The sequence below is a fragment of the Opisthocomus hoazin genome, chromosome 20 (assembly GCF_030867145.1).
Source record: "Opisthocomus hoazin isolate bOpiHoa1 chromosome 20, bOpiHoa1.hap1, whole genome shotgun sequence".
NCBI lineage: Eukaryota > Metazoa > Chordata > Aves > Opisthocomiformes > Opisthocomidae > Opisthocomus > Opisthocomus hoazin.
The window spans coordinates 10,605,537-10,677,023 of record NC_134433.1 but is presented as its reverse complement, the minus strand read 5'-3'; positions in this window follow the sequence as shown (position 1 = coordinate 10,677,023).

Genomic DNA, 71,487 nt, shown 5'->3' with positions numbered 1-71,487 from the left:
CTTGATAAAGGGAGGAAAGACTCTCTTCCCGCTCTTGGACCATAACACGTAAACCACCACCCGACCTTCATGGGGCTTAGAGACGTGTAATGCAATGCAGGATGGATCCAGGCTGGCTGTGGGGAGGTCCAGCCATTTTTCTTTCTCATTTTTCCTCTCCTTCCCTCTTTCCCCCCGCTCCCAGCACCACATGATCTATAGCGAGATAACAGCTTCAATTGCTCCAAATTGCTTATTGAGGACTCTGTGGTAAATCAATGATTTTAAATGGGATCACAGAATAGCAATCCCAAGAACAGCAGAATAAAAATATAAATGGAGCCGATCGGCGGTGAGGAGAGGCAAAACGCCCAGGCTGATTGCATTCAAGCTCTGCCGCCGGTGATGGGCACCAGAGCTGCCAGTGTGGGGGACAGGAGGCAGGATCTGGCCGACCTGCTTGGAAATTTGCCTGGGTAAAGCCAAGTGAGCAGTGAGCTTGCAAAGGTCTGAGAGCTCCTCTTGCGCCTTCACCTTGGGTGTTGTGAGTAAAACTGGGATCAGCTCTTCAGCATCATGCCTGGGACAGGATCCATGGTGCTGGACTCCCAGACGTGGCATGCAACTGTCCCTACAGCAAGGTCTTGAGCTTCCTCGCACAGATAAGGGAAACCGAGGCACGGGTGCGTGGACCCATTCGGGCTCTGCCCGTTGGGCTCCGTGGCCACACATTGGGCTAAAATCTCACGTGTGCGCATGGGTCCCTGCACATGCTCCATGTCCCAGCATGTGTTTGCAGACAAGGTGTGGACAAGTCCAAGTTCCCACCGAAGCCGTTACTCATCCCCTCCAAATTTAGTTTCTGGGTGAAAATATCCCCAGTCCTCTCAGAACAAACAGCTTGTTGGTTGCTACCGAAGAACATGAGTTATCATGTCCTTAAATAGCCATTTTCTAGCTTTTAAGTGCTCAGGTTCTTGCAGTAAGTTACTGAGAGCAGAAACGCTGTCACTTAGCAACCTCCCCACTTTGGAGGATGTGAAGGGAGGTGGGGATGGGGGATTTTTGTCTTTCTTCTGCTGGAATTTCCAACTCAGCTCAGTCCTGAAATTTCTGCATGCGTGTCTGCCAGGCAAGACAAAAATGAAGATGCAGGCGAATAAAAGCACCATTAGACATGTCAGCAAGTGGATGAATGAATGCTCTTCCCTTCAGGTTTTTCTCTCCCCCGTGATTAATGAATTTCATTTACTGCACTAACAACCATACCTTCATCTACATGGTCAAGGCAAGAAGTGGCCCTGCCTCATCGCAGGCCAGACAGCGAGAGATGCAGTAGATGGAGGCATGGATAGAGGGGTGGACAGATGGGCTTTTTTGTATGCATGGTGCTGCTCACAATGGCCCACCCGGCAGAAAACACATCAATTTGATGGGCGCCCCTTGTGCTTTTGAGGGATGGGATGAAAGGAGACCTACAAAATCACAGGACAAGTTTTCTGTTGCTATCTGTGGTCATTTCTTATCTCTTCCACCCAAATCTGAAGCGTTTCAGTCTATACAAGGCTATTGTAAAATGACTGGAAGAGGGAGAGTTGGATATGAGGTCAAAACCCAATAGCAGGCTCTGGAGAAGGTCGTGGTGGTTCTGGGGCCATGTGGGTAAATTAACTTCAATTAGCTGCAGAGTGGGATAAAAAGTTATAAAAAGCAAGTTGTAAAAAGCATTTAGAGAGTCAGAGAGCCTTGCGTGAGCATGGGATTTCACCCAAGGAAAGAGAAGCTGGATGGAGTTCAAGACCCTCGGCTCTGCGATGAGCTGTTTCATGGGGTTCAGGTTAAGAGTGAGTGGGGATGAATGTCCCCAAGAGTCAAGGCTGAGGCTCTCATTGCAGCCCTCAGGTGGGACACTTTGACTCTGCTACATCCCTCCTGCTGGAGCATCCCCAGCCAACGCTACACCACTGCCCTCGGACGCAGGACACTGCTGGAGTTACCAACCCCTGGAGCCCAGGAGTGCATGAGAAGTGACGGAGGAGAGGGATCGTGCTGCTTCTGCCGGGGTGTGGCAGAGTGGGGACAGCAGCAATCCCCCTCGCGCGTGAAGGGGAGAAGCAGCAGGTAAGCAGAAACTCTGCCAAAACCACCTCGTTGACAGGGTGCAGGGTAAACGTGGAGAGCTGCAGGCCAGCGATGCTCATCGCGAGGGGTCCCACCACTTCCACCCTCCCCTCTGGTCCTCCATGAGTTTCCAGCTGCTGTGTGAGTCCCACTCCGACACACCCCAGAGGGAGATACTTTAGTACACCACTTATTATATATAGTGAGAAAATGCGACTGACCTTTCCAATACAGCTGGCACAGGCACCGCCACAGAGCACCATTGGTGTCTATTATGCAACTGCTAAAGAATGTTCCTAATAATTAATTGTTGGTTATTTCAAAGGCAAGAACTTGCCCATTACACACAATGTGCAATTAGCTATATTTAAAAAGCTCTCTGCAGGGCTGGATTCAGCAAACCTGGCCCACCCCTCAGAGCAGTTAAGCGCATGCTTAACTTCAAGCAGGTCCTTTTGGCTCACTGACTCCAGTTTAAGCAGATGCCTAACTCTGTTCCTTATTCTGCACTGGATTTATTGACTGATTTATTTAAAAACATAATGTAGCACTGCTGACAGTTTATGCTTCAGAGACCTGTCCAAGAATAATTTTTATGAACAGAGACAGAGGCAAAATCTAACTCAGTTATAAACTGACACTAAAAAGCCATCAGCTCCGTGGTTTTCATGGGGTGGCAGCATGTGGAGATCGCAGCATGGGCACGCACGTGCCTCCTCGTGCAGCATCACAACCTGGTTCACAGTTTCACTTGTCTCAAGGGTGGTTTCCCCACTGGGAACCTGATGCTGGACCTTAAAGAGGGGCCTGGAGGGACAGAAGGGGTAGGGGAGATCAGAGAGTGTCCTTGCGAGGTGCTGCGCCCAGTGCAAATTCAATTCCCGCCCCAAAGGAGATATGGGATGGGAGGATTTAAGGACCAGCAAATGCCTTGGTTCCTGCCAAGGCTGGAGGTTTTGCTGGTGTTAAAACAGGCTCTGTGCCTGTGACAGTGAGCAGGACGTATCCTACCATGGGTCCTTCCCAGTCACGAGGGGAAAAGCCCCATCTGCCAGTCCTCGAGCTGCTGCCCATGCCAGGGACAAACCGAACAAAGTCTCACTTTGCTGCTCTCCCCGTCTGTAAATACTTAGAGATAGGAGCCATAAAAGTACCTTAGAGAGAAGGCAGTGGTAAAATTACATCAAGCCTAGGGGCTTAAACCGATTGAAGGATACATTTTCCAAGCTGATACAGCTAAAGCAGCAGCAGAGCGCTCGTGCACAAAGTAGCCAGTGGAGTTTGATCATTTTTTGCCCTTCTAACTGGCCAGACAGCTGGAAAAAAGCCCCACGAATATTTTGGGAACATTTTCAGAAGTAGTACAGCGATGGAGGAATGTGTTAGCCAGCGGCAAAAGTCTCTGAGATTTTCCGAGCAAACAACCATTGCTTGGAAAATAATAGGGATAGCGTTTATCTCTGTGCGATGCTGCAACCTGGGCTGGTTTTGGGGAGCTGGAGCCCTGTCCTGGAGCTGCTGGGAGAGAAAGGGAGAGGGAGACAGCAGCTGTCCCAGCAAGTGCATGGCTTGAAGATATGTGTGGTCTTTTTTTTTTTTTTTTTTTTTTTTTTCACAAAAAAGACTACTGCACACCTCCTCCCCATTAATTTCCAGCCTCACTGCTTTCTCTCTGCCCGTTCCCAGTGGGCTACATCACCTCCCCCCCAACCCACATTGAGCATCCTGATCCGGGGCACAGAGGGGCTCAGCCCCGCGGGACCTTGATTTGACAGCCAAGATGATTTGCTCTGACCTGCCCTGGCAGCTCTAATTATGATTAATGGCTGTGACGGTTATCTGGTTGACTTTTATTCCGCATCCCGGCCAGTGCTGGGGGCACGGATGCCTGACCTGCCCCGGCGCGTGGGGGCCGGTGCTGACACCAAGAATCGATCACGGCGGCTGCGGCTATTGCTATTGCTGGGAGCAGGAAAGAGAGAGCGTGGGGAGGGGAGGGAGAGCTGGCTTTGCTCTGCAGTGGGAATTTCCCCAGGGGAACACAAGTAAATGTGCCAAAAAGATCCTTGGGCTGCTTCAGTTACCCCCATTGCACCTTCTCTGTGCTTGCTGAGGGTCAGAGGGAGGGGACAGGGCAGGGGGGGGCTTTTGACCCCCAACCTAAAGGCCAAAATCTTCATTGATTTGTGCCATAAAGCCTCCAAACCGTCTCACCCCTCTGGCCATAGAAATCTGTCTGTCAAAGGGATTAAACATCCACTTTCCCCCTGCGAGAGATGGTAGGCAGAGGGGAGCGGGACGCAGCCTCACGCCCCCCACTTGATGCACTCGCACGCCAAACCCCTTCCCCAGGGCAGAGCCTGCCACGACCTGACCCCCTCCACCCTGAGACCCTCCTTGTCCCTGGCCCTTCACAAGGACAGAGCGAGAGGGGGTTTGAGCTGCTTTTTGCCCGGCTCCAATAAATGTGCTTGTGGGGCAAAAGCCACCCGAGTGCCCATCCCGTCCCCCTGATCCCAGCTCACCCTGTCACTCCTGCTGGCATGAAGGAAGGGAAAGCAACAAGAAAGCAGGGGTAAAATACAAAATTACCTCTTTTGGCAGCAAGGGGTGATTTCAAACAGCATCAGCCAGTCTCTACTTACCGCATGGTGTTACCTTCCAGGGAGAAGGAAGTGGCCGGGGAAGTGGATCCTGGATTTGGCACCAGGGTGGGATAATGCCATGAGCTCCTCACTCTGGGGAGACCATGCAAAGCAGCCCCAGTGAGAGCTGGTGGGGGTCAACCAGATGCACGAGACCTCACTGGCCTCACTGAATTCAGGTCTGCTGAAATGTCTGGAGGGCAAACACGAGTTCTGAATTGGCTGGCTGCAGCTGAACGTGGGCATGGTGCTAGCAAGATGCTCCAGTGGTACCCAGAAGGGCTCTAATGATCTGGGAGGGAAATAAAGGCAGACGTCCTGATCGCAGCTCACTGCTCTCCAGCTCATTTCTGAAATAGTTCCTGGCTTTATAATGAAGTACAAGGTTATGCTGGACTTCAACAAACACCACAGACATGGCAATATGCTAATAAATGCTGATTTAAATTTGATGGAAGCCAGGAAGAATTATCCCAGAATGTATTAATTAGTGTGATTATGAGATGTTTGAAAAAAGAAAATGCACAGCAGAGGTTATAAGGAGGAAAGGTATGCAAAGCAGGAGAGCCTTTGAAGCTCTTCCTAAGGGGATGTGCCTGGTTTCCCGCACCAAGGCTGGTCCTCACCCCGAGATGTGCTGTGGCACCTGCCCCATGACCACCCTGAGCCGAAGCCCTGGCCGCGCTCCCGGCTCAAAGCCCTGAGCAACCCCCGGCCCCGCACTCCATTTGTCAAGGTGCGATGGGGCTGCGGGAGTGGGAATTGCTGGCCCAGCTCTTCTCCCCAAGCTATTCGGCATCGCTTTGCTGTAAACACACCGGCAGCTCCTGAAATCGCTTACTTTCCTGCCCAAACGCCTCCCCCAGGGAGCACGACGCTGCCTCTCGCAGAGCAGCGTGCCGGGGTCGCTGCCGGCGGGGCAGGCACGTGTTTCCCCTGAAGGGGAATAGGTTTTCAAAGTGAATCTTAAATCAGTGAGCTGACGGGCAGCCCTGGCTGATTTCCTTCTTGCTCTCTTTTCGTTATTGATGTTATTTTACCCCCAATATTCCTAGCTGCCATTTCCTCCACCAATCTCTCCTGGCTGCAATTCCCCGAATCCCACAATGTGCATCAAACGCATTCTTCAACCACCAAACTGGGGCTGGTGCATCCTCGCTGCTGCAGAAACCTTCCCAGCACCTTCCTCGGGGAGCTGCATCTCACAGAGGAGTGGGGCAAGCTACGGCTCTGCCAGCGAGACCGCAAGCATCACCCTGGGACGGAGCAAACCTGGGCTTCTCCCCTGCACAGCCCCAGCACTGGGGGCTGTGATCGGCTGCAATGCCCCAGACTGCTTTAAAACAACGTCCCTGAGCTCCTCTGACGCAGATCTGAGAGGAAACGATGCTCAGCAGTGCTCACATGCCCAGTAAGGGCTACCTTGCCCTTCGCTGAAGATTACCTGACCATCCCAAAGCAGATCTCTATCTTCCAGCAAAGCGACAATCACGTTGGCACAGTTTCCCACTAAGAAATGCTGTAGGACAGTGACAGCCCCAGGACCAGGCTGAGATCTGATGTCTTCTCAGTGCCAGTCTGTACCCTGTTCCCCAGCCCTGTTGCCAGTGAGAGCGGCTGGTTGGACAGAGGGACGGCCGTTTGTCTGGAGGCGGCCAGGAAGCACATATGGGGACAGGTACATGGTGCTTTTCCAGGGGCGGGCAGCTAGCTATGCAGCCCAGCTGGAAAGATTTCCCTCTCCTGTGATGGCACGGATCTCTCCACTCCTACCTTTCACCATCAAAGCGGACACGTGCTCTGCAGCATCTCCCAGCCCTCCTGTGCGGCAGTCCCAGCACGGCAGGGTTTCCCTGAGCTGCTTTCAGCTGCTTCTCGAAGCACACTTGCATGCATTTATCGGTTGCAGCAACCCCGCTTCGCTGCTGCCCTGCAGCTCCTTGCTGGAGCATCGGTGCCGTGGTCCTCCCAGTCTCCCCATCAAAGCCCAGGACTGCGCCTCAGCTGAGAACATAAAGAGCCTCCCAACTCCTGCAGCTCTGTTTGCAGTGATAAATGCTCCACCATAGCCCAAGCTGTCATGTCTCCAGACTGAAGTGTGGGGAAAAAGACCCTGAAGCCACTTTCCTTGATCTGTCACAAGGCAGGAGTTTAGCTAACGGGCTATCGTCACCATGAAGCAGTTTATCCTCTCGCATCTGCCCCTGCTGTCCCATAGAGCAGAGCTGAAGGGGGTCACGCCGGGAGGGCTCACACCTATCCCCAGCAGGAGCAAGAAATGCTGGTAGAACTCTCCGCATTTCTTGTAGGGAGCAAGCTCAGCGCTGGGGAGAAAGGCTGGAGGGGAAAAACACACATGGACAACCCCAACCCCCAGCTGGGCTCACCGTGGGTGATGCTATGTGGGCACGATGCTGATTTGCACCTTGCGGATCGACACAGCAGCCAGCTGGGCCGCTGATGCTGGCAGCAACGAGCTGGCTGGCTCTGGTGGGAGAGGCGACCAGGCCTGGGATTTTTTTTCCAAAAGCCTCAGAGTTTTAGGCATTCAGATTTATAGATATTTGCTTAATGCAGAGGCTGGGGAGGAGGAAATGGAGGTGGAAATTCATAGCTAGATAAATGGGTCTATAGGAGGGAGCAGATAGGTGGGGTTTTCTGTTTGGAAATCTCTACCTACTTTCCCACATCTGGCTTTTAAGAGCCCAGTTACCCAGATTTTTACCGACCGGCTCTTCAGGCAGCTCAGAAACGTCACCCACTCCAAGCTGGCATCCTTCCTGCCAGAGCTGTCCCAGCCATCACCTTCCTGTCCTTTTCCTCCAAAAGTATTTAAAGAAAAAATAAAACGTTCTCAGCTGCCATCTTTTTGGAAAAAGAGAACCTGGATTAAAAATATCCTACTGAAAAGAAAAGAAACCCCACTATCAATAAGAAAAACCAAGCCAAAGCAAACAGAACCCACCTACAAACCTTCAATTCTCCAATTCCATCTTCACAGTTGAAGGTATCTAGGACGCCTTTCCACTCTCCCCAGTAAATCCTTATACTCTGTGTCTTTCCTGTGAAGTTCTCTGTGTATAACTCATTCCCCCACTACCCTGTTTTTTTTCCCCCCTAATTTTCAGGTAAAGTCTACAAAAGCAGAGTTTCCATTGCCATGCTCATGGTGTAAAATCAACTCGGGGAGCTTTGGTGGTCAGTGCAGCCGTTCATCCCTCCTGAAGCCATCACCATCCTCCTCTTGGTGGGCGATGCAGCTGTGGGGCCAGTGCGGGGGCTGAGTTCACCAAGGCATCAGTATGAGCCAAGATCCGAAATAGTTTTTCAAGACCAAGGTGATGACGAAGCTGCAGGTCTGAGTGTCCCTTGTATTGGTTTCAGCGCTGGCGTCCTGCCTGGGTTTGGGCAAGGTGGATGGATTTGATGGATCTGGATGTATCCTGAGGTCTCCAATGGCTAGAGAAGCCATTCACATTAAAACCAAGCAATTCTAGATCTTCGAATATCAAACATAGAAACACACCCTCCTCAAAGCCCAGAGCCACCAGCTGCCTCAGGGTCCCACCTGCCACAATAGCAGGGCACCCAGGGGTGGCCCCACACCGTGTTTCACCCCGCTTCACCCAACTTGCATCCGGAATAAGTTGCAAAAGAAACGGAAGAATCTCCCCAAACCACACCAGCCCATTCAGAAGGGAAAGATCTTGATTCAAAATGACTGCTCCTTTGGAAATTTCCTCCTTCTGAAGGAGAAACACAAACAAAAACCCTTTTCTTTGGGGAAAACAAACAGGGAAACCAAGCTCAGATCAGAAGGGAAAGCTGTAATGGGAGCAGACACCGTCCCCTACCACAGCTGAACCGACCGCCGACAAATCATTTCAGGTCAGTGCAGAACAACACAGGCTCTTCTCAGAGCAGGAAAGGCCATGATGGAAAAGCACCACATCAATTAATTTGGGTGGTTTTAATTAGGCAGCCCGCCTGGGCTGCAAAGCTGTGCTCAGCTCACTGCAGGGCCGAGCCTGGGGAAGGGGCTGTGCCGGCTGGCTGCCTGCCCCGAGGTGTGAATCCGGCCATGCCTGCACACGCCGTGTGCGGGGTCCGGGCATGTCGTGCCCTCGCCTGCCGCTGCCTTGGGGTTGGTGGAGCAGAGAAACAGCATTTGCTACCCAGGTCACCTCACCTGCTCAGCTGGGGTGGTTCTGGAGCTCGAGGAGAGCACAGGCAGCGAGCGGGGGGTTGCATTTATCCCCCAGAGCAGCAGTGACAGATCCACTCATGTTCAGGCAGGGACAGACAGACATGTCCTCCCCCTTGCCAGCACACACAGGGCAGAATGACAGGGAAATACGAGGGTCTCTCTGCAAGAAGGGCTCAACATGGGGCAGTGCATGAGCCAGTTGTGGGCATCCCACGGGACACGAGTGTCCATCCTGGGGGTTCCTCACTGAGATGTGGAGGAGGGTCATGAAGGGATGAAGGCCCCGGGACTCCCAAGTTCTCATCATCTCCTTTCACTGGGCTCGGGACATCTCAGGGCAGTTCAGCCCTGGATGAAGGTGCAATGGGTGGTGAAAGGAGAAAAAAAAGAGGGGGAGCTGGCTCGTGGAGACACTGGGGCAATGATTGGGCTTTGGCAGCCCCATCGCCTCTCGCAGCCGAGCACAGCAATTCTGGATTTGGCAAGCAGAAAGCTTCTCCCCTTCAACAGCAAATCTGGTCCAACACCATCCCCATGCTGGGAGGCCGAGAGCATGGGCGGGGGTAGAGCCCGCAGTGGGATTAAACAGAAATCTCACCAACACTCAGGGACCGAGCCCTGCAGCGTTGGGGGGGCCCTGGGGTCCAGCGCTCCCACCTGTACCCAAATCCCATCCCGGTGAGCGATTCTCTTAGCTAAAAGCCACCGCAGGGGACTCACTCACGGGGGCCAAGCAGGTCCGAGGCGTCCGTCCCAGGCGAGTCGGGGGTGTCTGGCGAGCCCATGCTGGGTGGATGCTCAGGCCGGGGCATGCGGCCGAGCGGAGAAGAGCTGCACTCGAAGGCAGAGAACTCGATAATCCATCAGGCTTCCCAGTGCAGGCTCTGCAGCAAGACTTTAATAGACTTATCTTTACCACAATAATGTATTTTATTTTTCCAGTGCACATTCATTATTCACATGCTTATTTCCCCACGGATTATGTATGCTGCCTGAGCTCTGTTCTCCTGCCTTATTTTCACAATGTCGGCTCTGGTACCTACTTATTTTTACAGTATTGTCACCTGCAAACGGGTTTCTATTTAATCGCCAAAACTAATAATACGGCTCAGTGGAGATGTCAGGGGCAGGATGCTCGTTCGCTTCCAGAGTCCCTCGTCTGAAAAGGACCAGCTGTTGGCATCGAAGCATCCTGTGTGCAATGAGTTTGGGGGCTCTCAGATCACCCACCTCCTGCATGGATCCTCCACCATGGTGGGTGAAGCTTGTGGCTGCAGCATCCACAGCCCTAAGATGGAGCTTGCTGGAAGAAAAATAAAGGATATACCAATCAACCTTGCTGCTTCTTCCCGGCTTGAAAAGGGACTTCAAAAGGCTCCCAAAACCCACCTCCCGGTCAATCGCTGGACTGGAGCTTCCCAATGCCACATGGCACAGCAAAATCCTTTGACTTGTGCTGGGCTACATGATCCATGAATATTTTTGAATCACTCAGACCTAGGATGACCTGTGGCACAAGGGGAAGAAAATATGAAGTAGCTGCTCATTAAGGAGGGACATCTGTGAAGCAGGTGAGTGCTGGTGTAGTGGGATGAGCAACATCTGCTCAGAGGCATCGAGCTTGGTCTGCAAGGCTTCTGCACAGAGTAGCTGCACAAACTGCTCCTTGGTAGCCCAATTTCCAGCACTTCTGGATTTCCAACCTCTTGGCGTGTTAAAGCAAAGCGAGGTCTCTTACCATGGGTTTATGGTGAGCCCAGCACTCACCCACAGTTACCAAGGGCACACAGGCACGTCCAGATACTCACACACACAAAACTACTGTGCCGTGCCTTCCCTCACATACAGCCACACACATGCTGCGATATCAAACCGCTTAACACCCCGATGATGTTTTTGAGCTGGATCTTGGCTGGTTTTGGTGTTCTGGTGTTTCGTGGAGGATGATTTAATTCCATTGCTTTCCTTCCCTAGGAGAGGGAGGTTACTTCACACCGGAGGAAGCGAGGGCTCATGTTTGCATGCACGCCTTTCCGTGTTGGAGGAAGCAGTGCAAACGACTTCTGCAAGCTGTGAAGTGCTCTGAAAGGAAGAGACACTTCTGGTTTTCCCTTGAAATGGTTTCTGGGGTTTAGTTTAGCTGCACACCAGGTTCGGGGCTGGATCCTCAGGCAGCAGAGGGGAGCTCAGCACCTTCATCCCAACCAACTCCCTTCTCCGTTTGCTCAACTTCAACCTTGCAACCCAGACAGTGAGGATAGGCTGAAAAAAGCAAAACCTCCAAGCGCTCAGGGAGGGAGTTTTCCTCGCAGTTGCTCTGCCAGTCCCTCCACAGGGGCCGAGCAGCCCATACAAGGCATCCTCCTGGCCAGGTATACACACATTGCTCCCCATCCTTCACCTTCCCGTTGGGTGCCCCAGTACCTTGCAGGACGCTCCAGATTGTGCTCTCGTCCCCAGGGACAGCCTCACCAAGGTCGTGTTGGCTCAGCTGCCCTGGGGTCCTGCCCTGCCTCCCTGCTCTCAGCCTGCTCCCAGACCTCATCCACCACCGGATCGCTGTTTTCTCTTCAAGCCTTTTCTAACTCCTGAGCCATGCTTCGCCCGGAGCCTGGACGCTGCCCATGCAGGACGGGTCCCTGTCCCCGCGCTGCTGCCCACAGCACAGCCCTGGCTTCGCTGCAAGACGTTATTCTCCCTGGTAACTCCTCTCCCCCACCTTTAGCCAGTGCATTATCCTATTATTCTGCCCACGTCCCTGCGCTTGCTCCCTGCCTTCAATGGAAGTCATAAATAAGGCATAAGGCACGCTAAAAAGGGAGAGAAAACATTTAATCTTTTATTCCAGTTTGTTGCAGAGTTGAGATGGATCCGGCTGCTCAGGGTCCCTCCTCCAGCCCCTGACGGTCGCTCCCGCCTTCCCCTGCACTCTCACAGAGACGGGAAGGTGACAAAGGATGGATGCCATTCCCCTGGGGTTAATCTTATAAAGCAATTTTTCTCCTGTTTTTTCTGCAGAAGCCAAGTGCCAAACTGCACACGAGTGGGGCCACTGACACATTGCAGGGAAGGGACGGGGATGCTCCAGGGTTTGTAAGCCCTCATAACAGAGGTGCTCCCAGTCCCCGAAAGCACCAAGCTCTGCACAGCACAGAGGTTATTTAGGCAGAAAAGAAGAAATTACTCCATAGCTAGAACCCATTTAACCCCCCAGTGTGAAATCCCAAGGCAGAGGGCATCTCCTACTGTGATGCTTACCATATGCCTCCAGCTCAGCGAAAAATTCAGGGCTGGGTTTGGTCAGGAGGTTTTTCCATGACTCAAGGACACATCACTCATCGCGGGCTTCTGCTGGAAGGGGTTCTCGGCAGTGCTCCGAGGCTCCGAGCATCCCTGGAGGGAGCGGTCCCTGGATGCTGCTGCCTGCCGGAGAGCTGCCACAGCGGCTGCACTGCTGCCGTCCCTCAGCAATGCCAGGATGAATGTGCTGAGCTCCAGAGAAACAACAAGAAAAAAAGGGTATTTTGGTTTCCGTCAGCCTGGTTTCCTGAGGAAAAGAGGTTTATGCAATCACACTTCCCTGTGCCTGAGACAGCCGGCACGTCTTCCCTTGTCATTCTGTACCTTACGAGGCAATCTGAATGAAATTTGACAGTAATAATAGGAATCTGAAGAGAATTATGTTCTGACAGGCTTGGTGAGGATCCGCAGCCTGGCAGAGGAGTGAAAGACATAATTAATGGTCCCGCTGAGGAAAAGCCCGCGTGTGAGGGTTTTCCTTAGACATCACAGAATCTCCAGGCAATTAAGAGCAGTCCCCAGGGGAAGCCTTGGTCAGTGTTTGCTGGGAAATCCCACAGCTGGCAGCGGGTTCTCCGGGGTCTGCTGGGGCCAGCTGGCAGAGAAAGCTTTTGGCCATTTGGGACACCGCACCGTTGCTCTCCTGTGTGGATTCTTTGGTGTCTACTGCATGGTTGTGCCACTTGGCAGCCTTCTCACCCACTCGCTCACCTCTTGGCCCATGGTCGTAGCTGTGGCACTGGGAGGAAGAAGGAGCTTCAGCCAGACGCAAGGAGCCCATGGACATGCATGGTCCTCACCGGCTGGATCCTTCCCTCCATCCTCATCCTCCACACCTGGGCATCACAGTATGTGCTGCCCTACATTTCCCCAGCACAGAGACCATCTACGCGCGCTCGGAGGGCTGACGTGTTTGTCCTGCCATTTCCACTTAGTTCTGCGCAGGCACAGGGATGCGCTGTACATATCTTTAATCTTAAAATATCACTTGTTACACCCAGAATCCAACTGAACGTTGTTATTGCAGCTGAGGAAACACTAGTTTGAATCCTCAGAAGATTTAATAGAAGGCTTGTTTCAAACTTAAACTTTAATCTTCCTGACATTTTTTTCCCTAATAAAAGAATTGTCTTAAAACAGCAAATGCAAAAGCTGCTGTTTCTGTTGAGTTTATAGCAAAGTGAGTCTCCCGCAAACCATCAGTCCAGGGCTCAACTGGACCAGGGTGGGATTCAGCATCATCGCTCCCTGTATCCTCACAACCTAAAGGAGGCTGCCCTGGGGCACAGTGGGCTGGTGAGGAGTTAAAAAGCATTTTAAAAAGGTAACAAATTGTTCTATCTGCTGCCTCCTTCCTGCAATCTCACCTGCATCAGCTGGAGGGAAAAGCTTTGTTTGCCTCCAGGATTAAAAGTTCCCTTTCCCCTTCATGCCCCTTATTTCAATATTTGGAAGCAACACTGTTTTGCAGCAATGCATTTTGTCTCCTTCGCTCTGATCGGACATGATTTGAGGCTGACAGCAGCCCCCACACTACTCCAAAGGCTCCATTTTGGGGTCAAATTCCCCCTTTACAGGGGTGAGGGACAAACAGGGTGTTGGGATTTTCCTCCAACAACGGGTTTCTTCTGGAAACACCAGAGAAGGGTTGAAGGTCTGCATGACAGTGGATATATGTGACATTTTCTGGCTAAAAAAGAGTGGAAAAGTAAAAACCCCAACACCCTGGCTCTGTATGGCCACTGTAATGCCAACCACTCCCCTGCGCTTCCCGGCACATCACCGTGGGTGGATGAAACCCAGCGCCGGCACTTCCCCGTCTTTGATAAATGTAACAAACCCCCAAACCCAAGAGGTTTGCAAGGAAAAGGAAATAAAATAAATAAACCCAAGTCCCAGTGCTGGGAGAGAGGCAGAGCCTGTGGAGGCTGGCCCAGCAGAGGAATGGGTGGGAATAAAGTAATAAAATAAAGGCAGAAAGAGTCAATGTAAGAGGAATTATTTAAGAGGTAGAAGAACGGAGTTTAAAAAAGGCGGGGGGGGAATCAACCCTCTGGGGGGGGGGAGAATAAAAATGTTTGAGTGAAAGTAGGCCATTTGCTAAACAATAAAAGGGATGAAGCAGATGATGACTAAAAAGGCTGAGATGCTGAACTGCTTTTAAAAATCTGCCTTTATCAAGAGAAACGTGGAAAAGTGGTTTGGACAATTAGGAAGTAACAAAGGCCTCAAAAATAGCTCCAGGGGGAAGAGAAACACTCGGGAAAGAGGAGCAGCAGCATCGTGGCAGAGCGCATTAAGCGATTAGCTCATCGAGGGGCTGACCCTGCGCCGGGGACCGGGGTACGGGGCCGCATCCTGCCCGTCCTGGCATGGCACCAGGAGCTCCTAGATCTGCCACCAGCACGAACTCAGAGCTTTGGGAAGCATGGAAGACAGGTGAAACGAGAGGCTAACGAAGATCCCATCAGTCAAATTGGAGCATTACCTCTTCTTTGCCTTTTAATAGCAGAGCCAAATTAAAGACGGCAAAGCAAATTCTCTCTGGATATCAGGATGTGATATCGCTTCCCGGGGGGTGAAATGGAGGAATGATGGAATTAAATTAAGAAAGAGGAAGTTAAAATTGAATATCTGAAAGGAAACATTGCTCGGAGTAATTCTCCGCTCAGCTGGGGATTGGCATCCCAGAGGGTGATTGCAGATAAAGTCCGATAGCACCTGGATTTCTCGGCATCCAGAAAGCATTTCAATCACCGTTGTGGGGGCTGCTCTGAAGAGCAGAAACAGGGGCTGCACGCTGCCCAAGGGCGGCTCAGAGCCCATTGTGCAGCAGGGAGGACCCCCGACGATGGGGGAGAACAGGGGGGGAGAAAAATAAAGAAACAAAATCCTCAGGTAGGGTGGATTTTGCTGACGGTTTTTCCTCTGCATTACAGCCACTTGGACTCTTTCTTTTCAGGGTGGGAAGCAACAGGAGCAGGAGGAGATGATTTGGGAGCCTGAGAGACCTGATGCTCATGATCACACAGTGCATCTGTCTGCTGCCTCAGTTTCCCCCAGTGATGACAATGATGAGAGGCCACCATGTTCCTACTTCTCTTACCTACTGCTCTGTACAGGCTGATGAAATAAAACTACCCTAACAGCTCAGCCCAAAATCCAGCCTTTCCCCACACTCAGCCTCTGGCCACGCTCAGCAGCAAAGAGGAGAAATACAGCATGAAAGCACCATGCTGCTCTGCTCCCCCAGCTCCTCTCCCCACCTCCCAGGATCAGCATCTCATGGACCAGGACAGGGGATGCCCCAGCTGCGCAAGGGCAAATGCCCTCTCATCAGCAGCTCCAGGCTGGAGAGCAGGATGGCTCCTGCATCATGGCCAGCAGAGAGGAGGTGGTGGGTGGGAGGAGTATTTCTCTACCAGACCAAGAACAGCCTGGGGCTGGTGTAAATCTGGCCGCTCCCAGGGGTCACTTCCCCAGCTCTGACTCAGCTGGGCTCTGCTCATTCTTGCTCTCCCCACCAGCCCCATCCTCCTCCTTCTCCAGCCAGCCTCTCTCCATCTCCCACAGGGAGCAATGGCATGTCCCAAACCCCACTGCTGGAAACCCTTGCTACAGAGTAAGGAAGCACCTGGCAGCCTCTTTGTACAGGGAGAATGCAACCAAGAGGTAAAAAAAAGTACAGAAAAATCTCAAAATAAGGTAATTTGGGATGCCAGCATCTCCAAGTTCTCAGCAGCATTTTTAGCATCAAGTTTTGAGCTAAAGGAAACAGCTGTACAAAGCCTGGCAGCAGGAGAGACAGGAGGTGGGAGCCAACACCCTCATGTTTTCATTGCACTTTTTCTTAAACCACCCTGAGTCATGCAATTGGCAGCCCCCCCCCCCCCCATCTGAAAGGAGAGTGAAGCATCACCCGCACCCCCAGAAAAGCCTGTCCCCTTCGCAGTGCCAGAAGGCTGACAAAAATAGGTCTCTGTTAACTGCAGTGCCAAACATACTCACCATCACCCAGGAGCCAAAACCTCTCTAAGAGCCCAGGGACCCCTTTAATAGAGGGCTTCTGGAGGGCCTGATCATGCCCCAGCCCATCACCTGGGAGCCTGCAGGTGGGGCTCAGCCCAGCCTCGCACTTAAAGGACCAGTTTTCCTTTTGAATGCAGCGACTTAAACAACCAACTTTGTTTTTTCCTTTAAATTACAGCATGTCCTGACTTTGCACTGGGCTTGGGGAGAGGAGCAACCCTCCTTGGTTTGGGAAAAGTGAAGCCCCGTTCAGGGAGAAGCTGATGGTCTCTGGCTTCAGCCTCTGACCTCCTCCCAGAGGATTGGGGACAAGCAGTGGCAAAGGGACAGTAAAGCAGGGGAAAGGTTTCTGAAGGGCTTTCTGAGCAATCAAGATGAGACAGAAATATCCCTGACTCTGGAGTCTGTGCTCCAGTTACCACCCGCCCAGTCCAAGAAGCTGGAGATCACTGACATCTTTGATAAATCTTGCGATGACCCTGCCTGGGTTTTAGGGCAAAGAAATGGGAAAAAGGCTCCCGAGCGCACCCTGAGTGTTTCACCCACCCTCTCCTGCTGCTGTGGGTTTGCTCCCTTGCCCTGGGCTCCTGTAAGAGACTGCTCCGAGCCTGGGGCACCCAATTTCTGCTAGTCTCTTTCCAAAGTGAGAAAAGCAAAGACATACCCCAGGGACGCACGTGGGAGAGAAGCAGGGGAGGACTCTGATTTCAGCCACGAGAGCCCAGGGTTAGCCTGTCCCAGCTGAGCTGGTCCTGGACTCCCCTGCCGAGGTCCCAGGCTGCTGGTGGTCAGGGCAGGTCTTCTGCTATTGCACTGGCCAGAAAGTCCAGCAGGGAAGTGAGTTGAGGCTCATTCCTGCAAAGAGCTATGAGGTAGGTGGGGTTTTGGTCAGAAAACTGCTGATCTCCCACCAGATCTGCCTCCCAGGCATTCAGTGAGCTGTACAAAGAAAGAGATCCCATCTGCGCCACATGAGGATACAGAATTAGGACGATGACAAGCTATGAACCATGACCCAGGAAAGACAGCCTGGGTTGTAGCCGCTCTAGAAATGCAAAACCGTGAGGGGGAAAATTTTCCAGTTTGTCTGGGGAGGTCAAGTACTGGGTTCACGTTAGCTCTGGCACGGAACTGTGAGTCCATCAGTTGTCTGAGCTGGGCCTATCTGCAGCTACAAGCTCGATGCAAAGAGAAAAAGAAGGCCACCACATCCCCCAGAACAACTGCTGGGTGACAGTTCCCATTACACCTTCTTCCCAGCACTGATCTCTATGCTGTGCAAGACTACAGGAAGCAAAGAGGATCCCAAGCCATCATCTGCGGGTGCAATTCCTTGGATGCAGATGCAACCCTTGGCAAGGAAGTGAGCTGCTGGCCATGAGCCATGCAAGCACAGATTGGTGTCTGGTACCAAACGCCATTGCTCCACGAGCTAAATATTATATGTTCAAGTAGAACAGGAGAAATTGGCTAAAAAGCAAAAATTAAGGGACTCGGCAAGTAAAATGTTGGCACTGCTAGTGACTGGTCAGAGAACATAATATTAGGGATGGCCTGGAAGTGTCTTTGTGTGTTAAGGGGAGAGTCCTGTCAGCATAAGACATGGAGATGCTGAGCTGAAGGGCTGACATTCAAAGGAGCCAAAGGTGCTTTCTACGTAAATTTGGGCAGTTGACCACAAAGAGGGCTGGCTCCTGGGCATGGGGCTACTGGTAGCAGCTTCAGTGTGGTGCTTGGGGGGGAAGACTCAATGGGCTATAGAGTCAGAAATCAAAATTCTGCCTGTCTGACCTTCTTGATTGGTCTTGAACAGACATAGATGGAGAACTCAGCCTGCTCCATGCAGCAGAATGGGGCGAAGGTCTTCAGCCACACCACCCATGTAGGCAAAACAGAGGGTCAGCCAATTCTTGGCTCGGCTTTTGTTTGAGGAAAGACGTGCATCGCCTCATCCCAGGAAAAGGTCTTGGGCATTTGTTCACTTGCTAGAAGTGCCTTGGAAAATATGAGCGTGAAAGACCAAGACAACCAGTCTCCGCTGACAGAAGCCATCCAACCGGAACAGGCTTTCAGCTAAGGAAAGCCTCCTAAACACGGAGCCCTGGCGTCTGCACTGTCAGAAGTGATGTTGTAATGGGCCTTGGATGTACTATCACCTTGTAAGACTGTACAAAGAGCTTGGAGGATCAAGTGGAAAAATGATGTCTTTTCAGAAGAAACAGTACACTGAAGAGGAGAAAAAAGCAGTAGGTTAGACTAATGTGAATCTACTGTTTTGTCTTTGAGCTGTGCAAAAAAGGTGGCTTTTTTTTTCCAAGAAAAGCTGTCTCTGCCAGAGGTTTGGGCAATAAAGTCACATCTCCTGCAATACCATGGCACACAGTACCTGTTGGAGAGTTTTTGTGAGCAGTCAAACAATGCAAAATCTTGATCTATCACCTCCCTTAGATCCTCTTTTTGCTCATACTTATTAACTTGGTTCTTTCACTGCTACTTACACATCACAGTTACAAGCTGCAGCCCTTTTCCCTCAAACAGCAGCGAGAAACATGACAGTTCAGATGTACAGTCATGGTTTTTAATACATTTTGCCTTCCAGGGCTGCAAAGAAAGTGCAGAGAAATTGTTCTGATGGCTCAGATCCGGGGAGGGGTGAAAAGGGGAGCAAGAAATGTGATGGTGATCGATGGAGAAAGGGTCACCACAGAGTGGTGAGAGTCCCCTGGAGCATGCTCTCCCGGGGCTGTGGTGGGGCTTGAGCTGGCCTGGGGTGGGAGAGCAGAGAACAGCTGAAACCTTTGCTGGTAGCCTTGGCTGGGCCAGCTCAAAGGGAACTGGGAGCTGGGACACTGCAGATCCCCAGTGCAGACAATCTGGAGCATTAGGACAAGGCACAAGGTCACCTGGAGAGTCTGGGAGTTGGATCCATTCCCCAGACACTAAGTGGCCTCAAGAGTTTGGGCTTTTTGGGAACATGAACAAAGCTGTGTCTCATGTCTATGGAGGGAGACAGCCAAACATGGCTCAAGTCTCTTTGGGTTGTACTCATGACTGATGCACCTCATTATGCGCTTCGTTTGCACACTTGAGGGATGGGCCTAATGATGTTATCTCAGAGACTGCATCTTCTTGGAGCGCCAGCTCTCAGGAAGGCAGTTCTAGCCCCACCTTGAAGCACCAGCGAGAGGGCGCTGCTGCCCCCGAGATGGTCCAAGCTGTGGAGGCACCAAGCGAGGCTGGATGTTTGCTTAATTTAGTCTCCTCTCCATCCTCCGCACACCTCTCATTTCCTACGAGCCTCTCTGTTCCTCGCCTGCGACGTCATGCTGAGCCTAAGGAAGACATCCCGGGGCAAAATGACAATAGCTGAATTCTCTCGTTAGCGGCAATGTGATGCTGTTAGGTAGGATGAGGTTTTCATGGAGACCAGAATTTTTTTTTTAAGTCAGAAAAATAGGGATGGAAGTGGGAGGCAAGTAAAGGTCTCCATTCACACCTTTTCCACAGAAAGCCTCCCCATACTCACCAATAAAAACCAAATTTGTGGCTGTAATTAGGCGAGGAAAAAATATTCTTGTTTTGCACAAAATTTCTTTCGGAGTTTGTTTTTCCTCTGAGAAGATGGAGCTCATGTGTCATTGAGTGGTTTGGGGCAGTTTACAATAAGCTGTATCTCAGCTCAGAGCTGAGGCTCTGGGCAGGGGATGGCTCAAGCTCTCCAAATAGTGGAGATGGGCATGATGCTGAGAAGGGCCATGGGAGAGGATGACGAGATGAACATGATGCTAAGACACCCCAGTCTACATCTGATGGGCACAAAAATGCTTCCAGCTGGTCTCCTGCCATCACCGTTTTCTTATTTCTGATGGAATTCCACCAGCAGTAGCTCATGTCCAATGCTTTGTTCATGTAAACAGAGGCTGAAGATGAACAAAAGCCATGTGCCATTTACCTCTCCTGTCAAGGAGAGAGTGAATCTAAACTCAGCCGTCGGACTGCTGTGAATGAGGACTTGCAAATTGCTTTTTAATTTGCTTTGGTGCAGTTGAGGAAGGCTGGGACTGGGGGCTGTGGGGTTCACTCCTGCCTTTGTGATTTTTTTTTCAAAGTGAGCTCTATTTGCCTTGCATGAAAAGGACACACTCAAAGAGTTTGCTTTTGCCTTGGGAAGAAACTAGTGAGATTTTTTTTTTAAAAAAGAGACCTGGACAGCTTGTGAATTTTGTAGGATGGCTCAGGAGCTCTCAAAAATCAATGAGAATAGGATAGTGGAGTTGGTGTTAAGAGACTGCAAAGTGGGTTGTGAAGGGTCAAAGAGGGTCTTTCATACCCAGCTGGAGATTTAGCATATTTTGATTTTTCCTCTCATCCTGGCAAGTACTGAAAAGGAATTGGGAAAAAGCTGACTCCTCAACAAGGGGAAAATTCTCCTTTCAGTCAGCACTAGGAACTGGAGTTTTCTTGAGAGTGTGGAAGATTAACACAGTGCAAAAGAACAACCTGGAAATCCCAAATTGAAGCAATGGTTCATGGCAAATTTCCCACCAGCTCCATGAGACACCAGAGCACACATGTGGGAGACACTTATGGCCCCAAGCCAATGCATGAAGAAGATTTCCAAGCGCTACACAATGAAGAGGAGCAAATGGAGATGTCAGCCCTGTTTCTAGCACCATTCATCACATGGCATGTGGCAGAAGATGCCTCCCAGATCACCCTAGCTTGGCAGATGCTGACAGGCTTCTGACATCGCTCTTCCACCCATCCCTCCCGCACCATATGGCTCTCGCATGCTGGGTCCCAGGAGGTTCTTTCCAACAGCTGTTCTGCTAATGACTCCTTATTAATAGCAAGACTCTGGAAGGGCAGCAGTGATCTCCCTCTTGAAGGTGAACCTTTCAGGGATGGGTTTGGCTTCAGATTTTCGCCTTCGCAGACAGCCCAGATCACCTCCGCCACTGGCAGCGACAGTTTGGGCAGCATTGTTTGACGTGTGCTGAACAGCTGGCAGTTAATGGCCACTGGTTATGTTCTTTCCCAGCCTTTCTGAGTCTCATATATCCTGGTTGCCAACATCCCGTAGAAATCAAAGCTGGCCTGAAGAAGGCTGGCCTCCAAGAGGAGTAATATCTCAGTATCTTCGCCTTCCACACCACCATCCCACATCACTTGCTACAGGAGAGCATGGGATGCAAACTGCTGGGACTGTTTGCTTCCCTGAGCTCTTGTCCCAGCTTGTACAAAACCCTTCTCTCCTCAGGCAGCTCCTTTGCTCGCAGAGCTGTACAGACAGGAGCTGGGAGGGGGAATCGTTTGCCTGTCCAGCAGCTGTGTGAGTGATGGCTCTCAGTGAAAGCAGCACTGGCTATGTCCAGGACAGGGCAGACAGAAACCATCAGAGTGGTCAAAAGGACCATTCACAAAGCCTTGCTTCTCAGCTGATCTCAGAAGATCCCAACTGAAAAGCTCGGGCACCAGTGCTGTGCCCAGCAAGACTGATCGCAGACCTGTAATCAGGGAAGGAGGCGTGGGAAGCCACCCCATAGTGATCTACTCCCACAGTAGTGGTTCAGTCCTCAGGAAGCTGAGGAGAGGGGCAAACAGACCGCAACGTCCTAAAAAAGCCCAGCCTTACTCTCGAGGGATGATGTGTACAGTATCTCCAGCACTGGCAGTTCTGCAAGCCCAGGATTTTGGGAATTCGTGGGTTTTTTTGGAGTGTGGTTAGGAGGACATTACCAATGCTCACAGGACTGCCTTGTGGGGCAGGGGGAGAAGAAAGGGTGGCTGGACCAACACCAGGGACTCAGTCACCCCTCCTTCAAGCCAGCCCTGGCAGGCAGGGCAAGATGGAAGAACATCCCCAGAGAGGGTACCACCAGCCTGGTCCAGGTGGCCACAGCACTTGGAGCATCCTGGTGGGAGCTCCTTTCCTCCCAGCAGCTTCCCCAGGTGATGGGGTCCCCCCTGGAGCCTCTGTTCCCCCCTTCTTCTCGCTCAGCCACACCAGGACCTTGCTGGCCGCCCCAACCCGCCTCCATGAACGGCCTTGCTGCAGAGCAGCAGCAAGGAGCAGAGCTGTGTGTAAGTGTGGGTGTGCGAGGAGAACATGTGTCTCACTGAGAAGCACTAGCATATGGTGACTCTGTTCCTGGAGGCACCAAAAGCCACAGCCATTAATCTCTATAAATAATTTTAGCCATAAAGCCTCCAATGGCTGTTTCCCCCACTCCCCGCAAAAAAAAAAACAAGGCAAAAAAAAAGCTTTGTAAAACATCAGTGTTCCTGAAACAGCAGAACAGCCTGACTGAGACCACAGGACTGGAGAGTAATTAAGTCAGGTAACTAATTGCTCACAAGTGGTGTTTCTCTGATGGGTGATGAGGGCCCTCTGTGCAGCAGGAGAGTGGCCAGTGAGCTGTTCGGTGGGCAAGCTGCTGGGTGGTGGGGCTGGGTGACTCCTCTGGAGGGGCCTGATGCAGCCCCAGGGGGTTTCTGCCCTGTGTGGGAGCAGATCTGGCATGAGTGAGGCTGGGAGAGCCCCTGGCTCTGCCCTAGGGATCACCCAAGGATTCAGCAGGGTGTCCTGTCTGGACATGGTGGGGACAGTCACCAGGAGACCCAACTGCGTCAATCCTGTGCAGGCACAATGGATGCGCTCTGGCTTTCCAGAGCTCAGATGCAAGCTTGGAGCCTTGAGTTCCCAAACACGAAGCACCCATAAACACACACCAGCTGCGCCATCCACGCCCGTGTACTCGGAGCTGTTAATTATCACCGGTGAGGGGATGCGGAGAGGGGATAGATCACCCTGGCACTTCCCAGCCACTTACTGCCGCTGCCTTTGCCCAGCTCCGTCATTCCTCTTCTCCAGGCTGTGACCAGGAGAGAGGCACCACACTTGAGTTAATCACAACTGTTGTCCCCCTGCACAGACCAAGACACCACTGCGTGCTAACAGCTCTTGTCTGTGCTGTGTCCCAACCCCTGCCTGGGTGGGGAAGGAGAACAGCAGGACCTGGATCTGCTCCAGGTCCCCAGGTCCCCCCCTGAGACGCAGCCGGACGGGCCACACTGGCCCTGGCCCTGGGCAGGGGCTCGCAGAATGGGCACAGCACCTGGCACCGTCCAGACCAAGTGGCCAATTTGCTGTTATAACGAGCCACGGTGGCATTTTCCCACTGCTGGAGCAAGTCTCCTGGCCATGGCAAAGTGGGACAGTGAAAGCACACCCTGTGCTCCAAAAAGCCGCATAACTCAGTGCAATAAGGAGGAAATCGGGATAGGATGGAGCTGACTCACCATAGCAAAACCTGGCCCAGCACCTCCAGGATCCATCGGAAGCAGCAGCTTTTGCATCAGACCTCGGTACCAGGAGCCCTTGGCCAAGCCTGGACACAGGATGGTCCTCACCCGCTCAGGGAACTGCTCTCCTCTCCAAGGGTTAAGGCAGGAGCCGCACGGGGTGATGGAGTAAGAAATTTCACTTTGCTTCTATTTGTAGTTAAAAAAAGCACTAATTCATTCTAAATCTGCCTGAAAGAGCCTTAAGTGGTAATACGCCGATAAGACGACTTTATTTGGCTTAGCATTTAGAAAGTTTTATGTGTGTAAATGGGTGAGGATATCGCAAAGGCTCATTTTCTCTCTCTCTATTTTAAAGCGGGGAGCTGTCTGGCTTCCCTTCTGCTCTGCTGCTGGCAGTATTTATATATCCCAGCCTTTTGCCCAGACACAGGCAGGAATGTTTCCTGCTTTTCAGCAGGGGATTACTGCCGGACGCAGGACCGGCACCTTGTTTGGGTGATACCCCCTTGCCTGACTGCCCCACGGTCTCCCCATGGCCTGAGGACTTCTCCACCCCACTGCTTCTGCGTGCTGCAGCCCTAGGCAGACCTGGAGCCGGCCCCAAGCCTCTGTGGGTTTTTCAGCTGTCGCTGGGGTCTCAGCCTGGGGGAATCGGGGTCAGTGCCCAGGCAAACTCGGAGCTAAGGGCGAGGCGCAGCCTTGCAGCAATTCAGGGTGAATGGGTGCGCAAACCTTCCCGTGAGCTGCGAGGCACGCAACCATCGCTCCCCAGAATTATCCCACGCAGTTTCCCAGGTACCACCCCCATAGTCCAGGGGAAGACACATCCCCGTCTGCTTTGGCACCCCCATCCTCACCCCTCACCCAAGCGGAGGAGGCATTTCATTCTCTGTGGCGTCACCAGCCTTCGCCCTCTGACTGCTCAGGTCACTGGCGTTGGGGACGTGATTTCATCTGGCTGGAGGTTCATTTATCCCCCTTCATGTGAGTCACCAAAAAGTCACTGGCCAGCAGCGCCTTCCCCAGCCTGGCCGTGCTCCCGTGCTTCCTCCAATCCAACTTTTCACATCCGAGCCACCACCACAGCCAGCTCTTATGCAAAACACCCGATTTCACAGGGAGATTTTTCATCTTGATCCCTCCGTTTACTTACAGGGCCATCGTACAACTTCCCAGCAGCTAATAAGGCTCATGAAGTGCTCTTGTCATAGGTTAGCACGGCTGTGAAGAGACTGATCATTAGGAGCAGGGAGCCGGCTGCGGGAGAATAAACACTGCCGAGTGGCACTCGGGCTGTGCGAGATTTGCCAAATTTCGTAAAGGTCAGTTATCAAATAAATGAGAGGAGACGAGAAATTTCAGCAAAATGCCCTTGCTTCTTGGAAATCTCTGATTGAGCACAAGGCTTGATGGATGCTACAATGGGCTCCCTTATCTTATGTCTGTCGGTGTCTGGAGTTAATTTTTGCTCTCTGAATAGGAACACCAGCGGGGTTTCGATGTACGCCTTGGGTCTCGGGCTTTGCCAGCAGCCAGGCGTTTCGTACAGGCTTCGCATTTATCTCTGCACAGCTCACTCAGGAGGTAACAGCAGCAGTGATTTGCAGTTAACCAGCAACGGTTAAATCAAAGCAAACACTTGTGTCAATGGGAGACTCGCTTACCCTGGTATTAAACGGCTTTAACTGGTGCATGCGCAGGAAAGGGACAACCAGGGGAGTTCAGCTTGGGCAAGCAGGTCTGGTGGAGACACCCAGACATGTGTTTCATGAAATGTTTCATTCTGATGCTTTCAAAATAAGATACTTCCCTTCAGGACACTCAGCTCCCTTTGGACCACTTTTAAGAGAAATGTTTTGACTTCTTTTTAATCGATTTTTTTAAAATAAAAATTGTCTGATTTTAAAGAAAAAAAAGGTAGCTAGGCCCTAAAATTATGCTTATTGGGGAGGGGTGTGCGTAAAAAAACCTGTTCCTCACTGATGTGCAGTGATGTATTTTATGATTTTTTTTTTTTTTCCTTTCACATACTCCCAGAAACCCCACACCTTGGAAGGGCTCTTTTGGGTTGACAACAGCTGAAGAACACCAATCAGCTGAGCACGGCTTTCCTCCTACAGAAACCTGATGACAGGAAAGGAGGATGAGAGGACAATGGAGCTGGAGAGTCTGCAGCAAGAGGCAGATGTGGGGACAAGGGACAGGAATCAGACCTTGTCCTGGTGATCCAGCCTGGGACACGGCGGTCACCCCGGCTCGGGCTGCAGGAGCCTCTTGGGCAGCAGTCATGTGTCACATGGACCTGCGAGATGCCACCAGGGAAGTCACGCAGGAGAAATCACGCTTGGGTGCAGCATCCCAATGAAGGGCATCTCCAGCAGCTGGTCCTGCCCTGCAAAGTTTGGGTGAAGCTCCTGGCAGACAGGAGTACGTGAAGACTTTCCAGTGCTCTGGAAGGGAACATCCTTCCCAGCTTCCTTCAGTTGCTTCATTGGGATTGCAGTCACGATGCCGTGGGTCTATTCACCATCGGGCTTTGAGGGTCTGTCTGTCCTGGGATGAGCAGACCACAGCGCCAGGGAGGGCAGGGACTTCACAAAGAAATGCAAAGCAGAGAGGCGATGAGAAATGGCAAAGAGCGTTTCATGCTTGCCCTGAACAATCTCTGACAGCCCAGGAGGAATTTGGATGATTTCAGCTTGGTTTTAGCATTATTCCTATTCCATTTAGCTAAATAAATAGAGGCTGGGTTTAAACTAATTTAATTGTGTGCACGCAGCCAACTTGCACAGCCTAAAGCAAATCACAATTTTTATTGAACTGGTGAGGTTTGAGTTTAGAGAAAGAATCTGCTACAAGATGAATTTTTAGAGGGTTTCCTACCCTTTCCAAAAGGGCCAGTGACCAACTGTTTCATGTGGAGGAATGAGGGGAAGTACCAAAAAAAAGAAAAACAAAAAGGCCAGTTTTCAAGGAGATGCCTGGATTTACAGCAAAGTTTCTTTTGTTCTGGGCTGGCTTTACAGCCATTTCACTAGGAGACGTGCTGGATTTGTCTGCGTGTGGGATTTAACAGGATCTTTCAAATAATGTTCAAAGTACAAGAGCAGATAGTTATTCAAATGGCAATAATGTGATAATAGGTATTAAATAGATAACGTAGGTCCTCCTATCCACCCCTCCAAGCCCTCTTTCCCCCCTCGCATTAAAACAGCACAGGGGCAGTGCAGCCCATCGGGACGGCACGTGAGGACAGAGACCCACCGGCAGCAGGTGATACCTTCACGGCTTTTCCCATCTGGAGGTTGCTGAGATGAACCAGTGGAGAGTGTCATCAGTTTATAACCAAGCCTAACCCGGATGGATTAGCATACCCTCCGGGTATGCTCCAGCCCACTCAGTTTCCTACCCCTGCTCCAAGAGGTGGGGACGCCAGCCCTGCTCCCCGCACCAGAAGGGAGCAGAACCACGTGTCTTTGCCTGGTTCCACTTGCAGGAGTGACAAAACATCTGTATCTGTGGCGATTCCCTAAGGCCACCCTAAGGCAGCGATTTGGCAGGAAAGCTTTCACCCTCAAGGGCTGGGGCTTGGCAGGGAGGCAGGCGGCTGGTCTGCGGTCCAGGGGTGCACACTGGCCACCCCACAGAGCTGTGCTGGAGCCACCGGTGTGGGCTGTGATAATCCGGCAGGAGCTTGATTGCTTGCCATGCTGTTACTCACGTTTGTTTACTGCAGGAAATTCATCTTTTCGGCTCATGCTGGGGATTAATTAATGGTTATGGCTTCTGTGACCCTGTGATTAACTCGTTTTCACATAATTGCTTGAAGACAAAGCGATGTATTAGTAGCTTTTCTCCCTCCCCATCCCTGCTTGCCATGGCCTCCGGAGGGACCCAGCAGTCAATAAGAACTTGGTTTTTCCTTCCCATTTTTCTGCCTTTCCCTGTTTTTTTTCACAGCCCTTATAGATCCAGAAGAAGAAAGTCGGTGAGAATTGGGGTTGAAAGCATGTCCCAGCAGAAGACCAGCTGGCCTTTGGCTGGGAATAGAGACCTTCACTGGGACCTCCACGACAAATGCTGACCAAGTTTTTAAGGTTTGATATCTAAGGGTCATATTGCACAGAGTAAAGGGCTTGGCTTTGCTCTAAAACTGCTGCAACCTGGAGCAAGGCTAGGGTGACACCTTCTCAGCCTCCTGATGAAAGGGAGCATGGTTGCCTCCATAGTTTGGTGGCCTGCAAGACAGGTCACCTGGAGAACAGCAAGGATGAACATTCCTCCTTCATCACCAGGCAGCACCTTGGGCACTGGGGCTGTGAAGTCTCGGTGTGTGAGAGGTGGTGAGACGGAGACGTAGCGTGGCTGTGGGATACATCTTCCCCTGCATGCTGCTGGGGACCTGCTCTTGCTAAGAGGCCAGAGTCGTTGGTGAAGGGAACGTGTCCAAATCCTCTCTCCAGAATCTTTTGCAGCATGTCCTGCCTAGAAACTGCTCTGCATTGAAATGGGGACAGAAAAACTGGCCTGGTGTCAGGACACAATCCCTCACTGTGCATGGAGAAGTGGAGTCAACTGTTCTTGTATATCCATCAAGAAAAATAACCAACTTTGAGACCATGTAGGCATGCTTGTGCCAGAGCCCTTAGCAAGCAGAAAAGCCTCCCCTCTGGGACACAGCTTAAACCACCACTGCCAGGAGATTTAGTGCAGGACTTACAGAAACCTCATTGTCCCTCGTGGGCCCCAGAGGAGAGGGACTGCCACGGTCCCCATGCCTATCAGGCGGCACGAAGCCCAGCTTTGGGTACCTTCACTTCCAAAGGACCAGCGATGGCCAGGATGGAGAAGGAGGTGGAGAGCCTGGAGATCCATCATGAGGTGACCTGCTTCACCCGTTCCTCTGCCAAACCCGGGACTGCGGCCCCCTCCCACCTCCAGGTCAGAGATTGCTTTTCACCATTGAAAGAGAAGATGAAACTCGCTCTTTGCCTAATCCAGACTCCTGTGGGAACAGCCGCCTCGCCTCCCCGACAGAAACCCATTTCAATCTGAGATTACCGAGTTAAAACACTCAGCTGACAGAAATAATAAGCACTCAGCAGGCAGCCAGCAGCTCTGCTGGGCTTCCCTCTTCCCACGCCCTTAATCTATTTTTCAGAGAAAGTCTTCAAGCAATTTACGCCAGCCTTTCAAAGCCGAGGAACTTTAAACTCGGACATCGAGAGTTGTCCCTGCCTGTCCTTGGCTCGCAGCTCTGCTCCATCCTTGGTCACCAGCAGAACAGGGGAGGGGACAGGAGGGAAGAGCTGTGATTTCTTGTCCACAGAGATGGGACGGTTGGAGAGAGAGCAGTAAGGTTGAGGCCATGAGAGATGCAGGTGCTGGCAAGGCAGACATGGAAAAAGTGATTATGGGGATGACGCTGTGAAGTCCAGGTTTTTGTGCACAGAAAATTGGCAGACTGCAGAAAGGGACCCCAAAGTGAAACACTGCCTCGAGGTCTGCCTCCAAGCAGGAAAATCAGAGTAAATGAGATCGATAGAGAGACTTATCTGCTTCCTCAGCCGGAAGGGAGAAGCACTGGAAAGGTGGTTTCCATCCACACGCTGCCCATCCTGTGTGGGCCCAGCAGGAACGAGAATAAAGTTTAAATCAAGCAATTATTTCCTTAATTTCTCTCAAGCTTCAAATGTCTCAAATTGCCTGAGGGTTTTTTTGGGCTTGGTTTTCTTTTGCCCTTTTTTTTTTTTTCTTTTTCATCTTATTCTTTCTATCCCTCTTTACTGGTTCTAATTGTGTCATTAGTAATTAATGACTTTGGAGGGAGACATTTTCTTTTTAATTAAAGGAAGAAAAGAGGAAAAAGCTGTAGTGACACGCAGGCATCATTCCTGGCATGGATGGGACTTCCCTGAAGCAGTTTATCTCTCTTCCAGCAATTGGGGAAGGGGCTGGGACCAGCCTGGGGACACTTTCTGTGCCGGTGTACCCCAGTTTGGAGAGCTCATCCTCCCACCTCCTCTTTGCCTGTGGCAGGGAGCTCTTCTGTGCCTTGGTCAAAGTGAGCCAAGGGGTAAATCTTAACTCCAGGCAAGCTCTGAGTGCAAATTCACATGAAGAAGACAGGTTGGCTGGTGCAAAACCTGCCCCAGATGTAGCTTTTCTCCCACAGAGACCATGGAGAAGACCTCAGGCTCAGCTGGTTCCCTCCAAACATCTGGAAAGCTTTGTAGAAGCGCATCCCACTGCTGCTCTGGAAGCTGAAGAGATAGCATAGCCACTGTTTGGACCCCAGCAATGCCACGTTGTCCCCACTGCTGGCTGGGGAGCCTTTCTCCAGCCACACTGGAGAACGTACCAGCCTCGGGGACCCCCAGAGCATCGCTTGCTGATGCGTCTCCACCAGGATCTGCTCTGCGGCTGCAGTGGGGACCCTCTCCCCGCCTCTGTACTCAACCACTGTGAGTTGTCCAGATCCTGGGAAGGCAGCGCAGGGAAACCTCACGTCCTATCTCATCTGGCAAATGGGTAATTATTCCTCCTGCCGATGCTTGCTGCTCCATCCAAGTCGATGCGGTGCTCCATTTGTCATTGTTTGTGAGAGCAGGAAGGGAGGCCACTGCGCTGAATGGGAATTGATTGCTTGGATGCCGGCCGGGCTGGGCAGGCAGCCTGGGCTCTGGGTAATTGCAAATTATTCCTTTAGCGGCTGTAAGTGGGAGAGTCACACGCCGGGATCCCTCCAGCGACTCCCCAGCTACTGGGAGAACTGGTCTGCTCCCAGAGAGGAGGAGGAGGCACAACGGGATGCGAGGCAGGTCTTGGGAGGGGACAGCAGCCACACACCTTCGCTGTGCATTTGCTGATGCTCCTCAAATTACTTCCAGCAGTCGGTAAAAGCAGTGAAGGAGATTTTGGAGGAGCTTGTGGGAAGCAAAGTGACTGGGAAGGAGAAGAAAGGAATGAAGCCCCAAGTCTGCAGATGTAGTTCTGTAAAGGATACAGAGACATGAAGCAGAAGGAGTGATAATTGGCCCTGAATTAGTGGCTGATGTTCAGACAACAGCTCTGGGGCCTCCTGCAAACAGCTGGGAGCAGACACCTGCCCAACAGTCAGGCGAATTACGGAGAAAAAATAACCTCCCCCCCCAAACCTAGCAGAAATGTCAAGGCGATACAAAGGAACAAGCACAAAATAGCACATGACGTTTTCTAAGGCCATTATCTGAGATTCACAGCCCCTCTCAGGCTCAGCCCCGGCTGCTCCTTGGAAAAGCTCTGCAGAAAGGAAACAAGGGTGAAGAGAAGAAAAATGGCCGCAGTTAATACAGGAACAGAAAGCACCTTTCGGTGGGGAGCGAAAGTCAGAGGTGATCTCAATGCCCTGTGGGGAGCCCGGAGTCAGCGCGAGCCGCAGGCATTGGCCGTGCCAGCCCAGAGGTGCTGGGGATGCCGAGCTCGGAGGGGAGCGGGGCCGAGCGCTCGCCTTTCCAGCTGGTTACAAACTAAAAGGAGGGACATGAGGGAGATAATTTGCTATGGTTTGTGGGTGGAGGAGGGATGAGGAGCTTGGCCATCCCCAGCAGTGAGGGAGCAGGCTCAGAGGTGCAGCAGGGAGGAGGAGAGGAGCTCGGGGAGGTAGGAGTGCATTTGGTGGTCCTGCACCCTGGGCTAAAGAGCTGATCCTGGCTGGGGTGGGGATACGTACCTGCTCTTGTAGGGTGTTCTTTCAGCAAATGCATGAAGAGAAGTGAGATTTTACTATTCAAATACGCTGTCGCCTGCAGTGGATTCCCCCCTTGCGAGCAGGTGAGCCTTGCACTGGGGGTTGACTTATGGCAGGGGAGAAAATCTGGGATCCTGAGGGATCCTGGGTCTTCCTGCGCTCCGGCAGTTTTCTCAGCTGACCCATCTTCAGTTGGGGTGTCCTGCCGAGGTCTCCCTCCTTCCCTTCGGTCAGAGTTCAGCAGAGCAACCCCTCGGAAAAGATAAGAAATCTGAGACACGATTCGAGACAAACCAGGAGGAAAAATATTCTCCACCCAACACTACAGGAAAAGACGATGGACAGGCCCAGCCCCAGCCATTCCACGTCCCCTCGTGAGAGGTGACTGCTCCCAGGGGATGGGGACCAGCCCCTCCAGTCACACCATAGAAGTGACAGCCACTCTCCCCTCTCCTGCAGCACGGCACCTTGCACTCAAGACAAAGCCATCTTCTACCGCGTCCTGCCCCTGCTCCTCCCTTTAACTCCCCTCTTCCCTTTTTGCCCCGTTTTTATTTTTGAAACTCTCAGGGAACCTCACATTAGCTGCAGCTTGGAGAAAGTAATCAAGCTATTTCTAGGCAGAGAACTAATTTAATGCATGGATGACTTTAGCTCAAAAGAAGAAATAAGGACACTCAGGCATCCTAAGGGAGCAGAATAATAGGGTAATTTGCACAAGATGAGGAGAAAGGGGAAAAAAAGGGCCACTACTTCTTTTGCATAATCTTCTTTATAAATCTTCTTCTTTGCCCTGCTTGCTGGTCACCACCACCGAGTCTCCAGACATTGAACATCCACGCACCCCGGCACTTCAAAAGGGGCGAGAGCTGGGTTCAGCTCCACGTGATTTCTGCTGTGGTGCTCACCAGGGCGAGAGGAGGGGGATAACGGATAAGGTTTTGTGGCTTTTTGGGGTGCAAGGAAGGCTTAAAATATCCTCAGCCTGTGCCGGAGGCAAGGAGGCAGTGAAATTTCTAGTGCCTGAGAGAAATTCCACTGTTTTCAAATGCCTAAAGAGAGGGTAGGGAAGGGAAGGTTGGAAAGGCGGGGAGATGCCGCTCAAAATGTTTCCTGGCGGCGAGACCAATATTTAGAGCTGACTGATTATATGGAATAAAAGAAATGTCAGCATGAAAATCATTTGGAGGTGAAAAATTGAAGCTTTCCCTTCCAAATGTGTGAAAACAAGGATGTTTTCACTTTATGCTGTGTGACGTATTTTCCCCTTCACTTCACCCTCCCAACCAACATTTGATTGAAAGCACCACTTTCTCATGAGAAGTTTCCATTTTGAGAAAACCACCTTTCCTGTCAATAAACTGTTCCTGCTCAGGATTTCCAAGCAGCGTGTGAATCCACGGGGACGGTCAAGGGCTGTGAATAATGAAGTCAGTGTGGCAGAGGCACGTGTGGTCACAAACCCATGTCGCTGGGCTGGACCACAGGCTGGGAAGGCATGGGTCCCTCTAGCTCTGCTGGCACTGGACAACCCAGTATGGCAACTGGCAGCACCTGGAGCAGCCTTGGGATGCATGACTGAAGGGGATGTTCTCCCAGCTGCAGGAAATTATTCACCTCTAGGCTTGGAAGCAGCAAGTTCTTCCACGAAAGCAGATGATTTTTCTCATTTTCGTCCTGGATCGGCTCCCTTCTGGAGCAGGTTCCCTTCCTGCAGCGTTTTGCTGGGGGTGAGGAAATTGCAGAGCAGCTGTAACTCTGTGCAGGCAGTGGGGGATCAGCTGCAGCGAGGAGTTGCCTGGTCACCCCCTCTTCTTCTGCCTGCAGCCCCAGGGAAGTGGGATCCAGGCAGACTCGCTGTAGCCACCTTCCTGCATCCCTGCCTTGCTCCCTGTCTGGATCCAGCTGCATTGCATCAACAGGGAAAAAAATTATAAGTAGGTCAGAGACCCATTTGTTGGTTCTTTTGCACCGGGTGGAGTGACTGGAACCGGCAGCTTAATGGATGGATCTCACTTGTGAAATTACCCAGCACAAAAACACGTGTACCTGCAGGGCACAGAGGCTTGGTCACACCAGGAGGAGAGATTTGATCCCCTCACCAGCAAAGAATGAAAGAAAAGAGCCTGTTCCTTTCCTCCTCCCTCCTGTTCTCCTCCTCTCTGAGGCCAGGGCCATGTGCTGGCCCGGGGAGAGCTCGCTGGCTGTGTTTCTGCTCCCTGGCTGTGCCATGAAGGAAGCAAGAGACCAGCCTGGCTCACCCGGGAACAGATTGAGCCTTTTATTATGCTGGGCTGGAGGCTGGATTTACAGCCAACCCAGGGATCCCCTCTCTCAATCCAAGCCATGTCTATTTGGACAGAGAAAATGTGGGGGGGTGACAGTTCATTAGGTAATTTCTTACTCCTTTTAACAACTGAAAATGGATAGAGGGAAGGAATGTGTACGGGGGTGCAGCTTTACTCTTCGCATAAAGTCTTAATAAAAAATCTTTCATAACGCACAGGCCTTGTAAACCTCTCCCTGCTCTTGGCAAAGGCTCCTGAGGTAGCGTGTGCCACGTGGGCTCGTTGCAACGATAAATAAAGCCAACCTGTCGTTGAGGTGTTCCCATCCCGGCAGCCCCCGGGGAGTCCCAGCCGCTGCCACCGGCAGCTGGGATGGGAAAACCTCTCCCATGGGACTGAGAGAGATGCTGCCGTGCCTTGACATCACCTAAGCTATTGCAACCACCCTAAGTGCTGCTGCAAACACCAGCTCCCAGCGCAGCAGAGCCGATGCAATGGGGAATCCCCAGGGAAACAGGGTTGCCTGCATCCCTTGCACTGAGTGAAATCCCCCGTCTCACCCCAAGCTCTGACTCGATGCTGGATGCCAACGTGGGCGCTGAGAAGACGAATGATATGGGAATGCATCCTCGGGTAGGCTTGGAAAGACCCCGTGGATGGAAAGTGAGAACGCCAGGAAAGAACTGTAGCAGCTTATTAGTAAAGGCCATCTGAGCCTCTAATTAAAATTTGCCTAATGACCTGGCTGCTTCGTCATTTTCACTATCAGAGACATTAATTTAAAGTGACGGGTATTTAGGCAAAGACAAAATTAATTTCTCCTTTAAAATAAATTAAAGGGGCAGAGCATGGATACATGCCTCCGCCTGCTGCCGTCCCACCACAGAAGGAGCTCGATGCCCACACCACACGTCTTGGTATGGATGGGAGGAGGAATGAGCCACACTGAGCAGATGTTTCTTACCCTTAATCCCTGCTAGAAAGGGGTCCAGATGACAGGATCGTACTTGCATGGAGACAGAGGGCCCACCCTACCTTGGTGGCTCCAGTGACGTTTGGGTAAGAGCTGTCCCAGCATTGCCACTGAGTGATACATCCTATAAAAAGCAGACAGGCACCAGCAATCAAGTCTGGGTTTTCCTTAGAGTGTCAAAAAATAGATTCATAGTTCTTCCCCCAAACCCTGTTCCTATTCTCCACCTTTTCAGTGCAAATAGGACATCTGATGTTCTTCAGCCACAGCCTCTTATCCAACTTGTCAGCAAATGCCCTGTCCCATCCCCTGCCCTTGTGTCCCCCTCACCACCCCACTCATTTCAACAAGTCCACTTTAAACACTCCAACCTGCCTCAGCAGATCACCCAAGGCCTCCTACAGCTCAACCTAAACTGGAAGCAGGAAGAGATCCAGAAAATAATGTATCGTCCTCCAGCAGTCCCCATTTACCATCCACAAGCAACTCCATCCCCGCGTGTGTCCCCCTGGCACCACCGGCCCTGCCTCTGCCCACACTCCCACCTGAGCAGCGAACATCTCTGAAGATCTCATGCCTTTGCTGTGTCTCAGTCCATGGGACAGCGATGCCGAGCTGTTCCTCAGCCACCTCCTGCCTCTTGCAGTGGCCATGGCTGCAGCATTCCTCCCCATCCCTCTGTCTCTGTTAAATCAGAGGCTGCAGAGGATTTAGTGTTCAGTGCCGGTAGTCCAAACCTCATCATTCATGCCACATTGATTCTCAATTCCAGCCCTGTAGGTTATTTAATTGGGCAGATATCCCTTCAATTTTCTCCTCCAGCGATATTATTGATGGCTGAAGTCTATCCATTTCTTTGCACAGGGCTTCAAAAGGAGCCTGTTAACAATTACAACAATAGTCAAACACTTTGTTTTTGATTGTACTTCACAGCCCAAATCTCAAACAATCCATTAAGCCCATCTTGGAGGTATTAATTGTCCCAGGTTCAGTCCAGAGATAGCTTGCGCTGCCCTTCGGGCTGAAATCATTACTCTTCCCTCCCCATTTCCCTCCACCAAGTGCTTTTTGAGTTGTGAGCCGGACCAGAGGACTGTGCCCCCATGTAAATCTTCCAGCAGGAGCTCACAGCATGGTGCGGCCAGGGTCAGCCGGTGGCCCTGGTCCCCAGTTTGTCTAAATCACTGGTTGAGGGCCAGCTGTTGGGGGAGGTGCTGGGATGGGTCCATGGCTAAATCAAGCCCTCGCTTTTCAAGCCCCTATGAGCCTGCACTGACCATGGGAATCAACAGGCCAACGACCCCCAGTAAATCTTCACTGTGGCACTGGGCCATGGCTGGAGGTGAAGAGAAACAGTGACACGTCCTAATTAAGGAAGCAAGGATCCAGGATGGTCTGTTTGCCTCCTGTCGTCCCTTCCCAGCTCCCCTCCGCACCAATGTCCAGCTGAAGTGTTGCATGGGAATAGTTTTTCCTGGGCATCCTTTAACCTCAGGCAACAGCGATCCTCTGGGATGGGAGACACCCAGGCTCAAAGCCCCCCAACTCTGCTGTGTGGGAAGGAGACCAAAGCCCTTCCTCCTTGGGCAGAGATGGAGCCAGGCTCCCAGGGAAGGACACCAGGAGAAACTTCTGCCACTGAAGCAGCTCTGCTACCCCCCAACTTTCTCCAGAAATCCCCCAAAAGCCAACTGGTGGTTCTTCTAGCCTGTGGGGTATGAAAGTGGGGAATCTCTCTTCTAGGCTGGTTTGCAAGGTGTGTTATTTGCAGCTTGTTTCATTTTGTGCATGGATAAAAGCTAGATTACTTCCAGCTTTATTTTCACTTGAGACAGTCATGCTAAAGCAGCTCTCTCCCCAGGGAGTTCCCATAGCTGCTGAGGTCCTCTCCTGGCACTGGGAGCATGCAGGGGCTTCCTGAGGGGCCTCCCTCTCCTGCAGCGCTGTGCAAGGAGCTCCGCTGTGCCTGTCCTTTGCTGTCCGGTGGAGGGGCTAAAGCTGCTCAGAGCAAACTGTGGCAAATCACTTTGAATCCCTTGCTTCACCTCTCCAACATCCAGTGTCCTACAGGGGAGGAAATGTTACATTTCAGACTTCATCCTTTTTTTAGTTTTTGATGGATGTACTCTCAACCTTCATACTATATGAAAATGAATATTTTACTATAGTATAAAAGCTAAAATTACATAAATGAATTATATTTAAATATTATACTGAATATTTGATTCGCAGGGCTGAATAGCCGGTGTTGGAAGGGAACATTTCAGCCATGCCCATGCTGGGCAGGCCCCAGCAAATGTGATCTGTAGGTCCAATTCCCTGACAGCCCCCATTTCATTCACGCTTTTCTTCCTCCTTTATTCATTTTCATGGGGATGGCTGGAGAACAACAGGTCCATGGCTCCCTGGGGGTCCTGCACTGAGCTTTCACCCCGGCAGCTCTCACGCAGCCATCTCACAAGTCCCACAGATCCTGTTTTCTCAACAACACGATGCCCCCGCAGCCACATCCAGGCTCAGCACCGCAACGGGGCTGCTGTCGTGGTGGAGAAATGTGGGCCTCTGAACAGTGCTCCTCAGAGAACACTCCTATTGCTGCCATTAATTACTCCAGGGCTGCTGGCCGTGCACCGTCTCATTAATTATCTGCAGGTCACAGCAGCGATTCTTCCCACATGAAAGCGGCACAGGTAATTTCATGTTTCAAATGAACTCCAGGAGCACCCTGCAAGCCATTCTTTGCAGGAGAATAGAGTGCAATATCTATAATTAAATGCAATGGGGGTGGGCTAACAGGAGTAGGCTGAGGAGCTAAGCAGAGATGGCTGCTCTGTTCGGACACCCAGATGGGTTCCCTTCACTGCTGGAGTTTTGGGGAGTGAGCGAGGAGACTTGCTGGTGCAGCACTGAGATGGGAGCAACCACTATGGTGGTGAAACAAGGTGATTCTCAGAATGATGTTGGCCTTGGTAGGGTGTCCTGGCATAAATGCATCCAAACCACACCATGCCACGAGGTTTTGAGGTGCAGAGAGGGGACAGAGAGCTGTAAGAACAAGGGGACAGTGGTGGCCAGGGACCACCACATCTCTCCTGCACACCAGCCCAGTCCTTTTCTCCTCTGAATGCATCTGACCCACCTGCACAAGGTGCTGGTTCCTGTACCATCATCAGCCTCATACTGCTGTCCAGTCCCTGCTGAGAGCTGCCCCAGGAGCTGAGGATGGGGGTGGTGAGCCAGGGAATGTCTGGGTTGTGGGGGAGGAGGATGGGGAGCCCAGGACCACACGAACCTCGAGGTGACTCAAGACGGAGGTGTTTTTAAAGGGAGCACAGCATGAGAAGCTTGTACACCATCTGCTTCCGACTGCCCTGCATCCAGCAAGCGAGCCAGCATGCTGCTCTCTTTCCTACATGCTAAAAATACTCCCTTAAAAAAGAAAAAAAAAAGAAAAAGACAGGGAAATGAGATGAGTATAAACAAAGACTCCATGGAGACCAGAGGCTTCATAGTGCTCTTCCTGCTTTGTCAGGCCCCTTTCCCCATTTGCTCCATCTCTGTCTTACATTTTAGGGCAGAAACATGCTATTACCGGTTTGCCTTAGCTCTGGAAGCAGGCACATGCGTGCACACATCCCCCTCCCATGCACAGGCCATCTATGCTGCTATTTAATGGAGTGAGAGAGTCGAGCCACCCCTCTTGCTCCTCTCCTCAGTGGCGAAGCTGAGGAGGTGGCAGCAGGTCAGAAGAGAGGGGATGGAGATCGCGGGGCTGGTGTATAGAGGGACCCCCCTCCACCCCCCAGAGAGGGAAGGGTTCAGACGCCTCTGGCAGCCGCTGTGCAGCAGGAGCCCTGGCATCAGACCTGTGGCCACCTCCATCCTTGCCAGATCCCTGCCTTCCCTTGGTACCCACCAACAAGCCACGATCTTCACAGCAACAGGTCCCCAAATCCAGATGACTTTGCCTCAAAGGTGACCAACAGCCCCTGCAAACCCTTTTGGGACCACACTGATGGCCATGGGGTCGGGCAGTAGGTTAGACTCAGGCACTCAGGTCCTTACCTGTCTTTTGCCGTGAATCCAAGATGACCCAGGACAAGCTGCCTTTTCCCTCTGAGCCTCTGCCGCCCTCCCCATCCTGTGCTGATTTACAGCCTGAACTCACCAAAGCAATGCTGGCCTTTTGCAGGGCTGATGTGCAGCACAAAGCCCCAACATATGGGCCCACCACAGGCCACCACCTCACTCCACAGCTGGGCAGGCTGCGAAAATCCCATTTGCAGGAGGCACAAAACAGCTTTAAGTGATGAAAATCCTCCTTCCCTAGGCAGAGAGAAAGAGGAAAGAGAAAGAAAGACGAAAAAAAAGCTCTTTCTGGAGAAATTAAATTGGACTTCAAATTTACAGGGTCTTCATTTTGTTCTGGTGATAATGAATTAAGCTCTTGCTGGCAGTTATATTGCTGCAGAAATAAGTACCGGTTAAAAGCACTTTTAGAAACTATGACTTTCATTTTAAAGCTGCCACAATTTACATTTAATCCATTCATTAATTCATTTATTTATGCTGCTCAGGTACAAACCTCACATCTCTCCTTACCCAGGATTCACTGAAACTCTGTTTTTAACCCAAAACCAGTTTCCACACAGACCCGGGGGCTGGGGCAGGGCACATTCGCTCAGCATCATGCAGAGCCCTCCAGGAGCTCTGGCTTGGAAGCGCTTGACCAAACCTCCCTCCTTCCCGGGACTGAAGACACATGCAGATGTAAAAGACATAGTGGGCTCAGCAGTGACCACCTCGGACAGCCATAGGGGAGAAGCCACATCTGTCAGGCCTCCCAACAGCATTTCGGATCAGATGATCCAGAAAACTGGCTTTTGCCTTTGCACGGGAGGAGGAGAACCCCACTGACCCTGTATTAAAGTTTTGGCTCCCTCTCACTGAGGATCTCCCTGCTGATGCAGAGCAAGCCCATGCACCCATGGCCACAGAGCACTTTGGGCTGGAGGAACCAGACAGGAGTTTCCAATAACTATAAAACAGGCAACCAAAACCCTAGCATCCCTAAAAACAGCCTTACCCTGCAGCCCCATGGAGCACCCACGGGCAGTGCCCCCGCTGCCACCCACCAGCGAGGGCTGTTACCCCCCGACCCTGGTCTCTGATGGTCTTACAAGGATGGGGAGTTGAACAGGACCCAAGACCTGGAGGTGAACAGCCCATTAACCTGATTAACCAGAGAGACAGAAAACTGTGGCTTGCAATAATTTTACCTCTGCCAGGTGCCTCTGGCCCCAGCTCGTATGTGAATCCAGCCCCCACCTCCCTTCCCACACCAGCCCCTCACTTTCCACAGCCCCTCACACAGCCAAACCACTAATGCTTCACCTCCTCCTGCATCCCAGCTCCTCCAAAAGTGCCTCTGATAAAGATTTCTGCTCCACAGCACATGTGCGCAGAAGGTTTAGCAGCATCAGGCTTTCAGGAACCGAACCCAGCTCATGTCACCAAAAGCTCCTTCCACCTTCCCTTGGGCAGGCTCAGTAGGGTGACCTGAGCTGCAGTGCAGTGGTGCAAGGATTTGCTCCCAGCCTTGGAGTGCACGGACAGGCTCTGCCAAGCATGGCCATCACCCCCGCAGCTCGCTAGACAGACACGGAGAGCAGCAGTGAGATCACAGCCCGGCGATGGTGCCCCGCAGAGGGAACATTGCCTCCTGCCAGCACCGTCTATCTGCTCTTCGCTCGTGGAATCTCCAGAGCTCTGCAGCACAGCCACGGGCTGGGATTTTGAACCCAGAGCTTCAGGGAGGTTGAAATCCAGCCCATGTGCTGCAGGCTGGGAGTGGGATCTCGCATCTCACCTGCCAATTCCCACGTGCACAAAAACTCTGCAATTCCTCCATGGTCTGAGAGCATCACAGCCAGCATGCTCCACCACTGCGGGCTAAGTGCTGGGAGGGACCTGGCTGAACTCGGGAGCAGCAGGGGCTCCGCCTGCCCATGGTGAAAGATGCTGAAGAGCATGGGGGGGGGGGGGGGGGGGGGGGAAGAGACTGACTCATCAAAAAGGCCCACACAGCCCCTTTGTGCCAGGGGCTGCTGATGCTACAAGGCCAGTAAATGCCCCTGCCCCTTACAGCACAGGTGAACAGTATTTCTGCGGGAGATGCCCACTCTGCTCCGCAGCAAGCATGGCTCCATCTCTCAAGGACATGGCTACTGGTTTGCTTTTGGCAGCCCTGATCCCCTTTCCTCTGGTGTGGCTTTCAAGGCATCTGCTTCTCGGCGGGTGTCTTGATGCAGACACCACCTCCATTGGAGGCCACAGAGCCACCGTGCTCCCGACAGCAACAGGATCCCAAACGCTCCCGTAATTTATATGGCAGTTTTCATTACTTCCCTTCTCCAAAGACTTGTTCAATAAATTACCAGTTTATGAATTCCAAAGTGCTCTGCGTAGCCCTGAACAAAAGGGAAGGGAAAAATACTGCCTAGACCAGCTGTAATGGCAGAGCTTTTCATCCTGGAAAGCAAGCCATTACTAAAGCAATATCCCCTCTCCCCAACGTGGATAACATTGCTTTCACAACCCAGAGGACAGCAACACCCTCACTGTTACTGTAGTGCCCAGAAGTATGAACTAAGCTCAGGGCACGAGAGCCTCTCAGACATTGCGCAAAGACCTTCCTCGAAGACCTGAGCCACCCAAGAGCATAGCAGGTGGAGGGAAGGTCTTAAGAAAAGATTAAGCAGGTAGAAAAGCCCTATTTCCTAGCATACAAACCCATGGCTTTGCCCATCCCTGTGGGCTGGCTTTCCTTTACCAGCATTATTCTCCTCCATGAGACACCTCATCCTTCCCCTAGCATTGCTGGTAACTGCAAGGGTGGAGGGCATCCCTTGGATCAGCACCAAAGCTGTGCAAGGTTTGTGCCTCTCCCCATAGCTGTCCCCCTCAGACACCAGAGGGACCTGGCAGGTTTCTTAAATCACATCTGAGAACCTCAAATGGTAGAGGAAGAGATGAGAAGAAAAAAAACAGGGACTGATGCATTCATCAGAAGAACATGACGAGTCAGAGATGAACAGCAGGGGAGTGGGAAAGCTCCTGGCTGGGTGAGATGGATGCTGGCAGGCTGGAGGTGCTTGCTGGAGATGCTGAGATGGGACTTTGGTCAGAGCTGTGGTCTGTCCTTTTTTAGCCCCATCCCTATCTCTGCCTCCAGACTCTATTTCCCTCCAGGCTCAGAGGCAGCTCCAGGGATGCTGAGCCAGGCTCAGGCACAGCAACGCAAGCAGGAGGCTCCATGGATGGATGTCCTTGATGCTGGCCACCCGTGAGTGCCACCCTTCCGCACAGCAGCCAGGAGCAGGGAGGGAAGGTGGGCGAGCTGCTGAGCAGAGGGAAAGCCCCTGCAGTTCTGCCTCCGGAGCCTTTCTGCTGTGCCAGGCAGCAAATGGGGGGAACAAAAAATAATAAAAAAATAAATTAATAACCACCACCCATTGTGTCTCCATCTGCCATTGATTTATGGCTCTGCTGAAAACCCTGGTTGTCCACAATTATTGGGCAGTCAGCTCCTATTTGCCACAATTTCCTCGCCCCTCCTTTCCACCCGCCTCCCCAGCAGACCCCATCCCGCCACGCACCGAGCCCGCAGGGCTCTGGCAGCTCACATGGTGGTCAGTGGCTGGGTCCCAGCTGTGCCCAGTCCCACAAGTGATTGCTTGTCCAGCTCAGGTCTGATCCTCCAAGGGCCTGGGATGGCAGCTGGAGTATAGAAGTGGGAGCAGGGATGTGGGTGTCTCAGATGCACAGCAGCAAGAGGGAAAAGAGCAGTCAGGTGGACTGCAAGTAAAGCCAACCAGAAAATTACATTTTGCCCTGAGCTGCTGAAAATTCAGCTTTATCTCACAAGAAACTAAAAGCTGAACACAAGAAGATTTCCTTGCTAACCTTCTTGACAACCTTCCCAGCTCGATTTTGCTCTTTTGGCCATTTCTATCATATGTTACACTGACCCAGGAGGTCAGATTGATCCAGTCAACCAAGGCTTGCGAGACCAAGAGCCTGCTGGATGAGTTCCCTGAGATACGCATTTCATTATACCAGTGTTTCCTGAGGGCAGGGAAAAAAAGGCCGTGTCAGAAAATAATCAAGTGTCCTAAGAGTCAGCAGCCTGGTGCCTCCATCTGCAGAGCCCAGGCCAGCCACCTCCACCACCTCATGCTGCACCAGGGGCACCTCTGTTGGATTAAAGAGCGCTGCCTAATTCCAGTCCCCTGCCCGGGCTGTGCCCGCTGCCCTCCTGCCCGCCTCCAGCTCCCTCGTGCACTGAGATAAACAGCCCTGAAAATTGAGGAATTAATGTTGCCTCCCCAAGGTCATGCTCAGCTTTGGCAAGGAGACCCTGCACAAGCAAACAGGGCTTGGATGGGGAGAGGGAGGGTAGCTCAGGGCAGGTCCTAAGGACCAACTCCTTCAGCTGCTGGTTGCTCACATAACAACACTGGGTTTCAGTGCAATGCCAGCAGCACTGGTCTTCTCCAAAGACTTGTTGGAGACCAGCACTATAGAGGAGACATGTAGGGGATAGGCGAATAACCCAAAGAGGCAAGAGGAAGGAAACAGTGGTTTGAACAACCAGGTTGGTGTAATCCCCAGTATACAAACTGCTGGGAATACGGGGACCAAGCTGTGACCTCTTCATGCAGCAAACCTCTCTGGGAGATAAAGCAGCAATTCTTGCCAGGGCACTTCAATCATTTACCCTGTGGAAACCACTTCAATGGCTCTAGTCTACAGGAGACTCTGGAAAGAAAATGCTGCTTGCAGCCATAAAGCAGACAAAGCTGGATGTGAGAGCTGGCAGGTTTATGTTCACCTGAACCCATGAGGCAGTGGTTATTTAGACCTAGTTTTGGTGAGACAGTGAGATACTATGGAGGAGCTGATTGCAGAAATAAGCCCTGAATTGGATACTTTGACCTAAATCAACTTGTGATAAGTGAATGAACAAATGAAAATAAGCCTGCAACTGAGATCTTGATTTCAAGCAAAGTGGACATTGAGAAACAAAAGGAATCAGTGAAGTCAGCTGGAGAGAGGTCACAGACACAAATATGCAGGATGCTTGAACTGCATCAAGTGAAATAGTGTTAGAGCTGCAAGAAATCCCAAGCAGGACAAAGAAACTAAAAATAAAAGCTGGCAAAGAAGAGCTTGTGAGGTAACTGGCTAAGCAGTCACTTGAAGAAAGGTGTTAGGAAGAAGCAGGGACCCTGCACAGATTGTAAGAGGAGCCCTGGAATGGAGGTCATGGAGGCCACAAAGTTTTCAAAGTGGAAATTGTATCAAGTCAGAGTTAGCCCTTTCAAAAAAGGTACCAAAACAAATAGGTAGTTATAGAGCCCCAGAACCTAACTGGCTTAAAGAGAAAGAACAAAGGTTGTGATGTGAGGAGAACAGCGAGAAGATTAAAGGATAACTCAGGGCACATCTCAGCACTACTTGACCTCAGTTTTCAACCTGGGTGAGGTTGCCCATGGAGGTAAGAGGCACACGAGGAAGTGGAAGGGGGAAGTGGGAGACAGTAGCAAGCAATTCCCTGGAGTGGTGAAGAACAGGCACGAGGGAAAGCATTTCTGCTGGCAATTATTTTTATTACATCAAGATAAAGTATTATTGGTTTGGCGTACAGCACATGTGGGGGCTGTATTTAAATATGAGACACAAGCCCATTAATCTGATCTCGTAGAGGATGAGGCTTCACAGCAGATTCAGACAGCAAGGCTAATTGAAAGTAAGTAAACAACGTTACAAGGGCTTAGCAAAGGGAGATCACACCAGACTAAGTGAATTACCACATCCCCTTTTTCTGCAGGATCAACTGTTCTCATCCACCTGGACAGAGGTAAAGGACCCGAAGATGAAGACTACAGGAATACACAGGAGAAACATTGCATGGGCTGGGACAGAAAAAATACAGAGAGGCATTAACAGCAAGGCAGAAAAGACGAGAAACTTCAACCTGACATCAGACATCACATCTCAAAGGCAGCTTCAGAACATCTGCAGATGGGAACCATCATATGACCACAGCAGCACCAGAGGACCACTGCTTCCATGTAGGAATTCTCCTTTTATTTGATCATTAAAATAAAATTCTCTTAATCTGCCTAAGGCATACAGTGAGACCAAGCCTGCTTAGCACTTTGAACAGAGCCCTTGTTCCCCAGGGGAAAATTCAGACGAGATTGGTTGCAAAATAGGAAGATGGGATATTGAACTGCAAGACTTGAGTACCCTGGAAGTGGAATAAAATTGTAGCATAACAGCATGAGGTCTAAGGCCAGGTACTTGGATTAAAATTATTCTCTGCATTTTTGCCAGTCCCTCAGAAAGAAGGCCAGGTTGATCGAAGGAGGATTACAAGACATCTGTGCCACATGGCTGTGAATGAGTAACATAGTCTGGGTACACAGAGCGGAGAAGCACATCCTACTTGCAGGGTAAGGAGTAATGCTGCTGTAAGGAGAAGACACAACCAGGGATCTGGCCACCCATTTTCAGGAGAGAGGGAGACCATGAGGAGGGAGCCTGTGTTAGCAAAACAAAAGCCAAGAGGGAATATCACTGTCAGCTATAAATACATCAGGGTCTAAATACACAGAAGGGAGAAAAGCTGTTGAAGCCTGAAGACAATGTTGGCATGAGGACAAATGGGCTGGAACTGGCTGCAAATAACTAGAAGGAGATGTCCAATTATTCCTGTGGTCCAGCTTTGGCATTGCAACCTGAGAGACTTTGCCGAAGGAGCCAACCCGTGAAGGGGACTGGCTGGGAGAGATTGTGTCTACAGCAGCAGAGGATAAACAGATGTCCCAGGCTCCTCTCCAGCCTCATGGCCCAGGAGCTCTTACCTACAGGAGGTGCCAGCTTTCTGGGGTTTATTCAGTAACATGCCCTGGGCCTCTGAGTGGATGAGAACCTGTTACCATTTAATACTGGAAGTCTTGTCCATGGATGTTCTGCATGCAAAACCTGACCAGATCATCTGCTTTTGGGGAGATTTTTGTGCACTTTGTCCAGTAAGAGGGAGAAGATGGGACAGGCAGGGTAGGGGTCAGCAGCCACTGAGGGTTAGGGCAGCAGATGCTCTCCCCAAAGCAGATAGGCAGCAAGGGCAGTCAGCAGTCACGCAAAATCCCCCCAGTCCCTCCACAGGCCCCAAGATCCCAGCCCTGATCCAGGAGACAAGCTGCCGTTCACACTTGTTCCTCCAGTCCCTGACATACCTAGTGGGATCAGAAGGGTAAACTCAGCATTTACTGGACCAGAAAGAGCAGGGAGTGTCCTTGAACAGGGCTGAATGCTCCTGGAATGTGTCATGAGCACAAGTTCCTCCTTTCTTTCCTTCTCTAATCCTCAGCACCCATCTGGGACCTCATCTTTCTTCGCGCCTGCTCCAATCTGATCCCCAGAGCACAACATTGCCAACAGCCCTGCAGCAAAGTGGATTCCACTGTCCGTGAAAAGCTGTCTTCAGAGCAGCCAAAAAGCAGCCAAAGCACCCAGAAATGCTGAGCAGTTTTGGATGGTGCCCTACACCCAGGGTTACCCAGTGGTGGAGGCTGCCAAGGAGCATGTCCGCAGCTGACACAGCACTCTAGAAATAGGGTGCTACCACCGAGATGTCAGCCAGCTGGAATGGGAACAAGTCAGGGTGTGTCTCTCCCCCATGCTGACCAGTGCTCGCTGTGCATCCACTGGCCAGAGCAGGGGGACACTGTGTGCCAAGCAGGCCAGTAATTATGAGTGAGAGACAGACCTGCATCAGGGGACAGGGAAGCCTGAGCAGTCTGCACTCAGAGGGCAGTGGTCAAACACGCATCTGCCTCGCAGGCTCACACAGTCCTTTCCCTGCCCGACTTCTGCCGTCTTCGCCTTCAGTGACTGCCTGCTACACATTCAAAGGCACTCCACAGTGCTTGGTCAAGCACTGAAGCTTCAAGCTAGCTTTCTTGACCCCCCTTGCACAGGGCTGATGGTCCACCAAGGCCACCCGCTTCCAACTTGCCCCTGTGCACCCACCTGCAGCTCTGCCCCCTCCCCACACCCACAGAGGAGGCAGCTCCTGCACCCTTTGCATTCCCGCACCCACAGGCCTGTGTGAAGCTTTTGGACAGGGGTGCAGCTCTGAAAAGCAGCATCTACTCAGCTTCTACCCCCCCTCAGGGCTCCTGCTCCATCACCATGGAAACCCAGTGGTGGGAGACAGGTTGCCCAGCAACATGAACACCCAGCTGGACCATGCTGCTGACCCCAGGTACAGGGACCCTGGAGGGGACTTGGTGCTCACAGCGATGCTCCCTCCGTGAATGGGCTGAAGCGAGGAAGGCGATGGCGGGAAAGCAGTCCCAGCCCTGGGGAGGTGATGGAGTAACAGGCCTCCACTGGTGCTGTGGTGGCACCTCTCCAGGGATGCCCTGTCCACAGGGAAGCAGCACTGATCCCTCCCCAGGCCTGGGAACTGCTCCTCCCATGGACAGAGGGGATGGGGTTGCATCAGCACACAGTCAGGTAATGACTTCAACAGCCCCCCAGAGCCACCCTGTTGATGCTTCAGGTTCTGTTTGCTTCCCAGGCAGCTAGAGACAGGGTATAGGACACCTTCCCCCTGCCACCGCCTCCTCCTTCCCTGGCCTCAGAAGCACAGCCCTCCTCCCCCAGTCCCATGTCCACTAAGCACAGCAAAGTTTTCCACGAGAAAATGCAGGGCCCTAGAAGAACCAAGCAGTGAGCAACCCCATTAAAGCTGATAATGGAGGCAATTGCAAGATGCATATCCTTCAGGACACAGTCTAATCTCAACCAGATGAAACACAAGAAGGAAGATCCCTGAGGTAAGAGAAGTTAGCATATGCAAAAGCCGTCTGAAGAACCAGGCTATCCAAGATTGCCAAGAGAACAGATAAAAGCAGTAACTACAACCTGCCAACGTGTGTGTGATAAAAACAAAGACACGGCCAGCAGATCGAGACACACACACACAGAAAAGCACCTGCAGCCTCTAGCAAAGGCTTTGCAATAGGTGCAGGTTGCATCAAAGTTAGATGACAGCCGAGGATATTGCCCAAAGTAGGACAGAGAGAGTAATTTTGCATGAGCATGCACAAAGGTACAGGGTGTACAGAGTATGCAGCTGCAGAACTTGGTAACATCGACTCTGAGGCCCTTTTGGCTCTGGTACAAGGAAAAGGAATACAAATAAATAAAAAAGGAGTGTGATAAAGCATGTGTAACTCTTACTAGGGTCAGCAGAAACGCAGGGAAATGCAGAGCTGACAAAGCGGACTCAAGCAAAACTGCATTTCTGACAGAATACGGAGAGAAAAAGAGGAGCTGCCATCACAGGCAGCGGTAGATGAAAGCAGGGTTAAATGGTGGTGACCAGGGGGTGGGAGGTTTGATATCGCAATAAGCACGCCAGCACAACCAAAACACTGTGTCAGCAACTTTCAGGAACACTCAAGTGGACTGAAACCCTGAGGGCAGCAGGGAAACCATAAAGACATCTTCTAGTGGAAGAAAATAAGAGTCTGATTGGAGGCACAGGGTCTCTAAAGAAATAACCAAACAAGAAGTCAGCTGAAGCCACCTCATTTCTGGCCCAGCAACATGAGTGCCCCGGAGCAGGCATGGCCAGCATATTGGGGAACTGTGGTACACAGGGACCCAGTGGGTGCAAGCAAGCTGGTCGGGACCCCAGGCAGTGCCCGACGGCCAAGGGCATCCCAGGGCACCCTGCACTGCAAGGCTGAGCTGCAGCAGCTCACTATGCCCACGGAGGCCACAAGCCACTGAAAATGGGGTGTTGCCTCCAGCTACCAAACGACTGGCTTTGCTGGGCTAGCCAGGGGGCTGCCAGAGAGAAGTTGCTACTGCAAGCCATGAACTGATGAGCAGTTCCAAATTTGCTGGGATGGGGAGGAGTTACTGGTCAGACAGCTGGCAAACTTGTCCCAGCTCTGGTCCTTCCCCAAGTTCCTTCTCCCACAGGAGCAAAGGGCACATCCAACCACCAGCCCTCGCCTAACACCTCTGCACAGTCTGCAGCTGCTCTTCACCCTGGATGCAGGCACAGACATGAAATCAGAGATCATCACCCCCAGGGAAGCATCCCTTACACATCTCTGGCTTCTTCCTTGCCAAGCCTGCCACAGCTGATCTTAAAAGCTACAAGGGGATTACAGGCCTGGTGCAGAAGCTCTTGGAGCAGAGGCCTCTGAGCAATCGGAGGGGAGAAGGCAGATGCGTGCTCCAACTCTGCAGAGAGTTATACAGAGACTTATTCAGAGACAGCAATCAGGATGAATTGCACAACCCAAGCGACATGCTTCCCCAGCTACGAGAGACAGCAGAACAAAGGGGAAAAAAGGATTGACCCCAGAGCCTGGATTGATACTGAACAGAGCAGGAAAGAATGAGCAAGGCCATGGACAATACAGCTGAGTGTAGGGAGTTACAAAACACCAGCAGAGACGTTCAGCATGGTGTGGCATGCCAGAGAGATTATCGCCCCTTAAAATGAAAGCATAAATAGATAGGATTGAGATCCTGCTTCACACTTCCTAGCCACAGAAGTGTGAAGCACCAGCGAGAAGAGCAGAGACCCTCTGCTCATCTGTAACCCATCCAGGAGGGCCAGCCCACAGCAGACAGATGAACTGCTCCAACACCGAGGGAACCGTGACCTGTGCACCGCTGATTACCACCATCAGTTTTTCCCCAAATGACTTCAACCGGAGCTCATGCTAGCCAGCACCGCTATGAGTCACATCATGACACTGCTCTCCAGGCACAACATTACTGATGAACTAATTCCGGTGAGCGGACACCAATGCAGAAGACTCATAGTGCAGAGCAGCTGTATTACTTACAGGCCACTGACAAGCTCAAACAGACCAGCTAATAGCCAGGCAGTGATGAACCACAGCAGGTAAACAGACCAGGTCTGCAGATCCACTCAAAGGCCCTGGCCAGGGTGTTACTGCTGCTGGCTACAAACCACCAGCAAAACCAAGTGGCTGCATGGAAAAACAGAGAGATCCCGCGAGGAGCTTTCCCCCAGGGACTCCCATTCTGTGCACCTGGGCAGCTACAGGCATGCTAAGCAAGCCAGCAGAACAGGCTACATCAGGCACAGTGGGCAAGGAAAGGAGGCAAGCAACAGTTGCTAATTCATAGCATTTTTTTCCCCCCCTCAAAAAGCCACCCTATTAAGCCCTGGTGGGATGCGAAATGCCAGCTGGGGCAGGGGAGCAGCTCCCCTGGTGCCAGCAGAGACAGCCATCTCACCCAGCTCTGCCAACACAGCCGTGAAGGCAGGCTCAGACAGGCAGATCCGCAGCGGGGCTCACACCCACAGCCTGCGGCACAGGAGCAAGTCTCACCCCTAAGAGTAATTTTTTCAAAAGGCACAAGGATGTACAACCACAATATATTAAAGACATGAGAAGGCAGCAGTCCCCAACGTGAGAACAGCAGTTTAAATAAAGCACCTCCAGATGCCAGGCTGGGAGATGTTAACCAGATTCCCCAGTGATCCATCAACCCCATCCCAGTTGGCTTAGATCAGTTTTTCAGGGAGTGTCCCCAGGGGAGCACAGAGGGACCTTGAGCCAATTCAGCCACTGTAGGTGAGTGGCAGTGTGAGAATACCAAGCTCAGAAAGGTCTCCAGGGAACCTGGTATAAAGGGTCACCCGTGGGTGGGTGTTTCTTTTTTGTGAAGAGCTGCTTGTATTTTATTTATTTGCTTCAGAAAGTTTTTTTTTGTGGAGGTAAGCAGCTAATTGAGTTCAGGTTCTTCAGCTAATGAAGAAATGAGCTGAATAATTAATTACTTGAAGATAAATTATTCATGGCCAGTTGCAATTCCAGTGTGGGAGCAGGGGGCTCAAAGTGTTTAGTTATTTTCATCTTAAAGAATAATGCATGTAAGCACCTCACCCAGCCCCTCTGAATCACAGCTGTGATGAGATGGGTGACTCAGGGGGGAGCCAGCCCCTCTGCTTCCCAGGGGAACAGCCCATTTCCATGATCAGTCACCTTCCAGTATAAAGCATTATCCAAAGTGCGCTGGTGCTAGATCCATGTATCATCTTGGGCCCATACAGTGATGCCAATGGAGCAAAGCTTCTGCAGCCATGTACAGGCTGTCCCCTGGGCCAGCCTTCTTCCTGCAGCCACCCTAAAAAGCCCTTAAATCCCACATTTACACATCACACAGTGGAGAATCAATCACCCCACCTCCTCATTCTCACCTCTTGCTTTTCACATCTTGCTCCAGGCCTGACCTCGAAGCTTGTTGGCACATCTCACTTGACCTGCCTCCTCACTGGATAATGAGCCATTAGCCACAATGGTAACGAGGGTTATTACAGACAGTGCTGATTGCAGCTAACAGGCTTATCATGGAACCCCTCCCTGCAGCTCGGACCCAGGGCACTAACTGCTTGGAAAGGGGTCACCTGGGGCCTCAGTGGTCCATCCCTTGCTCGGTGTTGAGAGGAGCCCCTGGGGCAGTTACCCATGCTGACAGCTGAGCCCTTTGATTACTCACCATTTTACAGGACGATCTTTTGCCCTGTGCACGTACATATAAACTGGCTTTTCTTGGTTCCCAGAAGCTTGTGACAGCAGCTTTGTACGGCCCTGTCTGATCGAATGGTGGGATCGTTTAACCCTGTCACTGTCAAAGTGGCCTCTTCTACTCAATATTTTCACCCTCCACTGTGTTGCCTTCACAGCACACCCACAATTTTGCCTTTTCCTCATCAAGGTATTAAATGACAATGAACCACAAAAGAATCCATGGGAGATCCTGATGGAAACAGAAACATTCATTGACCCCTCCATTAATACTTGCATTTTGAAAGCCATCAATGACCCACCCAGCAAATAAGGACCCTTTTAATTCTCCACAATACACCTGAAGAAAGCAAGAGGCTATATGGTACTAAGCCAAAGATCTTGAAGAAATCTTAATGCCCTGTAGCCATGCAGATACCTCCAGACCAGAGACCTGCCATAAAGACCCCAGTTTGGTTTGACCTACCCTTCACCAAGCCGTGCCAACTTGCAAAGGTATTCCCAGTGCTGCTCCTTCACCAGTAACATTTCTAATGGATTTTCCCATGACTGCCTCAGGATGATCCGATTTCTTCCCCAAGAGTTGCAATAATACTGGGATCTCTCCAGCCCTGTGGAGTCTCCGAGCTTTTGAAGAAGCAGCAATTTAGTGAATGGCCCAGCTGCCTCCTTTAGGGCTCCACGCTCAGGTTGACAAGCATTAGATCCTCTCCAGACTACTGCACAGCCTCCTGTGGTACCAACGGCAGGTTTTATATGCCAGCCACAGCACTGTCTATGGCAACCACAGCCTCCTGCCTCCTTTCTTCTGTATTTGGAGTATCTATAGAGCATTCCTACCTTTTCCACTCTGCTATTTACAATTTTACCATCTGTCTCTACCAACAGAGCCATTTTTGACACAAATAAATTCCCCGCTCTATTTAAGTGCTTTCTTATTGTCTTTGACCCTTCTGGTCCTTCATAGTCCATTAGCTTCCTTGATGTCTTCTAACTGCTACCTGTATTTTTAGGTAACACATTCCTTTTTTTAGCATTCACCAACACATTTATTTGTCTGTTTTCTCCCTCCTCCCTACACCTGTGCACTACTGAGGATGCAACAGAAAAAGCCCAGTTTCACAAGACTGAGTATAACACACTACCTTGTCCTGCCATCCTGGCAGACCCACACAGTAAGCAGGGGCTGTAATCAAATTACATTTGCTCCTACTTCAGGCAACTGTGGGTTTTCTTTTTCACCCCAGACAGCAATTAATGTTCCTCTGTCAGTGGGGATGAGGTTTGTCTGCAGGTTGGGCTGCAGTGGGCACAGGCACTGCATTATGAAGTCATCTATTATTTCAGTTCGGTTGGGGGCTGTTTTGTTCTTCAAGACAAAGTGTTCCTGAAGTCACCCCTCTTTCTACCCCTGACTCTTGAATCATCTCCCTAAAGCTCACAAACAGATGGTTCAGCAATTTATCCTGTTTGCCAGTAAAATCTCAGTGTTTAAGCAGGCTCTCTCCCATTCTTCAGTTTTTAGATCCTCAGGCTTCTGCAGGTCAGCAGCACCCGTGCCTCTGTGCACCTACCAAGGCCTGTCCCCTTGCCACCACTCCCTCCAGCTTTGCTGCCTCAGGAAGGGTTTTAGTCCTTCCTTTTAACCCACCGATAAACCACAGGAGGCATTCAGCCAGTTCTAACCTATCAGCACTTTTTCTCATGGCCAGACATGAAGAGCTACAATGTATTACCTAGGTCCTCATATTTAAGGGAGCTGAAGTTCTCCTTAAGTGCCTCCTTTCTGTTTGAGTCCAGACCTTGAGAAGGGCTCACATATCTGCATATCAATAGCCCTGCTTAGTATAAACTCCTCCTTTAGTTAACTCAGAGTTTAACACTTCTGCAAGACTGAGGCCAAGAGTCCAGCACATCAGCCCGATCAGAGAAGCAGGAGGCTGGAGCTAGGACCTACAGCAGGGAAGAGTTATAAGGTGCAGGACCCATGAAGAGGACTGTCACCCTACTTACTCTCCAACACTGCCCTGCAGAGGTGTGTGCCCATAGCACTTGTTCAGGCCCCACATATATCCCCTATCCCGATGGCCACAGGTCAATTCCTCCACCATTACAGCTCCAGCCCTGCTCTTAGGGGACACCACAGCCCTTTTGGCCCCATTCCTCTGCCACAGGGCCAGGGAGTTTTCAGGTGGGTGCAGGAAAACTGTGTGACTGTCAGCCAGGTTGGGAGACACAAACACATCCAGGGTGGGCCAAGCAGGTTTGCACCAAGCCCTGGGCAGCTGTCACTAGTGAGGTCTATGCATGGCATCTTCATGTCCCCCATAACGTATCGATGCCTCTCCATTTGAAAGAAGTGCTTATCTGCATCACCCTACACCCTTCCTAATCTATTTTCTCTGGGGACATTCAGTGATATCCCTTAACCACGCAACAGATAAGACCAGTTGCTTAGTCAGAAACCACCCAAGGACTCCCGGGGTCTGGGGAGGGAGAAGAGCTGAGGTTTGGCATGGCTGCATTACACAGGCATCTGTGGATCACCAAGAAGACAGCCACACTCCTGACCCAGCCTAGCACAAACACAAGAGGGATGGGGCACACAAGAGCTGGTCTGTGAGGACCATGACAGGGTTTCCTTGCAGAGAAAAATGAGAAGCATCAAGCAGTTAACTCATTACGTAGGCTGTGAGAGCTGGAGAGCAGCCACACATCCAGAAGACATCCCAGGCAGGGATCCGAGATGAGCAAGCAGTAAAAGGAAAGCCAGGGCTGGCAGGAGGCAGAACTGGAGAGAAAGAAGACAGTGGTGAGCAACCAAGAGGCAGCTGCAGCAGCTCAGGGCTGGTAGGGAAGGCAAGCATGAGCAGCAGCATCCCATAATGAATGTGGGCTCCCACCACAGCAGCACTCCAGTAGCAAGGGCCAGCAATGAGTTAACATCACCCAGTTCTCCAGGAAGGGGTTGTCAGCACCAGCCACTGAACGCACTGCACAGGAGGAGGGGAAAGAAAAGAGTACTGCTGGAGATGGAAGTGTGCAATACTTGTGCTTGGCCCCGCCAGCCCTCTTGGAGGGGATGAACACACCCGGGTCCAGCTCCCTCACCCCTGGAGCAGGAGGGACATGATGCTCCAGAACTGGTCCTTCCGTACCAGGGAGGGACAGCATGAGTAAGATCTCTATTTCACTTTCCTCTGCACAGTTATATTTAATACCCAAGATATCTTTTCTAGCAGGAGACTGTTAAACTTCTTAACCACTCAGACACAACAGGAGCAGCTTAGCTACCAGTGAAGTACCTGAATATTCCACCATTTCCTATGCAGCTGTCCTTACAATCCCACAAAGTGCTTTCAGGTGAAGAAGGCCCAGAGACTTTCCAAAGGTCTCAAGCAAGCTGGGATGGAGCAGAGCATACTTTGAGCTCCTCCAGTTTCCAGCTGAGGGCTTTGAGCTCTGGACAGTCCTTTTGGGGCTTCTGGATGTGAAAGCCACCAGTGACCCCACCAGGTCACTCGGGTACTGCAGGGCCTGCACACTGCCTCCCCATCCCAGCGAAGGGCTTAACCAAGAGAAGAGTTAGCAGGTTTGGTGGGGCTTTTTTTGTCTTTTAAGTGATTGAAGTGCTGGCTGAGAAAGAGGCACTTGAAAGCAACTTGAGGCTGGTTAAAGCTGGTTACCCATTTCGATTTGCATAATGATTATGCAAATAGCAGTTTGCATAATGTTGCTATGATCTACAATCACTTTAGGGTTTTATTGCATGAAAAGACCACAGAGAAGATATCGAACAGCTGTCCAACCCCCTGACTGCAGCTCGGACACCACCAGGCACATGTGCCCGAGATGCTGATATTTCCCCCTCTCACCCTCGGTTTTCGGTTCCCCGCAGGGGCCGAGCCTGACTTTGCAGCTGCCCTTGGGTGATTTCAGACTTCACGCTTCAGAAGGAGACACAGGGCTGCAACTCTTTTCTTGGCATTAATTCCTCAACCGCAACCAGAGGCGATTTTGTGGCTGCCTTGCTGCGCATAGCCTGCACTAAAGCTGCAAGCTCTTCCACTCTCACTTTTGAGAGCCATCCAGTGAAAGTGATGCCTTGTGAGGCAGAGCCAGCCAAGCCCTGCAAGAGGAGACCTCAGACTCCCCCCCATCCAGCTGTAGCAGATTTGAATCAGGTGTTTGGGGCAACTAAACCAAACCTCACAGAACTGCAGGGCAAGACCTCCAGAACTGCTACGCTCTGCCCCTGCCCCACAGCAGCGCCCAAATTTAAGGAGGTCTAGGCAGACTCCTTACCTGGTGGAACAGAGCTGGCTCCTGGGGTGCCTCCCAAATGCTCCATACACCATCCACATGCTGACCACCACAGGCTCCAGCACACCACATCCAGCGTTGGGCTCTCTGCAGGGAACAACATCACACAGCTTTTTCAGCAGGGTGGCTCTGACAGGAGGAAGGACCAAAGCCACCCGCGGGTTACAAGCTCCGCTACGGCATGAGATGCAGCTGTTCCCACAGGCAGCAGCACTGCAGCAGCAGATACCCCACAGCAGCCATCCCAGAGAAACTCAATCAAAATCTCCCCCTAAATCAGTGAAGGATAGGTTAAAAAAACAAAGAAACCTACCCCAAAGAACACTGCAAACCCTTTCCACCCAGAAGGCCAGGAGTAGAGCCATCCCACACCACCCAGGACCTCCCTCAGCCCCTGCCCAGGCTTTTATACCTGTTCCCCACTGGAAGGTGGGGCATCTGGCTGATTGACAGCTGGTAGAGCCAATGGGCTCCCTTCCCTGGCACTGGGCTATTGTATCTCTGCAGCCCTTCTGCCACTCTGGTGCTGGTGGCTGAGGGTGCCTTGCAGCATGTCACCAAGAGCCATTCTCCATCATCAGTGTCCCAGTCTAATGCAAAACCATTTGAAGGATGAGGTGAGGCCTAGATTCACCCTGACCTTTGTCCTGCCCTATTTTGCAAGAGGTCCCAGAGCTAAGTTTGCTGTTGGGTCTGTCTGTGGTGGCTCCATGGGACATTGGTGACACTCATGGTCATCATCATGGTGGTGATGATGGTGACCCTTGCAGTTGCTTGAAGGCACTGGCTTTGCCGCAGTGTCACTGGTCCCACTGCCTGGTCACTGACTGGGCTGGGGTCAAAGCTTGCTTCTGCAAGCTGGGGGTGCAAGACATGGCCAGTGTGGAAGGCTGGCTTCCTTCTCCTCCTCTGTGAACAGCAGTACGCAGCCCTCACACAGCCCAGAAGAAGAACGGATGACCAGTCGCTGCCATTTGCGTCAAGGAAAAGGTTGGATTTGACCCTGCAGCCCTGCCTGTCTTAGAGCCGCACCCATGCAAACATGTCTCGGCCGTCCCCATTTTCCGGACAGCAGCGTCCAGCCACAGTGCCACGGCTGCGGGCACGAGCAGCACCTTCCACACCACGCCCTCGCTCCAGCCCCAGAGCTAGGAGTGGTTTTATCTCCTCATATCTCAAGGTTACAAAAGCTATAGCAAATGCAGGGGGATGGCAGGCAGCATCCTGGAAAGAAACAAAACAAATGGCAGAAAAAAAAAGCTCTTTAGTGATCAATTTGAAACCACTGGGACACAAACAAAAGCGCAACGTGAATTGGCTCTGCTCTGCCTCAGCCTGGGCAGGACCTTCCCGGAAAGGCTGAGCTCTGAGTACATTTAGCAACAACAGCTTCTTGAGAGAAGTTGGGCAGCGTAGGAAGCAGGGAGGCTGATGGGCTCTCGGGGTCCTCCTCCCCCACCTCAGGCTTTCCTGCAGGAGATATTTATAGACATAATCAACACGCATCAAAAAGAGGAGCGGCAAGGAAGAGCTCCCCAGCTCCGGATCATGTTTGGGTTCAAATCCCAACTCTAGTGAAAACTTCGTTCTTCAAACTAAGCGGAGCAGCTTCAAAGGAGATGGTGGGGACCCACCTGTGGCCACCGGCTGCGAGACCTTCCCCAGACACCCTCGAGGCAGGCGCTTAGGCTGGGCCCCCTCCCAAGGCTTCCCCCGCAGCCAGACCTGCGCCCGCCTCCCCCCTTCCCCAGCAGGTATCTGAGCAGATGGCGTGATGGAGAGAGCTGCACAGGGAATATTGCTACCACCATGAGGATTAATACCCAGCAGAAAGCCATCACTCCCTTTAACCCAGACTTAGGAGGCAGATGAAGCTTTGCTTTTCATCAAGGACGTGATGCAGAACCTAAACCAACTAAAACCATCTCGGTTCCGGGCTGCAGCTCCTTCCCTGGGCCAGCTCCTCATCAGCAGTTTATGTGCCGGAGAGATGTGTAAGGGTGTCAAATGCTGAGTGACACACTCGGGAGCTGGAAAACAGGATAAAGAGCTGCTGCCATGTTCAGCGATGGGAAGCTGAGCCAAACTGCAGCTGCTGCGGCGTGCACCTCCTCTGCTCTGTTCCCTTCTAGCTCATGGCTGCTTACCTGTGTGTAAGTGACTTTTTCAGCCTTTTCTAATATATTTTGGCTTTCCCAGGGGTGACGTGACCAGCTGATAGTGCATTCCCGTGCAGCCTGACTTCCACAGTGGCTCAGGGCATTGGGGGGGGCAGGGATGGTTTAGGATGTGTGCACATCCCCCAAACTCCCCATGCACGCGGTCCCACAGCCACAGCCACAGACCTGTTACTGCCCATCGATCAGTGAGGGGTGCAGGGGGGAACTGACAGGAGGTCCTGGACGCCGGGCAGCCCCAAGCCGGCCTGGAGAGAGGCGGCTCTCTCAGCAGGATGGAAATGAGATGATGATTTCTCTCCATGGCCTGACAGAGAGGACCCAAAGTCAAGTGGAAGACTGAAAGCCAGGCTGGGAACTGGTTCGGGAGCAGAGATGCCTCTTGCCCTTCCATTCTGTTTCTTCTCTCTCTTGCCTATCTTCTGCTGTGGGGTCTCTAGCTGTATCCCTAATGTGAACCACACTCCAAGAAACCCACCTTTTGGCATCCCTGGGCTCCATGTGTGCGTGAACCTCACTTCAGTCTTTGTCACTCTTGATCAGGAATGACACCAGGAGGGTCTGGAAAGCAGCTCGAGCGATCACGACTCCATTCTGGGGCTGGAGGATATGGGCAGAGGCACTTTCCCGTATCCAGGACAATCCCCGGCTCCCTGCCAAGTCCCTGCTACCCTCCCAGCCTCCTCTCCCTGCTCCCCCCAGCTCGGGGTGACAAGGGGGACAAGACGCAGCACTGAGACCCCTTTCGACCCCAGTCATTCCCAACCCATCAAGGCTGATGTTTGCACGCCGAGCTCGGCTCCTCTCTCCTCCTACCAGCAGCATCTTCTGCCCACCCACCTCGGCAAAAGCTTTGCCTCACTTCAAAGCTGTGCAAACCGGGCTGCTGCGCTCCCCAACTTTTGCTGACATCAAAAGCTTTACTTACTTATGTTTTGCACAGCACCAAGAAGCCACTGGGATATGGTAGGTTTGTTTTTCCTCAGAAGAAACAAGACCATAGGAGCCCAAGTATAAATTCCTCAGCAGGAATAGAAACCCAAGTAAAAGAAGGGGGAGAAAGCTGAGATTGGAGGTATGAGCTTTCTCTCTCTCTCTCCTTGCTTTGATTCCTTCCCTTAATGGTGTCCTTCAGCCTTGATCTGCTTAACGTTTCCGACTCTGTTCTGGTGGAGTTTGCTGAGCGTACGAGAGGGAAACCGGTGACAGCTATCAGATGTTAGGTTCAGCCAGTGGAAAATTGAGGTTCTTGGGAAGATGTTTGGTTCATACGCCTGAGTCTGACACAAGTGAGGCTGCTGCGGGGTGGACGGGCCCTGCCGGGAGCTTTCGCTGGGAACACGCTGGGAGGATGTGTTTTCTTCTACATGACTGGAAGGTGCATCTTGCTTGGCTGATCGTAGCAAGGTGCCCCATGGCGAGAGGTCATGCTGGAGAGCAGGACAAGCAGCCGGAGAGCTGTTGCTGGAGCATCATGCAACACAACTGAATTGCAAACTAGCTTGATGCCCTGTGAGACCACCTCAGGGAGGCACAGGGATCATAAAGGGGATCAGTTGCATCCACCTCTTGGAAAGGATGTCCTGGATCAATTCAGTTGCTTGCTGTTGAAGGCAACCAGGTCATTCGATCATCTCTTACATTAACATGTCAGCCTGTGTCTTAAAACTATGTAGATTGCTTCCCTCTTTAATTCCTAAACCTTCTTTACATCTCCTTATTTGGAGCTTAAACGTATTACTGCCTAGTTTCTAGCAAGTTTTCCTCTGCAAAGATAGTTCTTTAACCTAAAGAGCTCTTCCCCTTCCCTGATGTATTCTTAACCTCCTTTTTAACAGGCCAAGGAAGCCGTTCTCTGTGTCTCATCTCATCAAATGGGTGCTCCACTCCCTACAGCAGCAGCAGAGTCCTTTCCTGCCCTTTCCCTGTTTGAATTTGCCTTCAGGAGAAGACCAGAAGAGTAAAGATTATTGCAGATAAATCCCACCGGCCATTCAATCAGAGGCATTCATCCTCCCTTCTCTACGCTGATGGTGCTTCCCCGCGCCGTCACTCATGCATTCCTAATGTTTGTGCTGAGGTCAGGAACCAAATTACTCCGTTGTCCTCAGGACCGATCTCCTGTAGGCCAGACACCACCGTGTGCAGCACACCAAGCTGTCAGCTCCTCTTTAGCAAGTTCCTTCCGCACTTTCCACACTCCCATTAATCCCTGTCCTCATTAATAATTTCCCAGAAGGCACTGTATCAGACACCTTACTGGAGCACAGAGAGAAGAGATCTACAGCGTTTCCTCTGTCCGGCACCTAACATGAGATGAGCTGCCATCTCCTGTACTGCATTTCATGTCATTTTCTATTTAGCTCAGAGTTTTTAATGACTCTTTCCTTCCAAATGTGTACTAAAGCCTTGTATACTCTGGGGGCTGGACTAATGTGCCTGAAGTTGCTCAGATCATTTGTTTCCATTTCTCAAACAGGGAGTGAAATCTGTGGGAGAGCTTTTGGGTCAGTAAGCATAAAACCTAGAGCCACGTATTCTGTGCTGTGCCCGTGCCCTGGTTCACGGGGAAGGTGGGTCGTGCCTGGACAGGCAGCTGTGCAGGCAGGGAAGGGTAAGGAAAGGGCTGTATTTGGGTCACACCAATCCATCGCCCATTGCATCCCGGCTGTGACAGTGGCTAAGAGCAGATGCCTGGAGACCGATCACAAGGAGAGGGAGGCATCCAGTCCTACTTCTCTTGCTTTCAGGGGGAAAAAAATCCTGATTCAGAAGTCATCTCATTGTTCTGGGGCTTACCCACCCCTGATAGCCCTGTCCTCAGTTAATCAGCCTAATCACCTTTTGAACGCACTTGCATTACACAGTGCATGGATGATATCTGTGCTGGGAGGTGAAACCGGTGGAAGTCACAACATGCTCGGTGCGGGAAGTAGTGTAGCTAAGCAAGGGGTGTTTTTGCCCAGACATGGAGCCTAGTCCATAGTGTGACTTGAACTGGCAGGATCCCTCTGAGCTAATCTTTAGTCAAGGAGAACAAACTCGCTGACAACAAGGCTGGGCTGGGATACAGAAATGCTCCAGGCATATTTCCTGGAAAACACAGAGGAGGGCTGTGGTGCGAACACTGAAAGAAAGCTTTTGCATGGTGCTGGTGATGCTTATGAGCAGGACCCGCTTTCTGATACCACCTACAGAGCTCGGCATGGCTGCTGATGCAGCTGGGGCAGGTGCTGTTCAGAATTTGCAGTAAGAAAATATTGTTGATTGAGGACAATGTGATACAAACACCTTCTGTCTTTAGAAATGCTTGCACAAACCCAAGTTATTAAATATTTTCTAGCAAAGTCCTCCTGTCCTTCAGGGAAATGGCTACAAATGACAGGGGGTGTTTAGGGTCAGTGCAATTCTCGCAGTCCTTTCATGCCCCTCATCTTTGCTTCCTCTCCTTAATGTTGGTGAAAATATTCTCCCTTGATCCTCCGTGCTTGCAGCACTGTGAGGTGAACTCCTCGGTGCTTTGAGAAACTCTCTGATGGGCAGTATTGATGGGTCTTGGAAAAGGAAAGGGAAAAAGAGGTTGGATGGGTTGAGGGCAGTCAGGTCTCGACACAATGGGCACCGTCTCTCAGCTGTCTCATCCCTGCCAGGGTGCCTGCAGGGGAGCGGAGGCGGGACCTGAGAGGCTGTGGCAACACCTCCACCCCGGTGCCATGCTCAGATGTCCCCCCTGATGCTCCCCCAGCCCCTCCTGGGCTCCCAGCCCCCCCAGGCCTCCCCCCGTGGAGAGGCGAAAGGCTGCGGTTCACATTCAAGTGATGCAGCCCAGATTGCGGGTGGCAGCGCCGTCACCCCCCGGCCGTCACCCTCCTGTCGCCAGCTGTGACTGGGCAAGACCAAGTACCGCTGCCCTGGGTGCGGGGAGAGCGCAGAGGAGCCGGTGGCCTTGGATCGATGGAGATGGGGGTTGGCACACTCTGGGGAGGCCGAAGGGAAGGGGACCGGGGCTGGGATGGAGCCAGCACATGAGGAGGACTCTCTGGGAGAGGAGACCCACGACCTCGCAGTGTGAGCCCCCAGCGGGCTGCCAGCATCCGACAGGGACCGTGACATGAGCTAATGGGTGACCTTTCCAAGAGGAGACAGGTTGTCAAGCATTGGACATGCTCTGAGTTTTGTCGGAGAAGATTCCTGCTTGCTGCTTGATCCTCCACAGACAGCAGAGCCCAAGCCAGGCCCCAAGCAAATTCGGCTACACCTCATCCTGCTCTGGAGCGTTTCCACTCTGGAAATGACAGCAATGGCATCCAAACTGCCCTCCACCGCCTTGTGCCCCACAGGTGGCAGGGTCAGCACAGCCGGTGTGTGGAGGAATTTCTGTGGGTGAAAGAGCCATGGCCAAACCCCTTGGCATCCCCGGGCAGTCCCTGGCAGGAGGCCATGGGGGTTTTGGGAGAAGATGGCAGCATCCTCCCTGCCCACAGCCCCTTCTCCTGGTCTCATGGGACCCTCAGCCACCCCAGAAAATGTCCTGGCACATTTGTTTATCCTCTTTACTTTTCCCTCTGCCTTCTGGAAAACAAGAAAAATACCACTATCTTCGTCAAAATGTTCTCCCAAATGAACATTTTCTAACTGGTTCCAGTTCTTGTAATATATTCCTTTATTTTTTCTTGCTCTCCGTAGGAGACTTTGCTCTGGCTTCTCTATTTGGTTTTATTTCATTTTAAATGAGAATCCCTTTTAATTAAAGGAAGAGGGAAAAGCCCTTCAGTCTCATTCAGCTCAAAGCAAATTGGTCCTCCTCTCTTTTGAGGAGACTCAAGATACAGTTTAGGGTTGGATTCATTTCACGCAGCCATCAGAAAACTCCAAGCAGCAGCATCAGCTCCACACCATATTTTCTCCTTTCCCCTGGGCTCCTATTCCCCAAACTTTCAAATCTCCAATTCATTAAAAAAAAGTTCCCATCACTTGAAAGAGCCGGCTTTTGCCCAAAACTGAACAAAAGCAACAAACATTGTTGAAAACCTTCCAGCCTGGCATGTAAAGCATCTCTTCCTCTCCCCGAATCTGCGTTGCTCACGCCGGGTTTCTAGAAACAATACAGACTGATTGTAGTGCGGGCAATAATAATAACGTGCAACTGGAGCCGCAGAGAAATGGCACCGCGCTCTCCGCTCGGAAGAGCCCGTTTCCTTCCCCCCGCGGCCGATCCCCGCTGCCCGGTGTGGGAGCGTGGCGCTGGGGTGGGATGCGGTGCGATGTGATGGAGCCATGGCTTGTGGTGGCAGGGCTTTGCTGCAATGCCTGGGTGCCAGGCTACTGCGGGTGCCGATGTGGCCGTACCCCGGCAGTGCTGTGCAAAGACACCCCGAACCCAGCAGCCCCCGAAACGGGGAGCAGGGGGTGGCGGAGCTGACCGGGACACCCTGCATTGGCCTTGCTGCAGAAGCCAGACTAATGCATGGTGGTTGCTAAGTGCTCTCCGAGGAGATTAAGTGCCAGTAATTAATCTTCGGTGCTCAGATAACCAATTATTCAAGTGAGAGAAGTGGGTGATGCACTGGATTCAGGGAAGCGGCACCAGCGAGCGGCTGTCGGGGAAGCTCGTGTGCCGGCGCTGGTGGAGGTCAGGCCACCCGGCCGGGACGGTGCCGGTCCCGCTGCATCCCCCGGCCCCACCCGGGGTTGCATCCCCCAAAAGCACTGCAAGCACATGTTAAAATACCGCATCTGCTCCCCGGGCTGGGTGCTGCCGGGGGCTGCAGCAGGGAGGCAGATGCCAGCCCTCATTCAAAGGCCTTCTCCATCTCTGATTTCTCTAATACAACTGAGTAATAGTATTGATATGTCAGAACAGTCTTTTATTATGATCCATTTATGCCATTAATGTAATATCCTCCTCTTGGATTGCTTAGTTATGTATTAATATTGTAAGAAACTCAGCATTTCTTTTAGCTCTTCATTGTCTAAAATGAATCCCAAATTCTCCATGTGACAGGATTTTGATGGATGGTCATATTTTTAGCTGTGATCATGCCTTGATGCCCTGAAATTAGGGACGTGTTTTAAAAATATTTTACTACATGCATTTATCTTATTCTTCTTAATCTCTGTCTCACCAGTTATTATTCTCTTTTTATTGTAGAATCATTAGTGCTTGTTATACGTCTGATGTATGTATATGGCATCATTTATTTGCTGTTCTTAGCATAACAAGGTATGGAAAAATAAAACACGAATATGGGAAAATGATCAGTGGATGTTTGGTTTCTTTAATAGAGAACATTTCTAATGAATTGTCTTGCTGAGGCTGCTGGGGCATCGTTACATCCAGCCAGTCTTAGAGGTCTGAAGAAAGCCACAGGATTCAGGAAAGAGTTACAGGAACGAACCTGGAGAAGATGCTGTGCAGTGACAGACCGAAGGGATCTGACCTGTTTGATTTATCAAAGACATCAAGAGCTGTAAGTTAAGGTGCCAGATACCCTCTCCAGAAGGAAATAGTAAAGGGTTTATTAAATCTCACAGAAATGCGACTAAACAAAGCCATCACCTGGAAATTTAGTCTGGACTCCGCAGGTCAGAAGCTGCCAGCACAGGGTTTTAACAGAGATCAGAGTAAGGACTGATCTGGCACCTGTGACTCCGGCAGAGCCGGGAGTCCCGCCGCCCTCGACAGGATTATCTCTGCAAGGCCCAGAGCGCGGGGCCAAGGCGGGCAGCTGGGGCCGGCTGCAGGTAAAGAGAATTTCCTCATCGCCAGCCCAGCAGCACCGAGTCCATCTCCATCGCCGTGCTCAGCTGGGAGCACACGGAGGAGTTATTTGCTGCTTTGTATCATATGATACTAGTGAAGAGGTGCATTAGCCCAACACAAATTACTGGGCTTCGGAAAAATCTCCGGTTCGTGTCGTATGAGTCGACTCTTTCATTTAATGGTTTCAGCTGCCCTGAAAAGTGGTTGAAATTACAACTGTTCTGCTCCCTGTTGCAAGGGAGTTTATTGGCGTGAATCTGAGGGGTGTTTCCCTCTGACTCCGCTGGCAGAATTGATGGAGAAGCCTTCGTCCCCATGCAGAGCAAGGAGGAGCTGGCCACTGACAGAGAACGTCCTCAACCCCAAATCCCAAATCCCAAATCCCAGCGGTCTCCAGTCCAGCCACGGGGTCATCAGCTGATGCCTCCTTCTGTCCCCAGCTCCTGCCTTTGCCCATACAAAAGAAAGGCGGAAAATGGACAAAAATGGTGTCGACTATGGGGAGAGGATTGGTCGAAAACACAGGGAAGCGAGGCCACCCCTTCATGCTCACTGCCGGGCTAGTGGCACCACTCCATTCGGCTGACGAACAGGAGCCCTTCTCCTCTAGAAATCTGATGGATGATCCCAATTATATTCTTCCAGCACTGATCTAATGTAATGTTTTATTAATAGCAACAATCAGAGGAAAGCAAACAGCTTATTCTGCACACGCCATTCCCTTTCTGGTTTTACTTTCCCACTTTCGTATAGACTCGGCGTCCTTGATGCCACGGCATCATGGGGGTCAGGAGGAGGAGGAGGGTGGGGGGAAATGAGCAGACAACTCACTGAGCAGGGCAACAGCTCATTAGCACACTCTTGACAGAATTAACAAAATTGTGACAATATTTTCTTCACTCATTCTTTACGGATTATTTGGAGGAAACTGCAGATTGCTGGTTTGTTTCCTTGGATGTTATAAGACCGTGTGAAAAGATGGGGGGAAATACAGTTTTGTGTTACTGGTTTTAATGCTCTTTCGTTATGGAAGGAGCGATGCGAGGAACTTAATAAAGCCATTCGAGTTGCCCCAGGCCGATGGGGGGGTGCGCTGGGCTCTCTGCTCAGGGCCAGCCTCTCCTCCTGATGTGCGTTCCCGAGCCGAGCCCTGCTGCCCGCTCCCGAGGGTCTCCCGTCTCCCGAGGGCTCCTGGCCGGCACTGCATCCCGCCCTGCGAAGGAAGCAGAGAAGTGGGATTTCCCTGGGCGCAGGGGTGTCGGGGGGAGCGGCAGCTCCAAGGTGCTGATGGGAAAGGGGGGTATCCCTGATTTGGGGGCAAGTCTGAGCCAGAAACACGCTTAAAAGAAGCACAACGCACCACAGACCAAGGCATCCTCGTGTCAAACCTCGCCACGTGCCAACCTTAAATCCAACCTCGGGTTTCTTTCACTCTTTGAATCCTCCCTTCATTAGCGACTCTCCATCATCTCCTGTTCGCTTTTGTATTTGGAAGCCTGTTTGCATATTTACTCATTTGATTGCTTGTTTTAATAGTAAGACAAAGCCCCCTGGGCCAACAGTGACAAACTCGGTCGACACGAGCTTTCCTTAGGTTATTTCAGTTTTCGCTCTTGGCTCAAACCAGGAATTTAAAGTTCTTTTCAATCAGAAGTGCTCTATATTGTGGTTAAATGCTTTCTTGCCCCCCAGAGAATCAGTAATCAGGCACATGATCTAACATCTCTCGCTCTTTCCCAACCTCTTTTGGTGAATTCTTAAAAAGGGGGGGGGGGGAGGGAAGGAAAAGAGAAAGATTAAATGGAGCAGGTGTCACATTTATCTTATTTCCAGTGCAAATACAATCAACAAGTGCCAGGCTAAAACCAGACCCTAAACAAAACCTGAAAAATGTTCTCTAAATAAATGATTCTTGGCTCTCTTCTGTTTGTTTTTAATTTGCAGTCATCCTCCGAATACTTCTGCCAAGCAAAAACTGCTTCGGGAATGAGCTCATCAGAGACAATTCCATGGGGGAAGGTTTCTGCTGCCAGGGTGCCCTGCAGTGCCCCATCTCCATCTCCCTCCCAAGTCACTGCCCTGCACAGCCCTCGCCCCAAAACAGCCCAGCATCCCTTCCTAGAATACAACTCCGGGGATGCACAAAGCTGAAGTTTGCCATTAAAACTTCTACTCAGTGCTGGCTCTCCCCTAGAGCAGAGAGGGAGGTATCTCCAGATGCAAATCCTAAAGTAAACACTATTTTAGGATTATTTTTTTTTTTTTTAAATAGGGTTGATTTTAGGATTTGGAGCCTCCTTGCTTTCCACACTCACTTTATAAGGTGGCTGTGACCAGACTGCCCTTTTTAATGCCTGCTACCTGGTTCTCTCCCCTGCACCCCGACACTGGTCCATGAGCCCCCCTCCACAGATCCCACTGACTTCTTCAGCATGCAAAGAGCAGCTGAAAAACCTCTGGGTTGCACCCTACTGAAGGAGGAGATATTTGGGCTGGGAGATTAAGAGCAGACTTAAATACACGGACGCCGTGCCGGGGTGCTGGGACCCGCAGGGGTCTGGTGGTATAGACCGTTTCCACAGCTCCTGGGGAATGCGGGGAATCCTCTGGGCATGGGAGGGAGTGCGGCGTCTCCTTGTAAACCCTTTTTAGCCTGCTGTGGTAGGAAGATGCGGCTCACCCGGCACGCAGGGCCTGAGCCGCGCACCCACGGCTGGGAGGAGAGCGACAGCCCGGGGAGTTCTGAACACAAACATCAGTGCTATTTCCTTAGTGCTCATTAGAAATGCCAGATGTATCCCAGGAGAAATTTTTAAAAATTTTTTAAAAAGCTGGTTTTCAATTGAAAATTTGAGATTTTTAACAAAGAAAGCCTTTTACAAAAAAGATAAAGAAAAAAAATCAAAACACATTAACAGGAAAAGAAAAATGTAAAAACTCTTCCCTGAGTCAAAATATTTGACTCAGTGTTATAAATTGAAACAGAAATGGCTTGTGTAGCTTTTTCTCCGTCTTGGACCACTGCAGTGCCCTGCAGGTATTGCTGTTTGCACCTGATAACCACATTTTCTTCCTTGCGTCCAGTTCCCAGGCCAGGTTTCCTCTGCGGTGACCCACTGGTCTTTTATCTCTCTCTCTCTAATCCATCATAATGCATCATTTGATCGGATAAAAGCCTTGCCTCTCTACAAAGCTCGCCATGCCTCTGCTTCAACCCCTTGCAGCTCCAGCGCCATTTCAAGGGCTCTCTGCTCCCCTTGAGCTGTAGCAGGGACGGCCGGGTGCTGCTGGAGCCTCTGCTATGGGAGCTGCGACGCCCCAGGGCTCCAGCCAGCACAGAGGTCTGTTGTGACCCCAAGCCTGGTCTATCAGCTAAGCAGCTGGATGCCTCAGTGTATTTTAAGGAGGCAGTGGGTGGCCGCTGGTAAGCCAAGGCTACAAAGCCGGTGTAAGAGTCATGGGGAAATGTGTTCATTTTGCCTCCATTTTCTTGAAGGAATTGCTAGAGCAGTGTGTGATCCCATACAGCGAAGTGCCATCCCCTACACATGACACCTTCTCCCCTTGGCTGCCTTTGTTTCAAATGACTCAGCCACCTGCAGTGCGGGGGAGCAGAGATCTCCTGCTCTGCCCAGTTCTGGCCCCTCTCCCTGCCGGCAATGACCTTCACAAACACGAGCTGCTGGGAAACCTGGGGGGATTTTTGTTTGGACCAGCCCAGGACACCTCCACGCACCGCAGCCGACCAAGGAACAAGGCCTTCCCAGGTCCCCGTGCTGCTGACAGCTCTGCTGCGGGACGGAGAGTGAGGCCAAGCCCAAGGGTGGGCATCGCCCCCAGCCCAGCCCTTTGAGTCCTCGGCAGTGCCCGCAGGATGGGCACGGGGTATTGGAGTGGCTCTTTGGGAGCAAGAGGATTGCACTCCCCATCCTGACAAATGCCTTTCCCATCCCCAGGAATGCCTTTCCCACCCCCATGGCACAGCCCAGCGATAGACCCCAGCACAGCCAGCGCCGGCCTCTTGAACCAAGGCAGAGCACGGTGAGCTACAGCGGCGTTAAAATGATTTCATTCTAGCTGCAGGATACGAAGAGAATTTCTAGGAAACCTCTCAAAGGAGAAAAACAGTGCCCCCAGACAATACATAACAGAAAACCAGCACACTCCTGGACGCAGGCAGAAGCAGCGAGCACGGCGGCTGGGACTACATGTCACCGCTGAGCCACACCGGTCACCTACAGCCAGCGGCAGGACGGGGAGGGCAGGAGGCAGCTGGGCACGGGGCAGCCCCGCTCCCCCCCGCCGGGTTTGGATGCTTGCACTGGCACAGGGCTCGTGGCACAAGCCAGGAGACAGCTCGCCTCGGCCGTGCCGGTGCCGCTGCCTTACCGGGCGGCCGCTGGCTGTGCCGAGCAGCACACATCTCGGACGTGAGGCTCCAGCTCTGGGTGAGACTGCTAAGGGAACAGATTCATTACTGGCCCCTGGCTGCTCTGATGGTGCAGAAGCACCATAAATCCACCCAAAAGGATTGCTCTTGGCTGATTTGCTTTGCATCAGGTGGAGAAGAGCAGGAGACCTCTCCCGAACTTTCCCTCCTTCCTCACGACACGTCACGTCCCGAGAAATCTGGCCCCAAAGGAAGCAAAGCCAGGGGAGCGTGGCAGTGCCGATGTGAAGGCAAGGCTGGCTACAGCGACACAGGCTCAGTTTCAGGGTTTGGAAAAAAACCCTGCCCCCAGCCAAAGCTGAAACACCGGGTTTCCAATGGATAATTGCACCGTACTGGGCTAATCAATGCAAATAGCCAGTCTGTTTGCAGGCGCAAGCGGAGGCTTTTGTTCTGCCCCATGACTGGAAATTTCTGCTAAGCTTATTTTAACATCGGAAACAACCAGATGTTGCAGGAGATGGAGATCTCAGCTTGTGTGCAAGCCCTGGTGCCACGTGCATCCATCACAGCCGCGCCGCGGCAGCTCCGGGTCTCCGGGCTCACCGGGAGCAGCGTGTTCTGCTCAGTGCCGGAGGTGCCGGGGTCAGTCCCGTCCCGTTCCCCTGATGGCGGCTGTCTCGTGTCACCGAGCTACACGGGCAGGAGCGCGGGGGCCGGCCAGGGCTCTGCAAGGCTGAGCAAGGGTTCGGAAACCTTTTTGTGCACTTTGTGTCACCAAAACGAGGAAGAATTCAGCCTGGTCTCCCCTTCCTCGCACTCAGAGCCCCGGTACCTTGACACACGGGACACAGTAATTTGTGACAGGGACCATATAACCAGGCTGCCGCGGACGCTGTTGCGGTGCTGGCCCCCAGGTGCTGCTTTTAAGGTTCAATGGCAGCTGAAGCAGCCGCTGCCATGTTTTATTCATGCACCTTGTCTGGGGATGTAAGTTTTGGCCAAGAGCAGGGGAAAATTAAAAGGAAAAAGGTGCCAAAGCCCAGGCACAGCACGCTCGGCTGTGGCTTTACAGGCTTCTGGGCTGTGGCCAGGGGATTTCTGGGCTGCCCTTCCCTGGGCTATAGGGTGGCAACAGTGTGGTTTCCGTACCTCTACCTGCTCCATGCCGTACTTTGCTCCTGTACCACATTCACTGACTTTAAAGTCGCTCCTCTTCCTGGTGAGCCACAGCTTGTAACTCCCGGCTCCTTCTGGGTGGCCCTGCTAACCCACAGGAACCTGAGCACATCGCAGCACATGGCCCCAGGCTCCCTGAGACCCGTGTGGTGCCCCGGGCTGCAAACACAAAATTACTCTTATTTGGGGGGGCTGTTTTCAGTTGAAAGCGTCTGACACAAGGTCGGTGCTGGGCTGCAGCTGTGGTGGGTTATCAAGCACAGGTACGTGCTTCATGCCCCTGGGTATGGTGTGAGGACACGCAGGAGGGTGTGAAGTCTGCCCTGGGGGCTGTGGAAGGTGCTCAGCCTGGGTGGGTCTGGGCCACTGTGCCTCCCAGGAGGCTTATTTGGTGTGGGTTGCCCCCAAGCCAAGCCAGGGCCGAGTTCAGCAGTTCAGTGGGGCTGGGAAGGGCAGTGGTAGATGATCACCCACCTCATGCTCAAGGCAGCTCCCTACGTTTTTGGGCCGTCATCCAGGGTGTGGGGACCTGAATTTGGTAGCAGAGAGGATCAAACTGTTGGCAGCTGAGAACATGCAGCTCATTCCACTGATGCATGACGCAAGGGAAACAGGAGGGACAGCAGGGGGAAAAGGGCCATTGATGCCCTAAGTGCCTTATTGATTTAGCTGACGCAGCAGATCTACACAGCCCATAAACTGTATGATTGCATTTATAGTTATGTTCTTTCTAAGTGAGAGGCAAGGCAGAGATTAATCATGTGAAGGAGGAGGAAGAGGAGGGGCGCACGGGGACCCTGAATCCTGAGGACCTAATAAAGGCAGGCAGGGAAGAAAGCCTGCTCCACCACCACCATCAGCTCCATCCCATCAGCTCCTGGAGGTGGAGAGGTGCTCACAGGACCCCCTCCTGAATCCACATCCCATTTAAATGCTTCCCTTCCATTTTCCTTCCCTTTTCCTTCCCTTTTCATCTTTCTGTCCTTCCATTTATTGACACAGGTAAACACGGGCCATCCCACCCCGCTTGAGGAGGGAGCCGAGACCTGGTTCCTGCTCTCTTCACCTTTCCAGGGCTGGAGGGAGCCATTTATGTCGGGTGGAAAAGCCTCTGATTTATTCTGCGAAGGCTGACCGCCCTCTCCTGCCCAGGCCTGCCTTTCCTCACCTGCCCTCCCCATGGGCTCAGGAACCAGAGCAGATATTAAACGCAATTCCTGGGGGGCGATTTGGGGGTATCTTTACTAGATATGGTCAGGACACAAGCCCCCCAAGAGGAGGATGTCCCGGCTTTGCCTCCAGCTAGCTGGGCAGATGGTCGGGAAGGGCTTGGCTCAGCCGCAGCCTCCAGCCCTCATTAAAGCTCTCCCGAAGAGGCCATGCTTCCAAAGTCAAACATTCCTTGCAGGGGG